The following is a 72,089-nucleotide window of genomic DNA, read 5'->3' on the forward strand; positions in this document are numbered from 1 at the left end:
GCTAACACAAAGTGGAAAGCTAAATTAATCTTTTGGTCCGATCAATGAACTGCACTAAATTCTGTTCAAATAACTATGACGATTGTCATCAGTCATCAATCTATCCACGTATATTCAGAAAACTCAGTTTGAATAACAATGTGTGTACCATTGCTTTCTGTGCCAGAGCCATATCCGCTAACAAGCAAAAGCTCTTACCAATGACTCCATCCTTCCAAATTTGGAGAATTGTTCAAATTTTGATATGTATCCTTGAATAGGGGCAATATGGAGGAGAAAAAATATGGAAGTGCGACATAGTGAAAAGTGAATATTTTGATGCCTCCAAATAACAATTTCAGAGGTCAGAAATAGGAAGCATGATGCATCCCATCAAATCTGTAAAAGTTCATCAAAGTTCTCTGCTGGATTCAGAATTCCAAGTTTTGAGGATCTCATCTTCATTAAAAGTTTTTAATTCCTTTTTTTATATTGTGGTTAGGTGAGAGGTATTTCAGTGGTATGGGTTTTGCGGCGTCCAATCTGCTTGCCCACAGGGTTTCATCCCCATGCAGAATGTTGCTAACCAAAAGAGAGAAGAACTCAAAATTATCTAGCCCAACTCACACCAGATTGATGCCTTCGTACTGAAATCGCATTATAATGGAAAAGGTGTTGCGATTGGTTCACAATGAGAAGAAATCTGCTGTGGGATATATTTTTATGATGCTACCGATAAAGCTAACGAAGCCATTGAATAAGATATTCAATGGGAATGGTGCAAAGTATAAAGATGTCTTTACGATCACTTATAAAAGATGGTAATGCCAGTTGCATCAACCATTACATGCAGCTGCACATTATTTAAATCTCGAGTATTTCTATCAAAATACAACTATTGAGAATCGTCAAGAAGTTACAGATTAGTTCGTATTGAAAATTTGGTTCCATGCATTGAAGTACTAAGACAGGATCTTCTCTGGGAGATACCTATGTAAAGAAGAGCTGAACATAATTTGGTCCTCCTATGGGCAAAAGTTGGTAAACAAGAAGTAACTGAATATGGTTTTGTTGGTACGCAATACATAAGCTTGGTGGTTAAGCTCGAGCACAACAAGCAGGCATGTCGTTTAAGTCTGCTAAACAGCCTACAGAAGCAACATCAAACAAATGAACACAACAAATGGTCTAGACAATACAGCATATTATGGATATATCAATCATCCCTAATATATGTCCCATGAGGAAACCCAATTCCTTTATCAAAGTGAAAGAAAGTAAAATTCAAATTATGCAACGAAAACACTAAGAACGATAAGGAGACATCATTTTAAAACCAATGTTAGTGAGAATAGGAAAAGTAAGTTCAGAACACACGAAAAGCAAGACCAGGGAGTACCCACCACCATGTTTTCAGATGTTGGAGTAAGGAAACAAATTTTTGCAGAACGAGAACCCTCCAACCCCACGACTAGGCCATTATACCACCTTCCGTCATTGTTGCGGAATCTACATTTTGATCCAACAGAATACTCTTCATCCACTAGTGGTTCTGCTTTAACCTCTTTTGGATCAAGAGGCTCCACCTCAATATTAGCAGGTTCTTTCTTCGGACAATGTATAGCATCAACCTCTAGCAACAACCTGGCTCGTTTTAGGTGGAGGAGACCTTCCTCAGCATCTTTTATAGACTGAACAAGCTCCTCATGTACCTGTTTAAAAAAAGATAGTCATCTTCAAGCATCTCCTTGCACTTAAACACTAAAGTGGAAACCTTTATGTTATCCCTGAAAGCTGGATTTTGCAATTAGATAGTTACTCCCTCCGTTTAAAAAATAATTGACATTATATCCTTATTAGTCCGTTCCAAAAAGAATGACACCTCTTTAAATTAGGGGAAAAAATCAACTTAATCTTCTCATTTTACACTTAATGAAAAGTTTTTATAAACACACAAATGTTATGTCATGTTTAAAACCACTAGATTTAAAAGTTTAACATATTCAAGACCACAAGTTAGTATTTCTTTTTTTTTCCTCTTCTAAAATTTCTTACCCAGTAAAAACAATGTCAAATAAATTGAAAGAGTGGGAGTAGTTTTTATTAGATGGAATGATGATTGTATACATTTAACTTCTCATAATTTGCATAAACTGAAAAGATATAGTTGCATAACTCCTAGAGTTTTCTTTTTAAGGGCTCAACACAATTGCATAATAAAAGGGGGGAGAAAACCCTAACCTCAAGGAGTTCGGGATTTGAAGGATCAGAGGAAAGGGCTTGAGCGAGAGAGTGGAGGGCGTCTCTCTGCTCTTCCAATTGAAGCTCCAGCTCCCTTTCCAATACTGCTCTCTCTTCCTCCTCCGCCGCCATTTCCTTCCCGGATTATCGACAGCCTTGGCCTGGCGGTTTGATTATACGGAGTATAAATTATTAATCCGACAAAGAATGAATTAGACCTTCGTGTACTCAGCTTTGTTTTTGTTGGCTAATGTTACAAAATTACCTTTTTTTAATGAAATATTATTTACTGACTTTTAAAAAAAAAAATTGTTTAGTGATTTTGTGTGATATTTGGAAAAAACTATTCTCACCGTTCCAGTTTATGTCAACATATTTTTTTTTTAGTCCGTTCTAAAAAAAAAATAACACATTTCTAAATTTGGAAATAATTTAGTTTAAACTTACGATTTTATCCTTAATGAGAAGCTTTTATAACCACACAAATACTGTGGGACCCTTTTTGACTTGTTTAGGACCACAAATTCCAAAAGTCTTCATTTTTTTCTTAAACTCCGTTCTCAATCAAACAGGTTCAAATAAATTAGAATGGAGGGTAACTTTCAAATTATAAAAAAAATAGTTAGTTTTTTGTACAATAACATAAAAATTGAGTGAATATAGAGGTACAGACACATACTTTTGGGGTGATTTGGTTAAATAACTTTAGGAAAAATTTACATGGTATAACTAACTTATACACTATATTTATTATATAAATACACTTTAAAATAATTATAATACACAGTTACACTTTGGGTTTTATAGCAAATACCCAAACTCTTTCTATTTAATGAGGCTGGCCTGCAAAATCACGATCCCTTGCCTTTTCCGGTAACACGGACTCTCTTTCAATGGCTGGTGTGCCGGAAACCATGACAATCCCACGCTCCTCGGCACTGCCGCCGTTGTCACTAGCTCCAGTAGCCGATTCTTCCTTTTCAAGCCCTCGTTCCTCCGTTAGACTTTCTCAATTATGAGCCCTTAAGATCCGCCAACTCGCTCATCTGTCTCCACTAACTCCTTCTCCAAAGTTGTTCCAAGAGGAGCATGAATCGTTTGTGAAGCTCAGAATACAGCTCGTTGAAGGTATATGAGAAACTATTCAGAGAGATTGCAGAGAAGGAATAATTAGAGGCCAAGACAAAAAGAGAGACGAGAAGCCTAGAAGCCTCATTCTCAGATCTGGCTGGACTTTGGTAAATACACTGTAATAGTGTATTCTCATATTTGACCGGATTTTTGTTCGTCTTCATTTTTAGTTTTAATACAATGTATACAGTGTTTTTCTTGGCCGGAAGATGCCATCTTCTACGAATTTTCTTCTCTTCTCTACTATGGAGTCACATACAATGTATTCTTAGATCTGTCTGGATTTTAGTTCGTCTCTGGTGACGCGAAGCCTGAAAGCCTCATTCTCAAATCGTCGGATTTTCAAATGATAAATATAGTGTATACAATGTATTTTCACATCTAGTCGAATTTTTATTCGTCTCCATTTTGAGTATAAATACAATGTATATAATATTTTATTTGGCCAAAAAATGCCTATCTCCAAGGAACTTTTTTCTCTTCTCTACCTGTATGCATTGAGAATGTAGCTATATTTGACTTTCTTTATCAATGTTGTTGCTTTTTGATACATTATATGATTGAGTTATTTAATAATTGTATTCTAGTTTTCACACATTAAACATATTTTTCTAGCCCGTATCCAATTTCTCAGGTTGTATTGACCGTATCCCAAAAAATCATTATATGTTAATTGTAATGATCTGATCGGTCATTTTGAGTCCTAGCGCGTCATTCAACGGTTCGAGGTATTTAGTAGCTTCATTTCAGGTGTTATGACTTGTACGTATTGTCGGAATTAAATTTCGGGAAGTTCAGAGTTAGATTTGGAAAGAAAATTCTAAATTTGGAAGCTTTAAGTTGGAAGAGTTGACCAAACTTTGACTTTTGAGTAGACGACCTTAGAATCGGGATTTGAAGGTTCCAACAGGTTCGTATGATGATTTCGGACTTGGGCGTATGTCCGTGTCGGATTTTGGATAACCCGGGAGTATTTCGGCACCTATTGTGGAAGTTAGTAATTTGGAAGAATTTCATAAATTTGGGTTGAGGTGTATTTCAATGTTATCGATGTCCGTTGGGGATTTCGAGTTTGGGAATAGCTCTGTATGGTGATACTGGTATTGGGAGCGCGTCCGAAAGTGGATTTGGAGATCCGTAGGTCATTTCGGCGTTAATTGGCGAAAGTTGAAAATTTTGATGATTTTTGAGAAGTTTGACTGGGAGTGGACTTTTTGATATCGGGGTCGGATTCCGATTCAGGAAGTTGGAGTAGGTCCGTAATGTCAATTATGACTTGTGTGTAAAATTTGAGGTCGATCGGACTTGATTTGATAGGTTTCGGCATCAGATGTGGGAGTTAAAAGTTTAATAGTTTATTAGGCTTGAATCGATGCGCAATTCATGGTTTCGATGTTGTTTGATGCGATTTGAGGCCTCGAGCAAGTTCGTGTCGTGTTTTGGGACAGGTTGGTATAATTGGACGGGGTCCCAGGGGCCTCGGGTGTGTTTCGGGGTGGTTTCGGATCGAATTTGGATGAAAAGTTGCTACTGGTTTGCTGGTTCTAGTTTTGTTCTTCGCGAACGCAAAGGGAGTCCCGCGTTCGCGAAGAAGGAAAATGGTGGCTGCTATCTTTTTTTCGCGAACACGATCAATGGGTCGTGAACGCGAAGAGGAGTTTTGAGGTCGCTGGGTTTTGGCCTTCGCGAACGCGAGGTGTAGTTCGCGAACGCGAAGGGATTGGCTGAGGAAACTATGCGAACGCGAAGGGTCAATCGCGAATGCGTAAAAGATAGGAGAAGACGGGCCTAAGGCCATTTGGCCTAGCGAACGCAATGGCTTGAACGCGAACGCGATGCCTTGCATGGACAGGCCTTCGCGAACGCGACACTGGTCACGCGAACACGACACTGGTCACGCGAACGCGAAGAGAAAATGCTAGGGCAGGAACATTTGGCCTTCATGAACGCGAGGCATTTGTCGCGAACGCGAAGAAGAACGGGTCTGAGCAGTGTTCTGTTAAAGACGGGGGTTGGACTCATTTCCACCCCATTTCTTCATGGGAGCCAATTTTGGGGACGATTTTTATCACCATTTTCACCATCAATCATGAGGTAAGTGATTCCTACTAGTTGTGAGTTAAATACAAGGTTTATATATGGATTTTAACATAAAAATTTATAAAAATTTGGAATTTTGAAGAAAAACCTAGAAAATTGGTATTTTTTATTTTTCACCACGAAAATGGTTATGGAATTGGATGGAAATTATATATTTGAGTTCTTGAGATTATGGGTAATAATTCCCTCCGAAAATTTTCGAAATTCGGACACGTGGGTCCGGGGTGAATTTTAGAAATATTACCATTTTGGGTTGGGTAATTGAATTAATAGCCTTATTTCGAATTATTGAACATGTATTAATTATTTTATATTACTTTTGGATAGTTTCAGATTTTTTCGGCATCGAATTTAAGTTTTTACACGACATCGTGATCGGAAGTGGGCTTTGAGACAAGGTAAGTCTCTTGTTTAATCTTGTGAGGGGAAATTACCCCATAGGTGATTAAAATAATAATTGTTGCTAATTGTGGGGGGCTACGTACGCACGAAGTGACGAGAATCCGTACGTAGCTATTATCTATGCTAAAGTCCGGGTAGTTTAGGACTCAAAGCATGAATTATGTGTGTAAATTGTATCCTTTATTTAATTAAATTATTTAAAATATATTGTGAATTGTCAGGGAAAGATAGTAAAAGATGAAAATCTTATATGCTTAATTTTCTGTTTAAATTAATTAATTTTTAAAAAAAATTTGTTCATCCTCTCAAATTGATCTTATAATAAATATACTCTCCTTCCGGAGGTACATAAGAAAATGTCTTCCTTTCTTGTGGAGCGGGCCGAACGCTTCGGCAGGATAGATGCATCTATGGATCGCGTCGCACGTCCCTCGGTAGTGTACACGATACTCTGGATCGGGTCGTACGACCTCCGCAGAAATTGTGCCTAATAATAAATTACACGATATTTTGATATTTTTAATTGCAGCTTGTGAATTTAATTAATAGATTGGAAATTATTGCATTTGAAGGAATTTAATTATTTCTGTTGGTTAAATAAAATTATTGTTAACTCTGTGAATCATGTTGATTTAGATATTCTATTTTTATTTCAATTACTATTATTGACCCTTAGTGAGTTTCAAAGTCAGCCATCTCGTCTCTACACTTCGAGATTAGGCTTGATACTTACTGGGTACACGTTGTTTATGTACTCATGCTACATTTGCTGTACATTTTATTGTGCAGGTACATATATGCTTAGCGGCCTTGTGGGCGCAGAGGTGTGATTAAAATGTGGGGACTTAGGTGAGCTGCATTTTGTATTACGATCCGCAACCAACAGAGTCTCCTTCATAGTTATTATATTTTTCCTATCTAATTTGTATTCCGGACAGATGCTGTATTCTATTTTAACTCCCTAGTAAATGCTCATGCACTTGTGACACCGGGTTTCGGGAGAAATTATGGGTTGTTTAGTAACTTAGTTGCTAAATTATTTATTACTTACTCTATGAGTTCTATCTTCATCGTTTAATTGAGGAAATTTTTGATTTCAAAAATACTAATATGGAAAATTTAGTTAATTGATTATGATTGGCTTGCATGACAGACAAGGTGGGTTGCTCTGATGGTAAGCGCCCTCTACTTCCAACCAAGAGGTTGTGAGTTCGAGTCACCCCAAGAGCAAGATGGGAGTTCTTGGAGGGAAGGATGCCGAGGGTCTATTGGAAACAGCCTCTCTACCCCCAGGGTAGGGGTAAGGTCTGCATACACACTACCCTCCCCAGACCCCACTAAGTGGGATTACACTGGGTTGTTGTTGTTGTTGTTGTTGTTGTTGTTGATTTTTGCTATTGAAATTGGTCTTCCTTTTCTTCTTATTAGAATTATTTTCTGCTCCTTATTATCCCTTCTTTATTTTAAGCCTCCAAATAGTTAGAGACAAACTTTTGGCTTTTCATGTAGCTATATTTTTTAGATTCTGAATCCTCTTCAAAACAACAATTTTCACTTGAAAATAGACTCCACGAGAAATAAATTTGTTTTCTATGGTATACTTAAAAGATAGATTAGGTGTTCCATGTATATTGACATTTTAAATATATGAAGCAAACTTTATATGACTGTAAGTGTATACGGTAAAAATCGGTCTCAAGAGTTGGGTGAATTAGAAAGCGACATGCGTCAAGAATGATCAGTTAGTAGTGACTCAACTATGGTGACACATGATACAAACCTGTGGCCGGATAAGAAAATCATTCAAGATATGACCGTTATAGAAATATTACATAAGCCACAAGATTCCTCCGGCTTTTATTAGTCTTTATTATCCTTAATTATTCTCTATCACCTTTAATTACCTATTATTATAGCATTAATATTGGTAATTAAGAGGGCATGATTTGTAATCATAGCTCTAATATAAATAGAGGCTTTCTTCTATTGTAAAACATCAAGAAATACTAAGAGCAAAAGACTAATATTCTTTCTCTCATTTTTTTAAGCTTTATACAAGTGTCCTCGAGATTTTTCAATTATTATTGATCCCGATGGGAACATTCTGAAGACTAGGCTTGTCTCTTCTTCAATTATTCTTATTTCAATTGCTTTGTTCTTCATTACTTTATTTTATCGGATCAATTTAATTCACGTGTTTATAAATCATGTTATAAATTCAATTGTACCATTTTACGGGTAAATAGTTTGGCACCCACCAGTGGGGCTTAGACAGTTGTGGTATTATTTTGGTCTGTTCATCTTTTATTAACGTACTTTGAATCTTTTCTGTTGTAAGCATAAAACAGTTATGGCACCCAATGACGTTAACAACTCGCTCAATATTGGAGCAAATAATGACGACGAGCCCGTGGACAATCTCCATGATGGAAATCAATAAGATGGTTCAACTAGTGAAACCCGTCTTGATGGGAATGAGTCAACTCCTAACCAGGTAGAAAGAAATACTCGGCATGCGAGAAGTCCTATGCCTAATAATGTGGATGGTGAACCCGTCATCGAGACAGTAAAAGTTTTGAGTGCACAACAAAAAGAAATCATAAATAATCTCTCAAGACAGGACCATATAATGACTGAGCTTCAATAAGCAATATCAGGGGCTTCAAATAATTCAAATGGTGGAGTTCGAGTCCCTCTTGGCGTGCCAATAAGTTCATAAATCCTGGGAACCAGAAACGTTGCTTCAAGAGGAAAGTTTAGATCAAACTACAACAAAGCGTGTGGAGCATGCAATGGATATGGAAATGAGTTCAACGTAGATGATCTTTTCAAAGAGGAACTTATGAAGTTAACGAGGGAAATAATGCTTGAATGGATCAGAATGCTAAGGAATTTCATGCCCGGTTAGATCAGATTTCGGGAGAACCTCCATTCCTAAATGGCCCGGATTCGAGAAAATATATTCAATTGTCGTTCAAACTAAGTGCGGCTCTAGAGTTAATCCCAAAGAGATTCAAGATGCAAGATATTCTAAAATATGATAGAACATCAGATCCACAGGAACACATTACAACTTACACTACAAGTGTGAAGGGAAACGATTTGGCTCCACATGAGATTGAATCAGTCTTGTTAAAGAAATTTGGAAAAACCTTAGTAAAATGTCACGACCCAAAACTCGACCTGTCGTGATGACGCCTATCATAATACTAGGAAAGACGACAACTCACATAGACCAACATTTTTAAAACTGAAATATGCGGAAGTAAGTTTAGATAATTAAGAATTTCACAAATACCGGATATGAACCTCAAAAAAATCAATATAAGAATCCTCCCAAAAGATGTGGGTGTCACGGAGTACATGAGCATCTATATATAAAATAACATAGTCTGGTACACTATCTGGAAAGTAAGACAAAATACATAAAATCGAAAGATAGGGGAAGGAGGATCAAGGTCGGCGGATGCCAAGCAGCTACCTCGATGATCTTCAAACATGTAGGCTCCATGATCAACGACCGCCGTGCTCGGAAATGCCTGAATCTGCACACGAGGTGCAAGGTATAATGTGAGTACAATCAACTCAATAAGTATCGCAAATAAACAGGGCAAGGTAAGAGAAGCTTAATTTGTTGAAGTTACTAGTTAAATCAGTACAATTCCATCCTTTTTTATTAACATAATATGAGATTTAAAGCTAGCCCATAAGGCTTGGTGATACGAATATCCATGTGTGCACGTGCATTAGTTCTCAACTACCTTGCTCAACAATATTGTGGCATGTAAGGGAAAGAAAACAAGTAAGTTCGACAAATGATCAACGAAATAAAAGTTTCACACACTGCACGGACAACTCACATGCTAATAATAGAATCTGTACGGATAACTCACGTGCTGCACGGACAACTCACGTGCTGCACGGATAAATCACGTGCCAATAACATAATCCGCCCGGCATAGTCGCAGGGCCCAGTCCAAAATATCATACATAAGCAATAACGCAAGAGTACATGTATATAATGAGTGAAATAAGATTTTTCTCTTATCCTTGGACTGGTGTAAATAACATGCTAAAGTGTAGGCATATGCAAAGTATGCTATTGTAGCTAAATACGAAAATTTCATCAATGAAAGGCATTTATCAAGTTCGTTCAGGGATTTAATCATCTAAGTAGACTCATCATGGCTTAATTGGATCGCATAAGATATTACCACATGTTAGATATCGAAACTCAAATCTTAACAATCATTTTTGGGCTTATAGGAACCCGAGCATAACCCAAACATGATGACAATACCCCGGTGCCCGCACATGGGATCATCCCCACACATATATGCACCCAAAAGCACGTGGCTATCACAACAATTCAGGCAACTGGTGCCTCAACTGAGTTTAAATACGATACTTACCTCAAGAAACTCGAATCACTCCGCTAGAAAGCCCTTGCCTCGCGAATCGGCCCCCAAGCGCCTCGAATCTAGCCACAAATAATTCGATACAATTAACACGAGCTAAAGGAATCAACTCCATAGGAAAATACTAAGTTATTAATAAAAAATCTAAAAAGTCGACTAGAAAGACGGCCCCCAGGCCCACGTCTCAGAATCGGATAAAAGTCACAAAATCCGAAAGCCCATTCCACCACGAGTCCAACCATACTAAATTTACCAAATTCCAACACCAAATCGACACCCAAATCCCCAATTTAAACTCTCTAAATTCCTAGCCTCAAACCCCCAAATTATACCTTAAAACCACACAATCTAGGTAGAAAAATCAATGGGGAAACAAAATTATTGGGCAAAATAAACCACAAGTGACTTACCTCAAGAATCCCTTCGAAATCCCTCTCAAAATCGCCTAATCCCGAGCTTGAAATGTTTAAAAATGAAGAAAATCTCGGAACCCTCGTTTTTAATACAGTGCCCAACCTTTTCGCTTATGCGAATCACTTAACCGCACCTGCAGTTCCACTTTTGCGGACATTCCTTTATTTCTGCGGACCGCCTCACTAGGCCTCCCTTCGCTTCTGCGAACTCGCAGGTGCGGAAATTCCCTTCGCACCTACGCAACTCCCCCGCTCACCCAAATCCGCTCTGCGCCTAATGCGCCGCATCTGCGACCTCGCAAGTGCGGAAATCCTTCCAGGCTGCTTCTACGATTCCCTGCTCACTTTTGCGAGCTCACACCTGCGATCAAAACTCTGCAGGTGTGATCGCACCAGACCTGGTGCACTTTAGCAGTCTTTCAAATTCCAAACTTGATATGTTAACCATCCGAACTCCACCCGAGGCCTCCGAGACCTCAACCAAATATACCAACAAGTCCTAAAATACGATACGAACTTAGTCGAGTCCTCAAAACACACCAAATAACATCAAAAACACGAATCACACCCCAATTCAAGCCTATTGAAACTAAGGAATTCCAACTTCTACAAATGACGCCGAGACCTATCAAATCACGTCCGATTTACCTCAAATTTTGCACATAAGTCACAAATGATACCACAGACCTACTCCAACTCCCGTAACCCCAATCTGAGACTGGTAACCACAAAGTTCACTCTCTGTCAAACTTTCAAATTTCTAACTTTTCTCATTTCAAGCCTAATTCCACTACGGACCTCCAAATCACAATCTGGACACACTCCTAAGTCCAAAATCACCCAACGGAGCTAACAGAGCCATCAAAACTCCATTCCAAAGTCGTTTACACATAAGTCAATATCCGGTCAACCTTTTCAACTTAAGCTTTCAACCTTGAGACTAAGTATCTCAATTCATTTTGAAACCTCACCGGATCCGAACCAACTATCCCGACAAGTCATATAGCAACTATAAAGCATAAAATAAGCACTAAATAGGGGAACATGGCTACAAATCTCAAAACAACTGGCTGGATTGTTACACAAAAAGGGGTTTTAACATGGTGTTCACTTTTACCTGAACACTCAATTGATTCTTTTGAAATACTTGCAGATTCTTTCATTGAATCTCACGATGGAGCAAGAAAATTTCAAGCTAAAAAACATATATTTTTAGAATCGTTCAAGGAGACTCAAAGTTGCTACGAGAGTTCGTGATCCTATTCCAAAAGGAGAGAATGTTGTTGCGGGTAGTACCGGATGAGGTAATGACAAAGGTAGAAATGATAAAATCTTCCACTTCACGGTCATATCACAGTGAGTAACCGAAAAGTGGGGGGACTACCTATATACGGTAAAAAACGATCTCAAGAGTTCAGTGAATTAGGAAGCTACACGCGTCAAGGATGATCAGTCAGCAATGACTCAACCATGGCGACAATGGATACAAACCTATGGCTGGATAAGAAATAATCAAGATATGACCGTTATAGAAATATTACAAAAGACCCCAAGATTCCTCCGGCCTTTATTAACCTTTATTATTCTTTATCACCTTTAATTACCTTTTATTATAACATTAATGTTGGTAGTTAAGGAGGCATGATTTATAATGATAGCTCTAGTATAAACAGAGGCTTTCATTCTATTGTAAGACATCAAGAAATACTAAGAGCAAAAGACTAATATTCTTTCTCTTATTCTTTTAAGCTTTATATAAGTGTGCTCGAGATTTTTCAATTATTATTGATCCCGATAGGAACATTTTGAAGCTCGGGCTTGTCTCTTCTTTAATTATCTTTATTTTAATCGCTATGTTCTTCGTTACTTTATTTTATAGGATCAATTTGATCCACGTATTTATAAACTATGTTATAAAATTAACAGTACTATTTTACGGGTAAACAGTAAGTTCATGAACCATGATAATAAAAACTTTTAGTTGGTGATCCTATTGGTCCCAGTAACTACAAAGAGAGGACATGTCTGTTCTCGATGGATGTCCAAGTGGTTGCGTGAAAATATATTTAAAAATATTAAGATATCTTATTTTAAGGAGAAAGGAATAATTTTAGGCAATCTAATAAATAATACATAAGTTATCCATGATTTTGCAAGAATATAAAATATACAATTCGAGCATCTTGACGATAACTAATATATTATTATTTGCTGGCAGTTTGATCCTCGACTATTGCCACATTGGACAAGCCAAACATTGTCAGCAGAATATCTCAACTGTAATTTTCATAAATTGTATTTTCGGCCGAAATAATATTCTTGCTCATGCATTATCAAATATGGAACTACAAAAATACATTCATTCATAAAACATGGATTTTATTGAGTTTCGAGAGTCAAGAAATTTAGACGAAAATATCAAATGAAAGAAGATTTTTCTTACATTCCCGAAGATGTGTTCTTGCCAACTCTAAAAATATGACAAAGTTCAATTAAAACAAAATTAGAAGATCAATAGATCATAGACCTTTATTCGTTTTATAGAAGTCCTTTTTAACTCACTGCTTTAAATTATGTTCACCTATTATATTTGCTTAACCAAGTAATTCCCTTGATTCTATGTTTATTAGACATGACTCCAAGAATGCCAATTACTACCAAAATGGTTGAAAGTGAAAGAGAATAGATCATCGCAATAGATTTCAGCATTCAACTAGGAGTAGTATATTATCTAAAGTTGAAACGAAAAAAATACTTTCACATGTAGTCAAAATTAAGAACAACCAAGAATTATCTTAAAAAGACTTCGTAAATAAGACAATATGTTTGTAGTCTCCGAAAGAAAGTAGGTCAATGTTTTATTTATTTTTGGGAAACCGCCTCTATTATGCAAAAAGATCCGTTATGCCTTTTGTTATGCCTTTTGTTATACTTTCGGTCTATCATTGTCATTATAAAACTAGAAAACACCCTTTCGCTGTTAGGGCTTTCCACCATGGACATCACCATCCCATATGGCCCAACATTTTGCTGAGGTGGCTGCCACATGACATGCCATCTCACTGCCTTAACCTTATTTTATCCCCTCCCTAACTTCTTCCACCACCACCTCCCCTTACACCCATCCACTGCCACCATTAGAGGTGGCAAAATGGTTAAAAGAAAATAGTTATTCATCCATATTATCCATTAAAAAATGGGTTAGATAATGAACTTTTTAAAAAACGGATCGAATATGGATAAAAACCATATTATCCACTTAGAAAATGGTTAACCAAATAGATAACTAATGTGTTTTAACTTTTACATTTGTAAAGGCTCAAATTCCTCAAGTTTGGGAGACTAGAATTCTCGCATAAGTGATCATATTCAAGAAACCTTGGATAATATGGATATCCATATAATCCGCCGGATAACTCGCTTTTTATCCGTCTCAGATACGGGTCGGTTCGGATAATTTATCCGTTTTGAATTACCCGTTTTTGACGCGCTCATATCTGACCCGCCCGTTTGACACCCCTAGCCACCATCCTCCTTATGGCAATTAATGAGGTGTAAGTGTGCTCTTTAAGAATTTGAAATTTCACTTCCATGAAAGAAAATTAACAGATGCACACATTTTAGAGTGGGCTAACAACAATGTAAGAAACTGAGGAAGCAAAGTCATATGGCAAACGTGAGCATTTTTCTAATGAACATTTTCTAATAAAATGTCTCTTTTAAATTACATATAGAACAAACGTGGGCCTTTTCTCGTTGATTCAACTACTTCTAGTTTTAATCTGATTCCGTAAAGTTTTATGCTTTAAGGCTTGACATAGCTAGTACCTGCCAAATGTCACACATAAATTGTGCAAAATTCCATTGGATTTGGTTCGTATTTAATTGTTGGATGCGAGATATTTGAATTCAGACGGTATATTCATTTTGGGTGAAGGGGGGAAGGTTGTGATGGAAGAAGAAGTTGGGGAGGGGTAAAGTGGGGTTGGGAAAGTGAGGTGGCATGCCATATGTAGGTCACCTCAGCAAAATGTCATGCCACGTGGGAGGTAGTATCCATGGCCGAGGATCCTAATTATTTTTCCACCAGTTTTATAACGTCGGAGATAATGATAGACCGTAAAGGAGGGCATAACTGATCCTTTTCGCATAGTAAAGAGGTATTTGGCCCTTTTCCTTTTCTTTTTTTTCCTTAGGTAGTAGTAAGCCTGGCAAGTGGGCCGGTCCAGGCCCGAGACCGGCCCGGGACCGCGGGCCAAACGGCTAAACGGGCCAGGACCGTTTGGTCCGATTTTAGCGGGCCTGGTCCGGTCTCGTAGGCCGGTCCTATGATTTGGGCCCGTAGGCCCGGGACCGTTTAGCCCGTCAGGGCCCGGGACCGGACCGGAACCGGCCTGGTCCCTTAGCGGGCCTAGCAGGCTCAACGGCTATTTTTTTAAAAAAAAATCGTTAGGCTGTCAAAAATAGCCGTTGGGCTGTCAAAAATAGCCGTTGGCTATTTATGAAATAGCCATTTAACCCCTCAACTTTGTTTTAATCCCAAACTTTTTATAATTACACTTTTTCCTTATTTTCAACTATAAATACCCCATCATTATTTCATATTTTCTTACAAAATCATCAATCTATCACAATCTCTCTCTAATTTACTTCTATAATTGCTACTATTGCTTACTTTATTGTTACATTTTGTGAAACAATTGTGAAGTTGGTGAATTGAAATCTTCAACGATAATCAATTTCCAACAAGTTGTTTGTCAATTCGGTAAACTTGTTCCAACTCTTAAGTTTTAATATTATAATTTTGTTTGTTTTATTTACTTTGCTTGATTAATTAAGATGGCTTATTCCTTAAAAAATATGTTTAGTAAAAATAAGAAAAAATCGAAGAGTGGTGAATCTAGTGGCCAATATGTTCCTCCTCCACTTCCCCCGGCTCCCCGACCCAAACATGTTACCCGTCCTACACCTCCTATTCTTGATAGCGATAATAGTTTATTACAATTTACCGAGAGTCAATTTTTCCATAATATTGCACCCGGTGAACAATTAAACCATGAATATATGAATGCTCTTTATGGTAATCCAACTATTGATGAAAATGATGATGAAGAAATAGATTTTGATGAAACGCAACCGGATGATGATACACCCACTAGTCATGTTCCTGAAGTTAACCCAACTAATAATAATCTAGATGATCCCCCATCTGACCCTCATATTAGTACCCCTACTTTTTCTAAACAACCTCCTAAACGGGCAGAAACATCTCTTGTTTGGTAATTTTTTACTCAACTAAGAGAAAAAAATAAGGCTAAGTGTAAAACTTGTGGCAAAGAGTTAGTTTTGATCTTTTTTATTTTTGCCATTCCCAGGCGAAAATGTCACCCATCGATTTTGATTACATCAGTTATTTCTTCCTGCGCTATAATGAGTACAAGAAGCAGAAGGAAAACTGTTTCTCTTTAGCCAAGTCATCTCTCAAAGCCCGAGCATGGTGAAAGTTTCATTTAGCACAGTTCTAGAAACTCGCGGGAAGTTTGACTAGACACATATTGCTACACCCTCAAGATAAAGCTAGATATTTCCGTATGAAAGTTTTGGCTGAGGGGACAAGTGCACCTAGTCAGGCTGACCTTAGTACCGGGTCAAATCAATTTCAACCGGGAATTAACACTGTTACCGGTGGTATTTTATATTATGATCCAAAAAAAGATCGGGAAGAATTGGCAAAAATGGTCACTGTTATGTGCTTACCCTATAGTTTTCCTTCTAACCCCCACTTTGTGCATTATATTAGAAAAATTTATAATCCTACTTATAAAGGTTTTCCTCGCACAACCGTAAAGAGTGATATTTATAAATATAAACATGAATATGAACAATATTTGCGCTATTTATTTACTCATATAAATTGTCGTATTGCTATTACAACTGATATTGGTAGAAGTGGTAATGACTGTGATTACCTTACTGTTACCAGTCATTGGATTGATGAGCATTGGATAATGCAAAAGCGCATTATTGCTTATAGAATAATTAATTCACATCACACAGGGCAGTTTATTTCTAGCACGATTGCGGATATTTGTAGATATTTTTACATTAGTGATAAAATAATGTCAGTTTCAATGGATAATGCTACTAGTAACACAAATGCTGTAGCCTTGCTTACCACTATACTAAGTCCTGTATTTAGTAACTTTTTTCATGTTAGATGTATTTGTCATATTTACTATTTAATTGTGGGTGATGGTATGCGAATTTTAAATGTTGAAATTGAAAAGGTTAAAATGGCTCTTAATTGGCTTTTTTATTCAAACCGTAGAAGTAGACTTAGAGAATATTTTAAAAGATGCGATGAATTTGGCATAAGAGAAAGAAAGGTTCCTAAACCTTGTCCAACTAGATGGAATTACATGTATGAAAGTTTAGTTATTGCATATGAATATAGAAACCCCATAAACTCAACGTTTAATGCTCATGTAAGTGATGATGATGAGCACCTTACAAATGCGGATTGTGCTAATGTTAAAATGCTTGTAGATTTTTTTAGAAAAATTCCATATTGCTACAAATGAATTTTCTGGGCAATATTATCCTACTATTTCTAACTGTTTAGTTTATATTGCAGAACTTGCAAATTTGTTTGATCATTTTTCAGAGGGTAGAGAAATTTATCAACTTGCTATTGATTCCATGAGAAAAAAGTTTAAAAAATATTTTTTCCCTATTCCCCCTATTTATGGTATTGCTGCATTGTTAAATCCTACTATGAAATTATGAGGTCCTCAATTTTGGTATGAAACTGTTTATAATGGTTTAGCACTTGAAGATGAGGAGTTGTCTATACTTCCGAACGCAATAGCCTCAATTAAAATAAATGTTCAAACTATTTATAATGCTTATCAAATTGTATTAGATCATGCTAGACCAAATGTTCCAACTCCTTCTTCTTCTAGTTCTCAATCATCTAAAAGAACTGAGGGAGTAAGGGCACTTAGTGCTTGGGCAGGGTTCAAGGGTTCTCAAGGTTCTAGTACTAGTAATTTTTCACAACTAAATGAGCTTGAAATTTATTTGTCACAGCGAATTGAGGAAGTGAATCCCGACGGCTCCTTTAATATTTTGGAATGGTGGAAGGACAAAGAAAAATACTTTCCGATTCTTTCAAGGATGGCCCGAGATATTTTAACTATTCAAGTTTCAACAGTGGCATCATAGAGCGCTTTCAGTCAAGAAAAACTTCAACTCGGTGATTATAGAGCGTCTATGAGGGAGAGCTTGAAAAAATCAGTACTTTTCAGAGATTGAAAATGATGATGAAGAAATAGATTTTGATGAAATGCAACCGGATGATGATACACCCACTAGTCCTGCTGAACTTGCGGAGGATGATGCTTCGCCTGGAAGCGGTGATGAGCAAGCTTCATTTCCGCCACCACCAACGAAAATTCCTCCGGACCTTGAAGGATTTATGAAATTTGTAAGAGATACCATGTAAATTAATATGTAACTTGTATTTTGGCACATCTTGATTAGTTTCTTTTTCTTCTCAATGGTGGTATTAGCACCTTGTTGTGCTCATTCCATAGGGGGGAGGAAGACTAAGAAAGATATTGCCATGATTTTTAATGCTATAATAAAAATATAACGCATTGATTTGAATATCTCTTTACAATATTTTTGTTCTTTTATATATCTTAAGCTATACATATAGTATAATATAGTATAGTATAGTATAGTATATATATATATATATATATATATAAGCTTATATTTATACTATACTATAATCTATACTATATATACATCTCATAAGATATATAAGCTATATTCGATATACATATATATATATAAGCTCCTATATATATACTATCGAATACGACTTATATACTATAGTATAGTATAGTATAGTATAGTATATATATACTATATATACAACTTAAGATATATAAACTATATTCGATATACTATATATACATCTTAAGATATACTATATATACTATACTATATATACATCTTAAGATATACTATATATACATCTTAAGATATACTATATATACTATACTATACTATATATACATCTTAAGATATACTATATATACATAGTATACTAGATATACTAGATATATATATAGTAGATATACATGTATATATAGTATATCTTAAGATGTATATATAGTATATAAATCGAATATAGCTTATATATAGTAAGATGTATATATATTATAGTATAGTATAGTATACATATAAGCTTTTATATATATATGTATATCAAATATATATATATGTATATCGAATATATCGAATATAGCTTATATATCTTAAGTTGTATATATAGTATATACTATACTATACTATAATATATATACATCTTACTATATATATTATATATATCTTAAGATGTATACTATCGAATATGACTTATATACTATGTATATATAGTATAGTGTGTGTATATATAAGATGTATATATAGTATTATATATACATCTTACTATATATATATATATATAGCTTATATATCTTAAGATGTATATATATCTTAAGATCTACTATACTATACTATATATATATATATATATAGTATATCTTAAGATGTATATATAGTATATTTTAAGATGTATACTATGTATATATAATATAGTATATATATATATATATATATATATATATATATATATTTTAAGATGTATATATAGTATATAAATCAAATATAGCTTATATATCTTTATTACTATTTTTTTTCTCTAACTTCTATAAATAAATAAAAATAAAAAATACAAAGTTTCTGTTGGGCCCGTTTGGGCCCAGGACCGGCCCACTTAACCCGGGACCGTTAGTTCGTGGTCCCGGTCCCGAGCCGGTTCCAGCAATAAGCCCGCGAAGCCCGGGACCGTTTAGGACCAGACCGCATAGGACCGGGCCCGGCCCACTTGCCACCCCTAGGTAGTAGTATCAAACTATGTGAAAGCCACAATGATTTAAAGGATGACAGGGAAAGGGAGAAAAAGAAAACAAGCTAACAAACGGACGGATAGATGATGGGATAAATAATAATAATAATAGGGAGATGATAAGAAATTTAAGGAATACTTCCATGGAGAAGGAATACATACTGCAAAAATAACAAAGTATATACACTTTGAAACACATATTACAAATCTTGTTCACGAGGGGAAGAAAACTTTATTTCTCTACCCCCAGTATATGTTTTATACACTTGAGATTAAAATGCTCTCCATCTTGAAACTGAGTAGCCATGAGGTTATCTTCTTTGGCACGAACACTTGTCAGAGAGGTTAGCCATAACAAATCCAGCAAAAACCTTGAAAAATAATAAGTAAAACGGCTTTAATGAACTTGCCAAAGATGAAAAAGAGGGGCTTGATTCATGATTCAAATAAGGAACAAATGTGCAATAAAACCTTTCAATTTTGAAGTTTGGGTATCTAATCTTTCTCAGTTTCTATAATATACACGTAACACCATTCAAGTAAGTAGAGAAGTAATATCGTTGTTTCAGCCAATCCAACAGAAACTGGATCGCAGACCCCTAGTCTTTCCATAATTAAGTCTTTAATGATCTTTCCAGTGCTTTTCTTTTTAACATAAGATAGGAGTAAAGATGGCAAGTGGCCACTGTAAGTTGGAGACCACTACTTGTAGATTCAAATAGAAGTTTGTGACACAAACCAAAAACTACATGAAAACTGTAACTTGAAGCTATGTACGGAGTTAGCCAAGAGAAAAACCTGAATGCATCCAAGAATGTACACTGCAGAGTAATGACGGCCGTGAACTAGCATGTCAGCAATCATAGCAAGAGGTATGGTCAATGACATTCCCAGTGTCGCAACTAGTGGTGTTGTCCATACTACTGAAAGGGCCCTGTTTCATAATTCAAGAACTTGCCCCTGTTAATCTAAAAACATATAGCGCAAAAGTAGATATCAATGTAGAGAAAAAAGACAGGCAGATTCCGAAGAGCCCGAGAATTGGTTTGCTCTCCTTGCAATTTGATTTCGTTTTGTCTCCACTGTCATCTGATTTAGCATATTGTGGTCAAGCTAAATGTTTAGAGGAGCGGGATTAACCCCAGAAAATGTTTTCCCTAGAGTTGATCAATATGTATAGAGATGATAAAGATTACCTTAACCTAAGCAGCAAATGTAAAAGTGACCTAACACAAGATCCAAATGGGTTTATTCAAAGTCAAGATTTAATGCCCGTATACTTAGAATATTCTAAGATTCATTCTATGAGTTTATTGAAACTCAGAAGCATCGGTTCTGACATAGATATTGCATGTCATTTCACAAGGGAGAAGGTCAAGGTTAATGCTATTGGTAGACAATATGTTCGCACAAAGGAGCAACTAGCAGACATCTTAATCAAGAGCCATGAAGAGACTCGGCATGAATACCTTCCTGTGCAAGCTGGGTGAGAAAATATCTTCTGTACCTCTGAACTCGAGGACTACTAAGTGATACGGAAAAAAAGAGGGTGGAGTGACAGGCTGTGAGAAATGTGACGAGTTAGAACTGGAGCTTAGTTAAGTTAATTAGTTCGCTAGTAGTTGGTTTAGTTAATTAGCCAGTGAAGTTGCTATAAATTAATAGTAACTAGAACTAGATGATGGAATGAACATCTTTTTCTTATTTTCCAGTCAATTGCAGCTACTCAAAATCTCCATTGAGGGAGCTAGCTCAACAAGGTCAAACGTATAGAAAGCTCTTCCTAATTCTGATATAATAAGGAATCTCCATATTCAGGTAACTTTCCTCATTTCGTATAGTTTAAGATCTTATTTCTAGCAGTGGTACTCCTATAAAGGAGCCCTCTTGTATCTTGTTTCATAATCAGCTCAAAACAAGTTCTCTGTTTATTTTCTTATTTTCACGATGATAAGTGTTGGTACGTACCATAAGTAGTCAGAGAGAACACTCCCAATAAAGCCATTCAGCAGCACAACCTCAGCAACAGAAGCCGAGCTTGGGAAATCAAACTTAGGTTCCAATCCAACAACATTTAATGGCCATGCTGGAAAAAGAATTGGGGATGATAAAAATCAGTAATCCACAATCAATTAAGGAAGAGATTCAAATTAAGGACGGTATAAGATAGGAGTGGTTGCAATACACTTGGATTCTGGGAGTTCTTTCCACTGGCTTAGAAAATATTTGAATTCCACCCATTACGAAAAATATTATTTGTCTTCTTTCCTTTTCGAAACCAAAATGGTTTCATTTCTCATGAAAGGGAATTTTTTCCTTCGTTTGCTTTTGCAATAATATAGTACTTCAAAAGTAGCTGGTCCGACTTCTATTCTTATAAAAGTACACTCTAACTTTGGATGCGCTTCCAATAAATTGTAATTTCAACCTTCCAACTCTTCAAATACTCTTAAACTCCGTGACAATTAAATAGAATGGTGCTAGTAAATGGAACAGAATATCATCATAAAGTACAACAATAAAACAACAGAGACCAAACCAAACCTAAAAGCCCCAAAAGCACATTTTCATCACAAAGACAATTACGAAACACAAGAGATCAACTCCAAACCTAAAAGCCAAAAGATTTCTTTTTGTGTGTGAACTTAATGAAATCAGTTCCGGAATTTAAGCACTACCAGAAAAATCACCTTCCTTACAGAGAAGTTGTGTTATGCTGTTTACTTAGACACCTGAAGTCCTGAAGAATTTAACCTCTGTGCATGATTATCCTATATTTTCCCTCTTGCTTCCCCTTTAGCAGAAATCTGGGTTTCTTTTCTGCATCCCCTAATCATTCTACACAAATATGAAGAAGAAAACACGAACTGGTCACCTTGTTCAATTCGTGTGTTTCTCGTTCAATTTTACGGCCTATCTACTCCTCCGGAGTAGGGATAAGGTCTGCGTACACACTACCCTCCCCAAACCTCCACTTGTGGGATTTTACTGGGTTGTTGTTGTTGATAGGCCAAAAAGAGAGAATAGTAGGCAGCTTCTCTGAATATGAAAGAAAAATTAAGAAATTCATAATGTTATTCCCGGGGGGCACAAATTTTCAAAATGTCCATTACCAATCCACCAAAGGCCGAACAAAGTGAATATTCCAAGATATCCAAAGAACCTCTCCATATCTGCCTTTTCTCCTGATCCAGCAGATTTCTCGAGGAGCACTGAGCACATCAGAAAGCCGTACATAGATCAAAATAAGAATCATGAAATTAGTATTATCATTATAAAATAAAAGTGAAAATTTCATCCCAAACATGACAGGTATCTTACCTGTAAATAGGCCATAACAAACTGCTGAAAGAAGACCAAAAACATCACCAATAATGGAGTGCTTAGCAGTCCTGCCAGCAGCAAAGGATCAACAAAAATGATGCACTAGATTTAGCACAAAAGTAGCAGATGGAAGCAAATTTAGAAGTACCCAATATTTGTACTCCATACAAAAATTTAAAAGCTGAATATGTCACGAACCAGACAGGTTAGCCATGACCAGAAACAAAATAAATATATTGTGGAGTTACTTGTCAAGGGAACAGGTAACTCCGCTTAAACATATTGTTATCGAAACAGAGAAAGAAAAGTTACTCTAGACGCCCAAATTGCTTCACATAGCATAATGTAGTTGAAAATCAACACCAGAAATTGTTAACTGAAATAAACTGAGCGGTAAAGATTACATTCCGAATCACAAAATTTTCACCTGATCATCTAATAATACATTTGACAATTAGTGTCCCTTAATCTTGGATTAATCATTAGCTTTCCGTTCGAGTGCCATTGAAACAAAAGAAATGGATCGAGACAATTTAAAATAAAAGGAAATAAGGCAATAGACCAAGCATGAGCTGTAACACAACCTCTTGATAAAGGCGCCATTCAAGAGTCGTTACATTTCTCTTATAAGAAACATAAATTTGAACTAGAAAAAGTATGGCATTTGTATGATTGTGATATAAGCATCGGAGAAACTACCATGACCACCTAGAGAGAGCTCATTTCTATTGCTTTCCCTTGGGGGGGGGGGGGGGGGGGTTACTCTTATGCCTCATCACCAGTATTCCTTAATTAAGACTTAAGAGGTGTATATGTTGATCCAGGTCAAATGAGTCTAGTGATGCAGACAATTAAAATAACATATGGAAGAGCAGTTTAACCTGTTAGAGAATTTGCATTATCTGGAGGCATGTTTCCTTGTTTTCCCCTCCTTTTCCCTTTTGTGACCAGCAGATTAAGGCTTCTAATACTTTTTCAAAGTCTTTTCTTATTTTGTGTCAATTATTTTCGATTAGATTTCCTTATTCTATAATTTTCCAGTTCAAGGGGTATTTTGCTTATAAGAATTCTTGCAATATGCAGAAGTTTTTGCAAAAAGAAATCTTTTCTTTGGCAAACTGGTTATAATTTTAGTAATTTAAACTTTTTGCAAGTAGGTATCAGTATTAGTTTCCTAATTAGTTCAGAAAATCCTCCACAAAATAGGTTTAGGTTGTAGAGTTTATGAATAAGATTTGTTCCTTACGAGAAGAACTGTATAATTTTACTCATAGAATTCTTTGGATCTTCTAAATGGTAAGAGGAACCTCCTTTAAGCTTCTGTTAGGTGCCATTCCTAGAGGACCTTTGAGATATTGACGTTTTCCATGAATCCTGTGCTTTTTTCGTCATTATTTATTTACCACTCGTTCTGGATTTAACTGCCTAATTTCAGATGTCCTACACCATTTACTTCTCGGCACACCTATATCTTGCTTTCTATCTCTCTATTGCATTAAGTTTGATAATTGACCATTTCAAATTACAGGTCCAAAAACCAAGCTCTTTAAAGTAGGTATGAGCCTTGAACTGTTGAACTGTTATATTATCTTTTCCTATAAGCCATCAGCACTTTTTAGGTAACTTTCACCAGTAAAAACTCCATCTTTGCCATAATACATGAGATGGGAGGAAGCTGAAGTCCTGAAGTGAAAATGAAAATCAATAGTGCACCAATTTAATTGATATTAGCAGAGATGACTTTTAAATTTGCAAATACATCCTGAGCTTAAACAGCATTTATCATTCCAAAGCATCTTATTGGAATTTTTTCACATTTATTTTTTTATCAATAGCAATTATAGGTAATTTCTAAAAATTCTCCAATTAAAACATGGAAATGACTTGAAAAAAGTAATATAGAAGCACAACTTTTGCAATATTAACATAGCATGTTCGTCGTCTAATGGCAGATTAAGATGTTCCGGCACTGAAGAACTTGAGATGCTATGCCTATATGCTAAACATGGATAAAGCATCTTCTGCCCCTATGCATGCATTTTAATCCGTAGATGGATTGTATGGTTCATCTGGAGAATCTGAAGACATATTAACAAGCTTAGACCTCAACATAGATAGACCGATGCTTATTTAAAACTTACTCAGATGCACTCAGCATTTCATCAGGAGCCCATGTTTTTCCAGCTGTAGTCAGTGCCACACCACTCATACTGATTATAACAGCAATCATCTTCGCAATAGTTATTGAGTCCCGGCCGAGGAGTGCTCCAAAAAGAAGCGTAAAAAGCCCTGATGTAGAGGTCAAAATAGTAGTACTAGCCACACTTGTATTTGCCAGTGCTGTGTTAGAAAAATACTGCAAGCCATAAAGCAATTAAGTTGGGCATTCAAGTTGCAACTATATAATTCATCTTGCAAAGAAGGAATATGACAAACAACAGTCAGTCCCCTACATAAAGACAGAATAAGACAACAAACAGTCAGTCACCTAGATACATTTAACACTCCTTTGATCTAAGCATGACCATTTTGATCCATAATCAGACCAACTCAATTGATGACAACTTGACTGCATCAACTCTCGCATGAATTCTCTATCTTCTAATTCTCATCCGTTAAACATTTTCAAGGAATACAAAAGGAAACATCGATTGTGAAATCCTAGATTTGGACAAAACAAGTTCTCCATCTTTCTGATCTTTCTGTCTGGAAATGTTTTAAATAATATTTTCATATTTCCTAGAGCTCCGAATGGGAGATCTCATAGATGTTAAATGCGTTGTAGCAATTTTGAGCAACCAGCAAACATTTGTTTTCCAAAACGAGATGTAAAAAGCTTGTGCTCGGTTAAATACATGACCGTGAATCTTGAAGCAAAAGGATTGGGTAATGAAGCATACCCATTTGAAACGCATTTTATCAAATTTACCAGCTTCCTTCTTTTTTTTTCACTATAGGGATCCTTTGGCTGGTTCTTGCTCTCCACTTGTCTTTGTGTTTTGTTTTTGTTTTAGGGGAGAGGATGGAGACAGACAGAGAAATGTTTGATGCAAGTACTGAAAGCAGTATATTGTTCAACATAAAAAGTGTTAAAGGTTTTAGATAGAAACAAGTACCTCTGTTGCAAACCATAAAGGAGCAAGATACAAACTACATTTAACAAGGTCCCATGAGTTACGTTCATGGTCGTCCTCTTCAAGAAAGTGGAACTCATATTTATGGTTGATATCAACCAACGGCAAGCCTTCTTCAGGGTCACTGCAATCCATGTCTGCTGAAAAATAATTCTTCAAAGCTCCTTCGGGATGATTGTGCATGTCATTGAGTTTAAGTGGCACATCTAGGACTGATGAGTCCAGGAGAAGATTTTCATTGTATAGTTTCTTCAATGAACTCTTCTCTAATAAATTGCATAACCAATCTTTACAAACTGCTATAGGCAGGAAGATTGCCATAAGAGAGATCCCCAGATATGTAACCACAAAAGGTTGTTTATACTCTACAAAAATTTTCTGCAGCACATAAATGGTTTTATCTTAGTATCTTCTGTCCAAAAACATCTGCACAATATGATTGCGAAGCTTTGAATCAAGAGAATTTAATGGCAACAGAAACAAGTGAATGGCAAAAGGAAAGTTGTTTAGAAATGCCTTCACCAACAATGAAAAGATCAGCATCTTCAGCAAATAAGAACTACAACATAATGAAATAAACATTCTAATTTTCCCTATTGCACAACTCGAAGCATTTCTTTACCAATAAATCCCTAGTAATTGTTGTTACGGAAAAGTGTCAGAAATGCCCTTAACGTATTAGAAATGGCTCAAAAATGCCCTCCTTCCACCTATGGGTTCAAATTTACCCTTAATGTTATTTTTAGGCTTAAAAATGCCCCCTCTTAACGGAAAGATGACATGGCATTGATGGACATTTTAATTAAACATGTAGCATTTATTTAGTCTGAAAAAAAGTGAATTTTTTTTACTAAAAACTGAAAAAAACAAAAATATTTTTTTTTTCCAGTTTTTACAAAAAAACTGTTTTAAAAAAAGCTGAAAAATATTTTCTAAAACAATATTTTTGTAAAAAACAGAAAAAAAAAACTGAAAAGCAATTTTCTAAAGCAATGTTTTTGTAAAAGCTGAAAAAAAATATTTCCTCTTCTTCTTCCTTCCTTGTTTGTCCATATGCTTTATGAGTTCATTTTTTTTATATATTTTAGTTCTTCTAATGAGTCAGTATATCAAAACTGAAATATTTTCGTTTTTTTTAGTTTTTAGTAAAAAAAAATTCATTAGTCTCGAAAAATGTAGCATTTATTTAGTTAAACATGTAGCATTTATTTAGGAATAGATTGGCTTTCTGAGTTCTGGAAAAATGGCATTTTAATTAAACATGAAGCATTTATTTAGTCTGGAAAAAAGTGAGTTTGTTTTTACTAAAAACTGAAAAAAACGAAAATATTTCAGTTTTGATGTACTAACTCATTAGAAGACCTAAAATATATAAAAAATGAACTCAGAAAGCATATGGACAAACAAGGAAGGAAGAAGAAAAGGAAATGTTTTTTTTCAGCTTTTACAAAAACATTGCTTTAGAAAATTGCTTTTCAGTTTTTACAAAAATATTGTTTTAGAAAATATTTTTCAGCTTTTTTAAAGCAGTTTTTTTGTAAAAACTGGAAAAAAAAATATTTTCATTTTTTTCAGTTTTTAGTAAAAAATAAATCACTTTTTTCAGACTAAATAAATGCTACATGTTTAATTAAAACGGAAAAGGGTCAGAAATGCCCTTAACGTATTAGAAATGGCTCAAATATGCCCTCCTTCCACCTATGTGTTCAAATTTGCCCTTAATGTTAAAATGCACATCAATGCCATGTTATCTTTCCGTTAAGAGAGGGTCATTTTTAAGCCTACAAAATAACATTAAGGGCAAATTTGAACACATAGGTGGAAGGAGGGCATTTTTGAGCCATTTCTAATACGTTAAGGGCATTTCTGACCCTTTTCCGTTGTTGTTAAGATACTATGATAGAAAATTTCCAATATTGACATGGAAATGGACATATAATTCATATAGCAAAACACTGGTTTAAAACCAACTCTTAGAAAGATTGTACTCTGAAAACAAAGTATCTCTTGTGAAAAAACAGTTAATACTAGTAGAATACGCACAAGTTACTGAATATGATATGCATAGACGATGCGACATCCTTAGCTAATCTAAATGAGACAAGTAAACCTATGATATTAGATAGATGCAATCAGCACCCTTAGTGGTAATACTGCGAGTATCATCAGTCAATGGGCTTTGCATTCAAAAAGTTATTCTGTGTCAGATTTTATGCAAATGCATATGTTTAGAACAAAACAAAATTGGAAAATGGTTGACGCTAACTTGCCTCTCTGAATGTACTCTCAGATAGCAGTCTAAACATTGCAATAGTGCATGATAATCTGTTGCTTCTCATTTCTTTCCCAGCAAGTGATAGCAGATACAACAACTACGTCATAGCGGATAAAGATAATAAAATAATTACATGAACAGAAACCAAAATAAGGTACATAAAGTCTGAAAGCAGATAATCAATCAAATGATGTTCTTGTATAATGGATACTGTACAGGCAGTATCATTGATAAAACCTAGTAAGATGATGACGTCAATAACAACAACAAATTCTACATAATGCTACTACCTGAAATCGGCAGCTAGAACATTCACGTGACTTTGCCTTTGCCTGATTATAACTAAGACTCTATGCATTTCAACAATATTGCAGCCTGTCTTTTTGAACTTCTTTACCTTAATCATATTCCTAGTCGCAACAGTATCTAGCCTCCTACAACCAATCAGTCAAATTTTCCAACTTTACACTCTTCCCCTATCGCTCTCGGTACTTAAGCTCAATCTCTATGCATTTTTACTGTAGTCCTACTCTTTCTCACCATTGATGTTTGCGAACCTCCTTTTGCAAGTGCTTTTAGTTGCTTTACCATTGAAAAACAAAGCTTTTCCCCATCTCAGCAATATATGAGGCCAAAATTCACTGGAAATCCTAACCTCTGTTTGATCTTCCTTTGAGATAACTTCTTAAACATAATCCACAACCCAATATTATCCTTAAAGTTATTCCTAACTGTTCCTTTTTCAGCATAAAATTCTGTCTGGACCATCTAAATACAGAAACAAAAAGGAGTTACTTGTATTTCTGCATAAATTCATGAACAAGACTACATTTTGCTATAATCTTATTCATTTTAGAACTAAATTTATAATATCAGCTTTATATTTTCCCATTCAGAAGTTGTTTGCACTTTTTAGCAATTAAGCTTAGTCTACATATTCCCTTTACTTCTTATCAATCTTTCCCTATTTAATTGCTGCATACAACAACAACAAAGTGTAATTACACAAGTGGATTCTGGGAGGTTAGTGTGTAGGTAGAGAGGTTGTTTCTGACTTTGGTACAAACCATATATTTATCTTAACAAATTCATTGAATATGTATAAATTATTAATTTAGAACTCAGTAACTTAAAGAATTTAAAATCTCGAACCCATAAATTTCAAATCCTGGCTCCGGCTCCGCCTCTGTTTCCGATAGATCCTCGCCTCAAGATAAGCATAATCACAACAGTTGAAAAAGAAATACGGTAGTAGTGGAGAAGCCATGGGAAAAAAAGCACTATGATAACTGAAGCAAAACAAATAATAGGTAGTAATGGAAATACCAGAACAATACTAGTACTACAGGTATGGAAAAGAAATACAAAATTAGAATTAAGCTATAAAAATAAACAATCAGTACACAAAATAAACCAAGACTATATTTTATAATCCCAGAAAGCAGGGGAAAACACCAAAACGAAATAAAAAGAGTGGAAATGAAAAGGCTTAATTACCTGAGTAACCTCAGCAGAAGCAACCCATATAAACACAAAAGCTCCTATTAACCCCAATCCAGCATTGTATTTCCAACCCATATCTCAATAAATAAATAAAAATAAAAACTCAGAAGCAATGAAGAAAATAACAATTTTGAGAATCTAGTGCTCTAACTGTGAGAAACACAGTAAAATTTATCCAGAAACTCCATGTTGGGGTGTTTTTCTTTGGTCCATAAAAGGGAGAAAATGTGTAAAGAGTTGAAGAAATCCCAAAGGCCAAAGAGTTACTCATGGCTTTGAAATTGAAACGCATTAAATATATTGAAGTCGGCAAAAGTTGACTGGTAATTCCAAGAAGAAGCTTAAACGACAAAATTGGACATGTAATTCGTATGTTTCCACTGTTTCAGTAACGTACGCGAGTGACCCAAAAGTGCTTCCCGTTTCTTGGATTTTAGTGGCAGTGGTTTTTGTTTTCTTCCTTGAGTACGATTAATTTGATAAATTTGTAAACTTCAAAGTCAAGTCAATACTGTTCTTCAAAAGTTTGTCGAAGCTAATGAAATAAAGGACAAATATGAAAATTAAACAAGAAAACTTATTGCTCGCTTTGAAGTATCAGATCCGTACTAATTTATTTGGTTTCTACAATAAAATCCGGTATATATAACTAATATTAATTTCTATGTTACTAATAGTATAACATGATTTTAATGAGAAACGTTGTCAGAAAGTTATATACTATTACTTATGTATTTCATATTGGATAGAACTTGTAATGTAACTATCTATCTATCTATAATATTATAAAAATACGAATATTTAATACTAAATGTTGAGAAACAAAAATATTTCCGATAAATTAGTCGATCATTTTGCCCTTTAAAGTTAATATTTTCGTTTTGTAGCAATTTAATAATGGATATAAATATAATTTTGGGTTAGGACTAAGTAACATTTTTCTGTTGGGACTCAATCTATTCTAAAATATAAAATTTTGCTTCAAAGAAACAATTCCATAATTGGAGAAAAGACTCCTTTATACCCATCCTAATCACAATTTGATTTCTACTACCAAATACCAATTGCCTTTGAATTCTAAGAAATCAACCCGTTCAAACCAAAATAAAATAAGACAAAACATTTCTCCAAGCTATATTTATTACTCAATTTTTAATCTAACCATAATAAGCATAAAACCTAATACGCTTGGCTTAATCGTTATTTATTTATTTATTTTTAAAATTTAAAATGACAATATTTTACTTCAATAAAATTAAATTATGAAAATTGAGATCAAACACTGCAGGAATACTGGCGACGCCAGGCCTAAAGCTAGGCTTCCCAGGCGTTAGGCTGGCGACGCTAGGCCTAAAGCCGAGTTCACCTGATGAGGCAGCTACAGCAAACCCCAACCTTAGTGCAACTGGAGAGATTTTGGCCTATGTAAATGGTGTTCCGGTGTATGCATCAAAGAACAAACTTGATGGAGATGTTGCTGTGAAGATTAGGGATGATATAGTGGGGTCAGATCAAATTTCAGGCAATGGAAAGGGTGGTGATCTCACTAGAACTTTGCTTTCAGAGCAGACTGCTATAGATACTCCTGGGCGAGGCAGTGTCTACGAGCTACAATTCAAGGAGTATGAACAGGCTGATGAGCGGGCAATTGTTCCAAGAGCATCGGGGAAAATAGAGGAAGTGCCTATGGAATCCGGTACTGATCAAATTATGCAGCTACATCTTAATATTTCACTTAAGACTCCTCTACAACATTTACATGATTTAGTTACACACAATGTGACACCAATTGATGAAGACTTATTGAGACAAAATCCAATGGAAGATGAAGGAGATGATGAATCAACGGCAGAAAACTTCAAACAAGTGGCTAGGGAAGGGGATTTATCACCCACAACTAGTGCTAAAGGAGGTAAAAAAACTAAGAAGAATCAGAATAAAGATCCACCACAACCTTCAAGAATAATGCCCAGGAGGGCAGCTTCTCTATCTAAATGATGATGATCAAAACATTAATATGGAACATAAGGTCTGTGAATACACAACAAGCCTTTCTTAGGGTGATCAACATGAATAGGGAGCAGAATTTTTGTGTAGTTGCATTGATGGGGCCTTTTCAAAAGAAGGGACTCATTGATAGATATAAAAGGACGTTGAATATAGAGACTGCTTATGCAAATATTAATGGGCAAATATGGTTGTTCTTCGATGCAGTGGTGGAATGGGAATTAGTGGAGGATACTGAGCAATAGGTGACTGTTAGAGTGTTTCACCATGACCTGGGACAGCACATTATGATGGCATTTGTTTATGCAAAATGTTCAGCAATTGAGAGGTTAGATTTGTGGGATCACTTGTACTACTTAGCAAGTGATATGGAATTACCATTGTTGGTAGGAGGGGATTTCAATGTGATATTGCATGAAGATGAGAAAATAGGGGGACTTCCAGTACACCCTCCTGAATATGAGAATTTTACATTTTGTGTAAACTCTTGTGGTTTGTTTGAGCAAGGGTACAAAGGAAGTCCATTCACATGGTGGAACGGGAGATCCAATGCTGAGTGTATATTCAAGAGATTGGATAGGATTTTTGTGAATTTTCCATTTCAGAACATGTTGCCAACTATTGAAGTTGAGTATCTAATCAGAACTGGATCAGATCATGCACCATTGCTAATGACATGTGGGGTGAAGACAACCAATTTTGTCAAGCCTTTCAGATTCTTGAACTTTTGGACAAAGCATGATACATTTATGGATGTGGTGAGGCAGAACTGGGAAGCTGATTTCATAGGGGATTCATTTTTGATATTCAAGAAGAATATCAAGAGGGTGAAGGCAACACTCTCAAAATGGAGTAGGGAAACATTTGGTGATATCTTCAAGCAATTGGCTATTTTGGAGGACATTGTTAGGGTGAAGGAGATGTTGTTTGAAGAAGAGCCTACAACTGAGAATAGGATTGTGCTTCAAAAGGCTCAATCTGAATTGAAGAAATACTTGAGTATTGAGGAGCAGTATTGGAAGCAAAAAGCTGGGATGACTTGGTTTGCTGAAGTAGATAGGAATACAAGTTTCTTTCACAATCATGTCAATGGCAAAAGAAAGAAATTGCAACTGAAGAGGATCAAAAGTGGCAGTGGGGTATGGATTGAAGACCATGAGCAATTGGCTAAAGATGCAGTGGACTTCTATCAAAAATAGTTCACAAATGAAGGTGATGCTTTTGAATTTTCCTTGCTCAATAATGTACCTTCAATGGTCACTATGGATCAGAATTTGGAACTTAGCAGATTGCCAACAATTGAAGAAGTAAGGGCATCAGTTTTTGAGCTTAGTGGGGAGAGTGCTAGTGGTCCTGATGGATTCACTGGCCTGTTTTATCAAACTTGCTGGGAATTGGTGCTGATATACACAACATAGTGCTACACTTCTATGGAGGAGTTGCATTGCCTAAATCCATCACTCACACCAATCCAGTGTTGCTACCCAAGAAACCTAGAGTTGAGACCTTCTCTGACTTAAGACCTATTAGTTTGAGCAACTTCATTAACAAGGTCTTGTCTAGGGTGTTACATGGCAGATTGGAGAGTTTTTTGCCATATCTAATAACTCCTAATCAATCCGAATTTGTAAAGGGTAGGAGTATATTTGAGAACATCTTATTGACTCAAGAAATTGTCACTGTCATAAGGTTAAGGGGAAAGCCAGCTAATGTGGTGATCAAGATTGATATGGCTAATGCCTATGATAGGGTTTCATGGAAGTACTTATTGCTTGTGCTAAGGAAGATGGAATTTTCTGAACACTTCATCAACATGGTGTGGAACTTGATGTCAAATAACTGGTATTCAGTATTGGTGAATGGGCAGTCCTCAGGGTTCTTTAAGTCGACAAGGGGTGTGAAACAAGGGGATCCCCTATCTCCAGCATTGTTCATTCTGTCAGCTGAGGTACTTTCCAGGTCTTTGAATAAGCTCTTTGAAGACAAGTCATTTGTGGGATTTGGAATGCCTAAATGGTCTGATCCTTTAAACCACTTGGCATATGCTGATGATACGATAATCTTTGCATCTGCTCATCCTCCCTCTTTGAGCAAGATTATGGCAGTGTTGGGGAACTATGAGAAGATATCATGTCAGATGATCAACAAAGATAAAAGTTCATACTACATGCATTCAAAGGTTGCTAATGGATTATTTCAGGCAGTTGGAGCTATTACAGGATTTGCAAGAGGTAAATTCCCCTCCACATATCTAGGGTGTCCTATTTTTTACACTAGAAGGAGGAAGGACTATTATGAGGATCTTATCAAGAAGGTGAAGGCTAAATTGCATTCATGGAAAGGAAAGCTGTTGTCATTTGGAGGAAAGGCAACACTCATTTCTAGTGTGTTGCAAAGTATGCGAGTTCACATGTTATCAGTCCTTGATCCTCCAAACAACATCCTGGGCATCTACATAAGACTTTGCTAGGTTCTTTTGGAGCACAAAGGAAGAAGGGAGAAACAAACACTAGGCTTCATGGCAAAATCTTTGCCTTCCTAAAGAGGAAGGGGGCCTAGGTTTTAGGTCCTTACATGATGTCTCAAGGGCACTGTTTGCTAAACTATGTTGGAGGTTTAGGACCACAAAATCTTTGTGGTCTAATTTTATGAGGAATAAGTATTGCAAGAAGGAGCTACCAACAGTGGTGCATTTTAGGAGAGGGTCTCATGTTTGGAGACAAATGCTAGGGAAGAAGTAGAACTTGATATCGTATGGGAATTGAAGAGTGGAACAACTAATATTTGGCATAAAAATTGGACTGGATTGGGTGCACTTTATCACGTATTACCTGAAGACTTTCCAATCAATGAAGATCTTCAAGAGGTGGCAGAACTGTGACAAGGGGAAGCATGGGATGCTCAACTGCTAGATCAAACTTTCAATGAGGAAATTACAGAACATATAAGGCTAAATGTGCATTATGAAGGCAGCGAAGGATATTGGGATAGGCCATACTGGATGCCAACTCCTTCAGGCAAGTTCAGTGTTAGGAGTGCTTGGCAAATATTAAGGCATAGGGCTGATCCTAATCAGGAATTCAAGTTAATGTGGATTAAAAGTTTGCCATTCAAGATATCCTTCTTCTTGTGGAGATTGTGGAGGCAGAAAATAGCCACCGATGACATGTGGAGGAGGCAAGGGCAAATGGTGATGTCTAGGTGTTGGTGTTGTCAGTAGCCCCAAGAGAAATCCATTGAGCATATATTTGTCACAAGTCCTACTGCCTCTAAGGTATGGAACTTGTTCATGGGGGCTGCTGGAATTTCTGTGCAATTGATTCAATTGAAGCAGATTATAAGGCATTGGTGGTATGCTCAGTGTTGCCCAAAATTAAAGCCACTATTTCAAGTAGTGCCAGCTATCATCACTTGGGAGCTTTGGAAGAGAAGAAATGCAGGTAAACATGGTGGTTCAGTATCCACAAATAGGGTGATTCATGAGATAAATAGGACATTGCATCAACTGGCAAGGGTGAGGTATGCTTGGATCCCTAATATTCCATTATTATGGCCAGACATGATTCAATACTTTGAAGGATATAAACCTATATTGATCACTACAAGAGTAACATGGCAGCTTTCTTTTCATGGTTGGTACAAATGTAATACCGATGGAGCTTCAAAGGGCAATCCTGGACTTAGTTCCCTAGGCTTTTGTGTGAGGAATGATGAAGATGATATGGTGTATGCTAGGGCAATAGACCTGGGAGTGACAACTAATGTAGTAGCTAAAGCTAAGGCTATTCTTCAAGGGTTGGAATACTGTGTGGAGCATGATCTTCACCCTCTCATATTGGAGACTGATTCATTGGTGATGAAGAAGGCGATAGAAGGGGAATGGGATCCTCCATGGGTAATTGCACAGGATGTGAAGAAAATTATAAAGATGAAGGACAACTTCAATGTGATCTTTCAACATGTGTTCAGAGAAGGCAACTCAATGGCGGATTTTATAGCTAACATTGTGTTCTCTTTTGCAGGTACATCTGAGTTTCATTCATTCTCTGAACTGCCTAGTGCAGGGAGGAGGTTGATCAATCTAGAAAAATCTCAATCACCTAACCTTAGGGTTAGGATAGCAAAGAGAATAACCTTAGACTGATGGCTTCACAGGATTGGACTCTGCACAAACCTGCATGTTTCTTTGTCTCATTCAGTATGCTATTAAGGTACTTTCCAATGGTATTAGCATAATGCGACAGACAGGTGTGGGATGGTACAATATATCCTATTTCTGATATGTCCAAATGCTAAGGAAAATGTTGAACCCATCATATGGTATTTTTGAAGATTGTTGAATCATTTCTCAGTAGTATTAACATGCTTTCATGCTCAATCTGAGGATGGTTTAGCAATGTTTAGAATGATATCTACATTAAAGGTTCTAGTAGGGAAGGATCTGAGCTTACAAGATCACAAAAAGGAACAATTTCAAAGCATGGCCTTTGCCTTGCAAAGCCTGCTTAAAGTCAGCTCATTCCTGGCTTTTGCCTTGCAAAGCCGGCCTAAAGCCAGCTCATGCCTGGCTTTTGCCTTGCAAAGCCTGGCTAAAGCCAGCGCAAGCCTGGCTTTTGCCCTGAAAAGCCTGCCTAAAGCTAGCTCAAGCCTGACTTTTGCCTTGCAAAGCCTGCCTAAAGCCAGGCTCCTCTTCTACACATTAATTTTGATGAGTGAGCACATGATTAATACTTGGACAAAATCAGTCCACTGCATATGGAGATCATATAGTACCTACACTTGGAAGATTATGTTGGCTTCAACTCTATGGTGGAGATGTTTGGAATTCATTTTAACCTATGGACAGTATACCCTGGCGCCTGGTGAGAGCTTGATAGGTGTTGCTTGGTATTTGCCAATGACAATTGGATTCACATACACTAATAAAAGAAGGAAGCATTCAACTTATCATGTTGTAATAGCTAGTTCATTATATTTTAGCTTTTCTATCTTTTTAATAGCTAGTAGCTTCATGCAACTTCTATTTTGGTTTGGACATCTTGTAAGCTTTGGACCCATTTTGGGATTTTATTTATATATTAGCCACTAGACAAGTGCTGCCGAGTGGTATAGTTACTTTAAAAAAAATACTGCAGGAATATAACTACGTTTAATTCAATTTTTGACATTATTGTTCATTTATTGCGATTAGTATTGTGAACAAATGAATGATAATATATAAAATTAATATTGGAGTGAAAGAAAGTCAAAAGAATCAAACAGTTATAATATATTGCAAATGATTCAAAATCAAATTTTGATGTAAGAAATATATTTTACAAATCAAAATTTTGATTGTACAACTTTAGGACGTCATTTAAAACTTTGTGAACTATTTCTGAGAAAATATGAAATAAATATTTTAGAAAAATTCAATTGCTCTATTTTCATATTGATCTAATTTTGTCTTATAATAGTCTTTTTGCATTAAAAAAAAAGAAAATTGATCTGTTTTTGGTAATTAAATTTATTTTATAAATCACCATGAAGAAATACATAACCATAGCTAAGCGATCACAACTTTTATCCAAATACATCTTAGCTACTCAAATAGCATCCCTAGCATAAAGTTATTGCTAAAACATAAGTTGTTGTACTATGTTCCTAACTCCATGTAGAGCTCTAAGATTACAAATATAGGCAATTTCTCTGGCAATACTATCCAGCTTCTGCTCTTTTGTTCAAAGGTTCGTTGGTTTCTTTCAATGTATATCGCATGCACACATTCTGAAATTGATCTTTTTATATGTTATGTAGGAATATTACTTCTAGACTATTACGAGCAGATTATGTTCATTTTATTCTTTCTATAATACTATTTGTAACAACTCTTTTTTATATCAAAGGACAAAAAAGATGCCAACAATATAATAGAGTGGTGGTGCTAAATATTAGGAAGCATAATTAGTTATTTGGGATGAAATACTTATGGGGAACCTTATATAAAATTCAACTTTTACCACAGATAATGAATGATATCCTCTTAAATTTTTCCGAAAATAACACATAGTCAAACATTTTCAAGCGTTGGACTATATTTGATGCAATATATTTTATTACATTGACTATTATATGTCGCATTTTCAAAAGGAATATCAATATCGACAATAAGAGTTCAAATCATAACAAGCAGCCAAAGTATCATAAGGGAACAAACCCAAAAATATCGTATATAAAGAAGTATTAGGTAAGATATGATTATATTTTTTATGTCTATACTATTAATACATATATCATTTGCAGGTTCAGACGTGATGTCGAATTATTTTAAATTCAAGTATAATGTAAGTGTAATAACATTTGAAGATTGTTACATTTTCTTTCACATCAACTGTTGTATATATATATATATATATATATATATATATATATATATATATATATATATATATATATATATATATATATATATATATATATATATATATATATATATATATATATATATATATATATATATATATATTTAATTTTTGGTTGCTTAATATCTATAAATAATTAATTGAGAATTTACGTGAAAAGTATGAATGTCAAAATTTTAGCGCTCGAAAATCAACGTGCAATTGTTATCGTGCAACGCATATTCATAGAAACTAGTACTATATTAAAAGCAAAGATTGTTACATTTTCTTTCACATCAACTGGTGCATTCATATATATAATATTTTAGGTAAATTTAATTTTTGGTTCCTTAATATCTATAAATAATTAATTGAGAATTTACGTGAAAAGTATGAATGTCAAAATTTTAGCGCTCGAAAATCAACGTGCAATTGTTATCGTGCAACGCACGTTCATAGAAAGTAGTATCATATTAAAAGCACAAAGTATGTAGTGAAATATTGTTCGTATTTTTTACCCTTTAAAAATAGTTTTCACACTAGATAACATAATTATTTTAATTATTTTCTCATATTTAGGAATAATTATTTAATTATTTTCCTAATATTTAGAACTCCAAAATCAACTAAATTTTGTGTGTTAGTGTGTCCGTATTTAAATTGTATAAAGTATCTATAATTCAATCAATCGTTATTCTCTTAGATTACTTTTAAACAATAAGTCAAGCCATATAAACATACATATATACGTCCAAAACAAATACTTTTATAACTCAAAGAGGCTTAGTCTACAACAAATATAGAAAATATATTAAAAATACGTCATTCCATCACAAGAATTAAAAGAATAATATTTCAGAATATATAAGAATAAACTTCTATCTTCGGAGGAATTAGATTGGGTGGGCAATCTTTAACTCCAAAGGACTTTTTTTAAAAAGGAGACAGAGTTCTTAAATTTTTTATTCAAAAGGTAAAAAGAATTGTACAAAAGTCAAAGTGAAAAATATATACTATAGTATAATTTAAAGCCTTAAATATTTAGTTCATCTAGAGTTTAAAATATAATTGCCATTATGTATATGAACTATAATTAATTTTATATTAATTTGAACTCCTTTCCTACTCAATCAATATTTTTTCTTTATCAATTTTTTTTTACAATATTTGAAAACTTCGCTCGGCAATTAGAAAAAATAACTAAGAAAATAGTTAAGAATACAAGAGAGTGATAGGGTGGGGGGGGGGGGACAAAAGTCCATAACACTAATGGTTCTTCAAACACAATGATCCAAAATTAAAAAAATTGATATGGTATATATGAAATTAAGGATAGAAAGTGTCACGACCCAAAATCCCAACCACGAGGCCGTGATAACGCCTAACATCCGCTTGCTAGGCAAGCCAACATTAGCTAAAGAATTAATCAGTTTAACAATTTAAAAATAAAATATTAAGAATTAAAGGCTAAAATACTTTGAAATACATATAATAAATCTATAAGTAACATTGTCTATGCTAATCCTAGAAACCGGAGTCACAAGTACATGAGCGACAAGAATATGCTACAAATAAAGTCTGAAATAAAATACAATTGTCCGAAATGAAATAAACAATAAACAAGATAGGAAGGGGACTTCAGGGACTGCGAACGCCATATAGTTCTACCCCAAGTCTCCTAGATAGATCAGGCCCGAGCAATCTCCACTAGCACCGCTAGGATCAACACCGAGATCTGCACAAGAAGTCTAGAAGTATAATACGAGTATAACCGACCCCATGTACTCTGTAAGTGCCGAGTCTAACCTCGATAAATTAGTGACGAGGTTATGACAAGACACTCACTATAAACATGTACGAATAGTAAATAGAAGACAACACAAATATAAAAAAACCAGGATAAACTCATAAGAACAGGACCAGAAGGTCAACTAACAGACGCCCCCAGAATAACTGGGACGACCCGATAGGTCATTTTGACTACTAGCTTTTATTTTTGTGTTCTAAGACCTTTTATAGCTCCACTTGATGTTATATGACTTATGTGTGTGGTCCGTGTCCTTTTTATCGGAAAGCTTTTATATAAAATTTTGAAGAAAATATGATTTTGGACTTAAAATGAGGTTAGAGTTGACCACGGTCAATAGTTTTTGGTAAACGACTTCGGAATAATATTTTGACGATTCTGGTAGGTTTGTAAGATATTTTTGGACTTGTATGTGTGCTTGGTTGGGGTCCTAGCTGACCCGTGCGCATTTCGACGCATTATGTGAAATTGACAAAAGTGAGTTTTGAGTTGAAAATTTTGAGTTTTGATGATCGATTCTTGATATTTGATGTTATTTTGATAATTTGAGTTAGTAAGTGAGTTTGTATGACGTTATTACACTTATGTGCATGTTTGATTTGGTGCTCGAGGGGCTCAGATGAGTTTCGGATGCATTGCAGACTTATTTGGAACACCTGATGCATAACTATTGCTAGCGTAGACTTGCAGGTCTCGCAATTGCGAAGACCTGATCGCAATTGCGAGCCTCGCATTTGTAATGTCCGGCTCGCAAATGCGAACATGGGCTGGGGGCTGGAACTTCGCATTTGCTAAGTAAAGTTCGCTTTTGCGAACTGAGCTGGGATCACATTTACGATCTCAAAGTCGCATTTGCGACACAGTGCATAGTAAGAACAACTTCGTATTTGCGAAGCATTACTCGCATTTGCGATTGGGGGACTATTCGCAAATGCGATGAATATGTCATATTTTTGACTTATGCATGTCTGTGATAGTGATCGCATTTGCGATCAGTTGTTCGCATTTGCAGATATCACAATTGCGAACAAGAGTTCGCAATTGCGACATTTGCACCTGTGTAAAAGTTGGAAAAACTTGTTCGCAATTGCAATATCTGCAACTCGGTAAAAGTTGGAGAAAATGGGACTTAGCTCATTTTATACTAATTTTCAACCTTAGACTTCATAGAGGCGATTTCTTGAGAGTTTTTTCTTTCAAAATTCATTGGTAAGCATCTTTCACTAGTTTTCAATCAACTTCAACCACTTTTCATGAATTTTTAACATCAAATAGATGAATTTCAAGATAGAAATTAGGGGGTTTGGGTAAAATTTAGAGATTTTGTAAAATTGAGATTTAGACCTCCAATTGTGGTCGAATTTCGAAATAAATCACATAACTGAGCTTAGGGATAAATAGGTAACCGGGATTTAGTACGAATCTCGGATTTTGACTAAGTGGGCATGGAGTTGACTTTTGTTGACCTTTTCAATTTAGCTAAAGATTGAACCCTTTTCATTTGTGGGTAATTTTTAAAGCTTGGTTTTAATTGTTTGAACGATAATTGGCTAGATTCGGTTGGTTTCGAGGATTGTTCGAAGGAAAAAGTTGTGGTTGATTATTGATTGGTTGTGGAAAGAGGTAAGTATCGTAGTTAACTTTGATTTGAGTGAGTTAAGATAGAATCGAGTCTATTTGCCATGTGAACTATGTGTATGCAAGGTGACGAGTGCATATGCGTTTGCCATGGGATAAGCATGCGAGTGGAATTTGCCTTAATTATACCAAGTTATTTCATTTACTATGTCTTCCATGCCATAGATAGATTGCTTATTCTTTGACTAGCCGCTTTCAAGTTGTTTCTTATATTGAATTATTGCAATATTGGGTGTTGAGAACATGAAACTTATAATTGGTTATTGCCTCTAATTGAGGAAAATGTTTTGTGTGACGAGCGGAGTTCAGTACTATTGATGAAGTGTATTTTCTTCCCACCTCGCTTGGTATTGGTGTTGTTGTTGTTGCCTGGTGAGGAAGAGTGAAAAGGGCGAAGGGTGTTGTTGTGCCTTGTTTGCATATTGATATCTTGCTTGAGTGAACGTGAGGCTAAAGCACAAAGGGTGATGCCGTGCCCATGATTATTTACATTACATGGTGAGGATGAGGGTAAAATCATGAAGGGCGATGCCGTGCACTTGTATTTATGGTATATGGTGAGGATGAGGATAAAAGCATGAAGGGTGATGCCGTGCACTTTTATTTATGATATATGTTGAGAATGGGGGTAAATCACGAAGGGTGATACCCTGCAACTTGTTGACTTATTTGCTTTGACTTGATATTTGAAATGTGAACTTGACTTGATGCTTTCGGTACTTATTTTGAAAGAGAGTGATTCTCGCTTATTGTTTTCGCTCATTGTCCCTTTCTACATGTCCCTACTCTGTTGTTACTTTTGATGTTTTATTTGTTGTTCAGTTGCTTTATGTATATAACTGCACAAGTTTTAGTAGATGTCTTGCCTTAGTGTGATGACCTAATAGGTTATTTTGAGCTCTAGCCCTTATTTCTGTGTTCCGAGACCTCGATTAGCTCCATTTTATATTTTTCGACTTGCGTGCACAGTCGGTGTTTTTTCCCCCCCGAAATTCATTTATGTGAAAATTTGAAGAAAACATAATTTTTAGCTTTAAAAATGACTTGAGTTGACTACGGCCAATATTTTATGTAAATGACCCCGGATCGGTAATTTGACGATCCCGGTGGGTCCGTATAATAATTTTGGACTTGAGATATGCCTCAAATTGAATTAAAGAGTCCCTAACTTAATTTGACGTGATTTGTTGAAAACTATTAACTTGAATGTTTAAAGAATTTCTAGGTTTGATGGTAGGTTGACTTTATTTCTATCGGGTTCGAATTTCAGTTTTGAAATTTGTTATAGGTTCATTTTACTATTTGAAACTTGTCTGCAAAATTTGATGTAAAACGAAGTTGATTTGATATGATTTGGACGCTCGGTTGTAAATTTGGAAGTTCTTGAGTTTCTTTGAAACTTTCATGCATTTTGATGTCCGATTCATAGTTCTAAATGTTGTTTTGGTGTTTTGATCGCGTGAGCGAGTTCGTATGATATTATTACACTTGTGTGCATGTTTTGTTTGGAGCGCGAGGGCATTGGTGAGTTTCGGATAGGCTACAGACCATTTGAATATAGAAAGAATTGCTGGTTTTGGCTGCTGCTGATATCTGGTGTCATGTGCTTCACGATCGCGAACCCTCTCTTGCGATCGCGAAGGCGAATCTGGGTTGGGGAGGACTTTCTTCTTTGCAAACGCGAAGTAGTTGGGGGTTTACCCTTCGTGAACACGTCCTCTCTCTCGCGAACGTGTAGGGTTATAGGGTCCTGGGAGGGAGCCTGTTAGTTACTCTTCGCTAACGCGTTCATTGGGCCGCGAACATAAAGGCAGGGGGAAGTAAGACTTCGCGAACGCGGAGAGTGGCAAGCGAACATATAGGCCTTTGGCTGCTGCTGCTTCGTGATCGCGTCAGGTCCTTCGCAAACGCGAAGAAGACCTAACGCCAACGATTAAAACAGTCCAAAAATCCGGATTCTTCCCATTTCTCACCATTTTCAAGTTTAAGCTCAACCTAGAGGCGATTTTGAAGAGGTTTTTCACCCCAACTTCATAGGTTAGTAGATTTTAACTTGTTTCCTTACATTTCCATATACACCCATTGATTTGTAACCTATAATCTATGCTTTTTCATGGTAGAAATTAGGGATTTAGGTAGAAATTGGGGATTTTGAGAAATTGAGATTTGGACCTCAAATTGTGGTCGAATTTCAAAACTAATCACATAACCAGGCTCGGGGGTGAATGAGTAATTGGGTTTTGGTATGAATCTCGGATTTTGACCAAGCGGGCCTAGGTTTGACTTTTGTTGACTTTTTCAAAAACATTAAAGATTGAATCCGTTTCACTCGTGGGTAGTTTCTAAAGCTTATTTTGAATTATTTGAACTATATTTGGTTAGATTTGATTGGTTTGGAGGCTAATTCTAGAGGAAAAACCGCGGTTCTACATTGATTTGAATGCAGAGTGAGGTAAGTGGCGTGATTAATCTTAACTTGAGAGATTAGGACCTGTTGGTCTATTTGCTACATGTTTTATGTGTGGGGACAACGTATATGTGAGGTGACGGGTACCTATGCATTATCATTAGGTTAAAGCATGCGGGCTGAAATTACTTCTTTGTATTATATTTTCGTTAATTGTGTTAGCTTAGGTTAGATTATTACTTATTTTAATTAATCGTTTTGCATTTATTGCTTATTTTAAAGATGTTGAATATTTTGGAAGTGAAATTTGATATCATGCCACCAAATTTGGAGTGAAACTATTCGCCTTGTTTTTATTATTCAAATTTATATTGTTGCTTGGTGAGGAAGAAAGAAAAGCACGAAAGGTGTTTCCGTGTCTTATTTGCATTCATTATCACATATTGAGAGATTGAGAGTAAAAACACGAAGGGTGATGCCGTGCTGGTGAGTAAAAGCACAAAGGGTGATGCCGTGCCATTATATTCATGATATTACATGGTGGGGACGAGAGTAAACACACGAAGAGTGATGCCATGCCATTTTCATATCATTGTCTAATTTGATTTTCAGGTTTGGAGATTCACTTAGTTATACTATTGCTTAATTCAGAGGATGTTATTTCATGATTTCGTACTTGCCGTTTTATAATATTTCCCCCTTTCGCATGTTCCCTCACAGTTAATATTCTATCATTCTTGTTATTTTGATGCTTTATACATATTTTTACAAAGTTTTTACGTAGGTGTCTTGTCACTACCTCGTCGAGGTTAGGCTCGACACTTATGGAGTACATTGGGTCGGTTGTACTTATACTACACTTCTACACTTCTTGTGCAGATACTGGTATTGGTCCCAACAGTGCTTGAGGTGCGACGACTCGGATAACATTCACTTCGGAGACTTGAGGTAGATCTGCTGGCGTTCACAGACCTTGAAGTCCCCTTTCATTTCCTACTTTTACTGTTTATCTCTTTCCAACAGTTATATTTATTTCAGACTATGTTTGTAGACTTCTAGTTTCTCGTGTACTCGTGACTCCGAATTTCTGGGAGTATTTAGTATCACGTGGTTTATATTCGCATTGTGTTGGGTTTGACATTTATTTCTCGTTGAATGTCATTGTTTTGTTTTTAATTGTTAAAATTGGTTAGTTGCCTATTTCACATTGGCTTGCCTAGCAAGTGGATGTTAGGCGCCATCACGATCTCGAGGTTGGGATTCCAGGCCGTGACAATTAGTTGGTATCAGAGCACTAGGTTGCTTAGGTCACACGAGTCATGAAAAAGCTTAGTAGAGTCGGGAGGATCGGTACAGAGATGTTTGTACTTATCTTCTAGAGGCTATGGAGTTTTAGGAAAAAAATCACTTATTTCTTTCTTTGTCGTGTGATTTTATTCTATCATTGATGTTTGAATCATTCCATTCTTGCTCTCTTGCAGATGGTGAGAACACGCACAACATCTACAACCAGATAGGAGCTGGAGCCCCATATTGCAGCCACTACTAGGGGTAGAGGCCAAGGCCGAGGTCGAGCCAGAGGCCGGGGTAGAGGTAGAGCTGAGCCTAGAGCTCGAGCAACAATACCCATAGTGGAGCCTCAGATTGATCATGAGGAGGAGATCCCATCTCAGACTGCACCAGTTGGACCCACTCAGGTCCCAGAGGGATTTATAGCCACTCCCGTGCTTCTGGACGCTCTAGTCCGTTTAGTGGGCCTTATGGAGAGTGTGGTCCAAACCGGTTCATTTTCGGTGGCACCATCCATCTCTTAGGTTGGGGGAGGAGCACAAACTCCTGCTACTCACACTCCGGAGCAGATGGCTCCTATATATTTGACTCCAGCAGTCCAGCCAGTTGGGGTAGTTTAGTGTGTTGCTACTGTACAGACCGGGGAGAGGCCCCCGATGTCTTCTGAGGGATTGATGAGATTGGATAAGTTCACAAAGATCTTTCCTATTCACTTCAGTAGTGCACCTTATGAGGACCCACATGATTACCTGGACATTTTCCATGAGGTGTTGCGCAACATGGTTTTTGTTAAGACCAATAGGATTGACTTTGTAGTGTTCCAAATGACCGATTCTTCTAAGAGATGGTGGCAGGATTATTTGCTGATCAGACCAGTTGGTTCACCTTCACTTACCTGGGATTAGTTTTTTGCAGCTATTTCTGGAGAAGTTTATTCCTTTCACTCTGAGAGAGGAGTACCGCAGGTAGTTTGAGTGCCTTCAGCAAGGTACATGACTGTTGCCCAGTATGAGACCCGATTTGTGGACCTAGCTCACCATACAATTATCTTACTCCCTACTAACAGGGAGAGAGTGAGGAGATTCATTGATGGACTTACTTTCAGTATTAGGCTATAGATGGCCAATGTGACCGAAGATGATATTTCTTTCCAGAGGGTCGTAGAGATTTCTAGACGGATCGAGATGGTTCGTGGTCAGGATAAGGGGCGGTATCTGAGAAGAGGCCTCGTCATTTTGATAGTTTCAGTGTTGCCTTGTCTGGAGGAAGGGGTTCATCTGGTGGGGGATATCTTCCCATGCCATTTTAGTCAGCGCTTCAGGCATCCCACGGTGGTTCGGGTAGTCGTGGTCCTTATGTGCCTCATCCTGAGCAGCTAGCCTACAGTGCACCATCTCTACTATTAGTGCACCTCCAATCCAGAGTTATCAGGGTGGTTATTCAGATCGACAGGGCCAGTTCCAGGGTCAGCAGTCATAGTAGCCGATGGCTTGTTATACTTGTGGAGATCTGAGGTACGTTGCTAGATTTTACCCTAGGTCACAGAGCAATATGCCATAATAGAGTTCTCGTGCCATGGTTATATCACTGGTTGCTTCACCGCCCGCTCAACCAACTTGAGGCGGGGGTCAGGCTGCCAGAGGTGGAGGTCAAGCCATTAGAGGTAGAGGTCAAGCCATTAGAAGTGGAGGTCAGGCCATTAGAGGTGGAGGCTAGCTAGCTAGAGGTCGTCAGAGAGTCGGAAGTCAAAGTGGTGGGGGCCCATCCCTATTTTTTATGTATTTTCAGCTAGACTTGAGGTCGAGTCATTTGACGCCGTCATCACATGTATTGTTCTAGTTTTCCATAGAGATGCTTCAGTTCTATTTGATCCTGGCTCTACTTATTCCTACGTGTCATCCTATTTTGCTTCATATCTGGTTATGCCTCATAATTCTTTGAGTGCTCCTGTATATGTGTCCACGCCTGTGGGAGATTCTATTGTTGTGGATCATGTTTATCGCTCGTGTGTGGTTTTTATCGGGAGCCTTGAGACTAGTGTAGATCTCCTACTTCTTAGTATGGTGGACTTTGATATTATTCTAGGCATAGATTAGTTGTCACCTTATCATGCTATATTGAATTGTCACCCCAAGGCGGTGACCCTTGCCATGCCGGGGTTGCCCCGATTAGAGTTGAATGGGACTCTTGGCCATTGTACCAGTAGGGTTATTTCTTATGTGAATGCTCGACGTATGGTCGAGAAGGTATGTCTAGCATATTTGGCCTATATCCGTGATCCTAGCGCAGAGGTTCCTTCCATGGATTCAGTACCATTTGTGCGTGAGTTTCTAGAATTGTTTCCTGCAGATTTGCCGAGGATGCCACCCGATAGAGATATCGACTTATGTATTGACTTGGCTCCGAACAATCAGCCATTTCTATTCCACCATACTGCATGGCCCCGCCTGAGTTAAAGGAACTGAAGGAGCAGTTGCAGGATTTGCTTGATAAAGGATTTATTAGACCTAGTAAGTAACGAGCCGATCGGTCATTTTGTACAATTGTGCCCCATTATCCCCTTTTATGCTTCTCACATATGTGTTTATGGTTTTATGACTTGCGGGATTGGTTAGTTTCGTTCCTGGAAGCTTTTGGGTTGACTTGGACCCTTTGATTCTTGGCTTAGAAGCCTATATTAGAAATATTCACCAAACTTTGACTTTTGTGAAAACGACCCCGAAACAGTGTTTTTATGGCTCCGATAACTTTGTATCATGATTTTGGATTTGGGCGTATGCCTAGAATTAATTTTGGATGTACGTAGGTTGATTTGTGTTAATTTGCCGAAATTTGGCAATTTGAAAGTTTGACTGTAGGTTGACTTTTAGCTATCAAACTCGGAATTTGATTTTTGGACTTGGAATAGGTCCGTTATGCTATTTAGAACTTGTTTGCAATTTTTTTTTTATCATTTGGAGTTGATTTGGTAGGTTTTGGACGTCTTGTTGTAATTCTAGAGATTCTTGAACTTTACTTTGAAATTCATGCATTTTAGTGTTCGATTCGTAGTTTAAGATGTTATTTTTGTGTTTTGATCACCTGAGCGAATTCGTATGATATTTTTAGACTTGTGTAGATATTTGGTTTGGAGCCTCGCTCGGATGTGTTCTGGACATGTTCCAGAGTGTTTTGGACTGAAATTGTAGAATCTGGTGTGCTGATGCTTCAGGTATCGCATTTGCGAACACCAGGTTCGCAATTGCGAGCTTAGCAGGGGGCCTCAGGTATCGCAATAACGATGCCAGGCTCGCAATTGCGAAGTGGTTTAGGAATTTGGGTAGTTCGTATTTGCGACTAAATGGTCGCTTTTGCGATGGGGACAGGGTTCGCATTTACAAACCCGTTGATCGCAATTGCGAGGTCCCAGTAGGAAGGTCGGTGGATGTATTTACGATGTATTCTTCGCAATTTTGAGGGTTCACATTTGCGAACCCATTTCGCAATTGCGACATCAACAGCTGATCAAAAGGGCTGGAAGTTAGGATTTCTTCTCACATTCTCTCATTTTAGAACCCTAGACTCGGTATGAGGTGATTTGGAGAGAGGATTTTCATCTACAAACTTTGGGTAAGTGATTTTAATATATTTATAGCATATTCCATCAATATATCTTAGTGTTTAACATCAAAATAATGTAAATCTGATGGTGGGCTATAATCTCGTATTTTAGTAGCGTATTGCACTCTAATTCACTGCACTTTATTTGTGTTTGAGCTTTAATTGGTAGTGTTTTGCACTTATTGTGTGTTTTATGCCTTGTAGGAGTGATTCTGAGCTATGCAGATGTTATGGGATGAATTCGAACTATTTGGAGCTTTGAAGTCTGAGCAAAAGCCCAAAGGACTAAGCCGGGATCGTGTTCATGGGTCGAGAGCCAATTCTGGATGTCAAAAATCGAAGTTTGATCTGTATTCTGAGAAAATCCCACTGTCGCAGTGCGTGGGGCACCGCGACTAACTATTTTTTGTTTCCTGACATATGTTGAGCTCTCTAGATTTCTCCACTAATGCCTCGTATGGCGCGTCGCCCCATGCGGCGCGCCTGTGTATTTTTTACAGAGTAAATATCCTATTTCGACTAGAAAAAGGTGATTTCATCTGGGCCTGTCCCTACTTGGTATAAATACATGAAAAATGTTATTTTCTCGACTTTGGACACATATTCGACCTAAGGAGGCTAAGGGGGAGTTGGAAGAACACGAGCACAAGTATTTCATCAGTTCTTCCTCACTCAAGACCTGAGTTTGGATTGAATTTATGTTTTTCTATACTTTAATTTTTTTTTGTGATGAATTGCTCCATATCTATGGAGTAGTTCCATTTAGGGTTTGATGGATTTGGTGTATTGATGATTATTTGTGGATTATAACTCTAGTTTTATGTATTGAATCGATTTTGGATGAATTAATTGCTACATCTATATTCACTTGTTCATGTAATCGAGAGAGGCATAACTTGTGATATCTTTGCATTATATTGTTGGTTGAGTTCATAGATTCTTCTAAGTAATCAAAAGAGGCTAGTTGAATCATTTATTAAACCTAGTTAGGAGAATAATCGAAAGAGGTTTTCCTAAAGACCAATCCATTACGCATTCTTGCATATCTTCACGTGCTTAAATTGGTTAATCTTGTGAGTATAAAACTTAATCGAGAGAGGAGTTTTTGCTGAACGTTTGAACTAATAATTGAGTGAATTCGAGAGACTCACTTGAACCTTAAAAGTGAATTATCTAGAGTTAGATCCCGAACAATTAGCTTACACCTATCCTATCAAAACCCTATCTTCTCCCATTGATAACCTTCTTTGCTTAGTCCTTGTTTAGATTGTCATTAGTCAATAGCTTTAGAATTCTTAGTTAATTTTAGTTAGACATCTTATAAAATTCAACTATACTATATTTGACTAGCGAACAAAATTTAAGTGTGTGTTATGCACTCGTCAAATTTTGGCATCGTTGCCGGGGATTGGCAATCAATAGTGTTTGAAATAGTTTGTAGTGCTAATTCAGGAATTTTTTCCCCTTTTTACGGTTGGTGTTCTTTGACTGTGCGCAGGTTACAGGTTAAGATTGGTGCATGACTTGATCTTCTGTGAAAGAAGTGATACCATATGAGCCAGAGATAGAAAAACAACTGCGACAACTGAGGAAGGAAAGAAATCTAGCCGAGACATTAGAAAAGGTTGGGCAATCCTCAACCAAAGAACTTAAGGCTGGAAACGGTGACGATAATGTAGATTTGGCTGCAAGAGAGGCATCCCAACAATGGGAAAAAGTTGCACGGGATGCTAAGGAAGTAACTATTCGAGAAGCACAGATTATTTATGAAGAAGAGAAGGGTCGGAGAATTGCTCAAAATCAACCCTTGGCTGCAGACCAGTTCAGAAATATAGCTCCTATGCCTGGGAGATCACTGGGCGATTATGCTAGACTGGTCTACAATCAAGGCTTATCAAGTGTTAAACCACCCCTAATTGCAGTTAACAATTCTGTATTGAAGCAAGGGTTGCTCCAAACCCTTCAAAATTGTTGTGTCTTCATGGGGAAGATTAACGAAGATTTAAATACACATTTAATGGACTTCGAGGAGATTATGAATACCTTTTAATATAATATTGTGTCACAAGATGCAGTGTACTTAAGGGCATTCCCCTTCACACTCAAAGATGATGCAAAGAAGTGGCTTCAAAGTTTGCCAACTGGATCAATCAGAATATGAGAGGAGATGACCAAAAAATTCTTTGATAAATATTTTTCCTTAGATAAAACAGGTAAGTTTAGAAGAGGGATCCATAACTTCTGCCAGAAAGAGATTGAAACTATTTTTGAAGCATGCGAGAGGTTTAAGGAGATTGTTTGAAAGTGTCAACATAGTAGAATTGAACTCTGGATGCAACTCCAAGACTTTTGGGATGGATTGACACAGGCGTCACGTAGAACATTGAGCAATGCAACTGGAGGCCCTTTGATGAAGAAGACTCCAGAGGAGATAGTTACAATTCTTGATAAGTTATATGAAGATGCTAATCAGTGGCCCTCTGAGAGTGCTGAAAGAAGAAGATCAAATGATGTTCACCAAGTTGATGTTAACACATCTATGCAAGTACATCTTGATGATATGGCTAAATAAATAAGGAGACTGACCTTGGCTACAATACAAAATGAGCCTCATGCAGCCTGTGATATATGTGGAAGAGGACACCCTACTCATGAGTATCAAGCCTCAACTGAGGAAGTGAATGCTGTGGGAAATTACAACTTTAATGCAATAGGTCAGAAGCACCCTGGTTTTTCATGGAGTTCACCTGGGGGTACCACAAATGCATGGCAACAAAACAACCCCAGATTTCAGGGACAAGGAGCTCCTGGTTTTATGAATCACCCGAGGTAGTAGTTTCAGCCTCAATAGCCCAATCAGCCTGGTCTAGAAGATCTCATGAAGGCCTTCATTGTGAAAACTGATGAAAGATTTGAAGTACAAGGGGCAGCAATTCGAAATTTAGAGAAGCAAGTGGGACATATCGCAACAATACTATTTGAGAGGGTTCCAAGAACTCGCCCTACTGATATTGAAAGAAATCCCAAAGAAACAGTGAATGTTGTAACCTTGAGAAGTGGGCAAGTGTTGAAAAACCCCACCCCGATCCAAAAAGAGGTAATACTTGAAAAAGAAAGTGGGGAGCAGCTGAAAAGTGATGATGACAAGAAGAAGAAAGGCCCAATGAAAGCTGAGAAAAAGAAGAAGGAAGAAAAATCGAGAAGGGAGGAACATGAGGAGAGCAAGCATATGCATGCGCTACCTTTCCCTCAAAAAGCTATGTAGAGAAAAGATGGACAAACAGTTTGAGAGATTTCTGGATGTTCTGAAAATGGTTCATGCAAACTTACCATTCACAAAAGTTCCCTCACAAATGCCTTCTTATGCCAAATTCTTGAAGGAGATCCTTACAAAGAAGAGAAAAATAGAGGAGACCTCAGTGGTCAAGCTCACAGAGCATTGCAGCGCGATATTGTAAGATAAACTCCTACAAAAGTATGGAGATCTAGAGAGTTTTACTATACCTTGCTATTTAAGAACTATTAATTTTGATAAATCGTTATGTGATTCTGGTGCCTCAATTAATTTAATGTCTCTATCTATTTACAGGAAACTAGAGAAAGAGATTGGAGAGATAAGGTCTGCACAAATATCTTTGCAGCTGGCATACCAAATGAATTTAATACCCGAGGGGTAGTGGAAGATATGTTAGTTCGGGTGGATAAGTTCGTATTTTCTATGGATTTTATAGTGGTGAATATAGAGGTAAACAAAGAGGCTCTCCTCATCATAAGAAGACCATTCTTAGCGACGGGAAGAGCAATATTAGATATACAAGAGAGAAAACGCTTGCTTAGAGTGGGTGAGGAGAATGTGACTTTCAAGATGGATGGAGAAATAGGGGTGCAAAAAGGAAAACCAGCTGCAAATGTTGAATGGAAAATGAAGGGCTTAAAAGAGAATGTTGCAGTGAGTGAGAAAGATAAGTGTGGAGTGTACCCCAAAAAGGATGAGAAGAAGATGTCTGCATGGATGTGTGCATTAGTTTGGGTGCGAGGAATGGAGCCCGACTTCGACTCACACCCCAACTAGATATTCATAGAAGTTTTCTCTACCTTATGCTTTTTAATTGTGTGTCACGCGGACATGCCACTACTTAAAGTATGGGGTGGGGGATATGTTGTATGTATGTATGTATATTAGTTCTTTTTTGTTAGTTTTAGTAGGTAGAGATAGAAAACAAAATTGAAAAAAATCATAAATTTCTTAAAATTTTTGATTTTCTCGACGATGAATATCATCGACAGGTTTCTTGAGGGATTAAAGTCGAAAGAAAAAAAAAAGACAAAGATTTTGTTTGTAGGTAGTATAATAATTTTCCCTTGGTTTTTCTTTGGGCCGCGGTTCTTTTCCAAGGGTTTTGTTTGAACCGGGTGTAGTTAGTAGTAGTTTTTATTTTTTTAAGAGTAGGAAACCTTGTGTTATGATTTGAATTAAAGGCAATATCTCATGACTATATTATACCTTGAGAATAGTAAGTGCTTTAGTTGTGACGCTTAGGCTCAGTTTTTTATTCTTGTATAAGTACTTTAAATTGTATGATCTTAACTTTGCTTAACTACTTTGACTAGAGTGTCTTGATAGTCTAATCTTGAGTGAGTTTTGTATCATGTGTGTGTGAGGTTTTGTGTATTCTATGCATTGCATTTGATGTCTATAACTTGTCCCGTGTATTTTCAAAGCGAAATAGTAGTTTATTCAGTTTTGGAAGTGATATAGGCATTTCTTTGTTGAGTTAAATATATGCTTTTACCCACCTAATTGTTATGTATCTGTAATGACTCGACTTTTCGTTTTGAACATCTGCGCTCCTTTCAATTAATTGAAGTCTTGAGTAGCTTCATATGCTGTACTATAACCAAGTTTGAGTTTGAGTTTGTATTCGACCTCGGAATGGAGTTTTGATAATTCCGTTAGGTCCGGATGGTGATTTTAGACTCGGGTGTATGCTTAGAATTTAATTTGGACATTTCTAGGATGTTTTGACGTCGTTGTTTCAAGCATAAGTGGTATAGAATTAAACAAATTATCTCCAAATTCAGTTTTGATTGAAGCATTAGATCCGTATGGAAATTATGGAGCCATAGCAAAATGAATCGTAAATTCGGACATCGTATGAGAGAGTTATGCCCATTTTCGGGAGAAATAGAAACAATTTCCCATCGCCAATGCCTAGGGTAGCGTGAGGAGCTATACCTAGCGCTGAGATTTCTTTTTGGTTCTGGAACCAGCGCCCCACGCCACCTGTGGTGCCCGAAACACTATATACTCATTTTGGGGTTCATGTTTCCCCATTGCTCTTGGCCAAACTTTGGGGTTTTCCTTCACTCTCTCAAGACCTCCAACTCCCCCCATCTTCAAGGCGAGTATTCAAGGTGAGTAATCCCTACTAATTTGGTGTTTCATTCCATCAATTCTACCCTAAAACTAACTCAATCCTCCATAAAATGCATAGAGCTTTAAGAAATTTATTCAAGAACTCAAAGGAGGATTTTGCAACATTTCTTCCAAAGGGTAATCCTACACCCTTAGACTTACATATATGGATATATTATGGGAATATGAGTATGAATTAAGTATTGGAACTTATAGTATGGTGATTGGAAGACATAAGTTCCCAATTTAAATACATAATCATTGTAGAGATTGAAAGGTAATTATTTGATGGAATTTTGTTGGTTGGGTGTGGATGGATGGCCATGTATGTGATGTTGGAAGTCATGAATTGTTTAAGAATGATGGCGGGATAAATTGTTGGTAAATGGTAGTAGTTGAATGAACTAATTCTGTGGTTATGAGATGTAGATATTCATGCCTACTAGGTGTTTGATAAAATGCTTAAATGGCCTAAACTATGAGATTTGTTACTAATGTTGTTCCCATTGGATGTTGTTATTGTAGATTGAAGTTTCTTAGTATAGTGGATCATTGTAGTATCATTAAGGAGCGCATTTCAGGTATGTTTACTAAACTACTCTCTTAAAATCGAATCCCATAATGTTCCCGTAAGTTTCAAGTATGGTTGCTCAAGTTCCTAATTCCTATGTTCCTTTCTCTCTTGGAATTGAATTCCATAATGTTACCGTGAGTTTCAAAGTATGGGTTGCGTATTAAAATATTGTGGCTTTGAGTCGTATTTCAAATGAAAGCTAGTATGCCAAATTGTGTGAGAAAATCTCAATATTCTTAAGACTCTTAATTGCTCATATGTGTACCTAAAGTCTTGATTGAAAATGTCTTATTGTTGATAATCTATAAAGATGGTTGGAAGTGAAATAAGTGAATTGGGGATATAAAGTGTGGCCAATGTGCCAAGAGTGAAAGTTATACTTGTGGCTAGTGGTGCCAATGAAATGAAATGATGTGAGAAAGATTCTGAAATAAGCTTTGATTCAATTGTTCCAAATTGACTTCGAAAATAGAATTGCCTAAAAGTTTATGTACTCAAGTGATGCCCATATGTGCCTGTTTTAACTAATGCTATGCTTTGCATGTATTTTCGATGTGTTTTGCGTTCTTACATATTTGTGAGTGAAAATTGTGTATTGCCCTTTTTGGGGAAAAGTATTTCAAGAATAAATGGTGTGCTACTTGTTTATGATTTTAACTTGTACTTAGATTGCCAATCATTTTACTCCATTTCTTGAAAAAAAATCTATTGTGTTTAAAGTCATTACTAATGAACTTAATGTTGTGATTTCCGGAATATTATATATGTTGATATTTATGATAATGATCCATGGAAGGGAAGATATGAAAGTGTGAAATATGAAATACATCCACCGTGCCATGAATAAAGAATATTGTGAATGGCCAAAAGAGCCAAGGAAATATTATTGTTGTGATTGGTTGAAAATACTAGTGAAGATTTAAACAATGTGAAAGATGATGAGGTAATTAAATTTGTATCTATGTTACCTCATGTGCAAACCAAAATTGTTTTTGGAAGTATTATTAGCAAACCGAGGAAGGGTGGGTCATAAAGCCCATACCCGAAACTACACGTGTCGGTGTAGGGGTGGATTGTGATTATTCCCCTTATTTGGGATGAGATTGAAATATTGATATGGTTGTGGTTATTCCCCTAAATTGGGATGAGGTTGATAATATTTGTGAATCGGAAAAGTCAACCCACACGACATATGTGGGAAGGCAACCTAGCTGATCGGGTGGAGATCGGACGCCATGTTGCGCACATGGTAGTACTACGCTTAGTAACACTTTGTTTTACGCATCACATGTCAAATCACATTGTTCGTGGGGAGATGGCCTAGACGATCAGGCGTGATCAGACTCCATGCTAAAAACACGATAGTATATCGGTGCTAATGATCTCCCAACCAATAATATATATTAATTTCGTATTTTGAAAATTATTATGTTTTAACTGGACATTTGGATATGGTTGATTGTGACTTGTTGCTTCTACGACATTCTCTTTCTTATATTGACATTCTATTTTGAAAGAGGACAGTTGGATTTACATACTAGTACTATTCCATATATACTAACGTCCCTTTTGTCGGGGGCGCTACATCTTCAATGGATGCATGTGGTTCATCAACAGGCAACTTTGGTCCTTGTTAGCTGTTACTCCCTATTCAGCAAGTTTTGGTGTGCCCTACTCTATTCCGGGCCTGATATCATTTGAAGTTGTACTTTGTGTTTTTAAGTATAGCCTGGACCTTGTTGCCGACATTTTCATATTACTTTTCTGTTGTACTTAGAGGCTCCGTAGATAGGTTGTGGGTGGTGTTTTGATGTGGGGAATTGAACTAGAAATGTTGGTATTTGGAAAACATGTTTTTCATTACATCTTTAAACTTGTTATATTTTGGAAATTATGAATTAAGCTACTAATGGAAATGAAATAGGAGTTGATAATGAAATCTTTTCAATATTTAATTAATGGAGTTCATCTCCTCTTTATTCATGGATGAGTTTGGGTAGAAGGAAATCTAACAGACTTGCTCGGCCGGGTTTACTTAGTTGAGCGCCAATCGCGCTCCCCAATTTCGAGGCATGACAAACTTGTGTGTCAAATTTCCCTTTAGACTTCCAAATCCAAATCCAGACATATGGCTAAGTTCGAAATCACCATACGAAGGTATTTGAACCATCAAAACTCCATTCCGGGGTTGTTTACACAAAAGTCGACTCTCCAGTCAACTCTTTTCTATTAAGCTTGTTAAATATGAATTACTCTCCCAATTTGATCCCGAATCATCCGAAAATCAAACTCAACCACAGACACTAATTCTTAAAATGATAAGTCAGGCCATTACATCAAATGTAACGACCTGACTTTTCGTTTTTAACATCTATGCTTCTTTCAACTAATTGAAGTCTTGAGTAGCTTCATATGATGTATTATGACCAATTTGAGTTTTTTTTGTATTCGACCTCGGAATAGAATTTTGATGATTCCGTTAGGTCTGGTTGGTAATTTTGGACTCGGGAGTATGCACAAAATTTAATTTGGATATTTCTAGGATGTTTTGACGTCGTTGCTTCAAGCATAAGTGGTATAGCATTAAGAAAATGAGCTCCAAATTCAGTTTTGATTGATGCATTAGATCCGTATGGAAATTACGGATCCATAACAAAAAGAATTATCAAATTCAGACATCGTATGTGAGAGTTATGCCCATTCCATCAGACGCCATATTGCGCACATGGTGGTACTACTCTTGGTAACACTTTATTTATTTTTGCATTACATGTCAAATCACATTGTCCATGGGGAGATGGCCTAGTTGATCAGGCATGATTGGACTTCGTGCTAAAAACACGGTGGTATATCGGTGCTAATGATCTCCCAACCAATAATATATATTAATTTCGTATTTTGAAAATTGTTATGTTTTAACTGGACATTTTGAGATGGTTGATTGTGACTTGTTGCTTCTACGACATTCTCTTTCTTATATTGACATTCTACTTTGAAAGAGGACAGTTGGATTTACATACTAGTACTATTCCATATATACTAACGTCCCTTTTGTCGGGGGCGCTACATCTTCAATGGATGCATGTGGTTCATCAGCAGGCAACTTTGGTCCTCGTTAGCTGTTACTCCCTATTCAGCAGGTTTTGGTGTGCCCTACTCTATTCCGGGCCTGATATCATTTGAAGTTGTACTTTGTGTTTTGAGGTATAGCCTGGACCTTGTTGCCGGCATTTCCATATTACTTTTCTGTTGTACTTAGAGGCTCCGTAGATAGGTTGTGGGTAGTGTTTGATGTGGGGAATTGAACTAGAAATGTTGGTATTTGGCAAACATGTTTTTCATTACATCTTTAAACTTGTTATATTTTGGAAATTATGAATTAAGCTACTAATGGAAATGAAATAGGAGTTGATAATGAAATCTTTTCAATGTTTGATTAATGGAGTTCATCTCCTCTTTATTCATGGATAAGTTTGGGTAGAAGGAAATCTAACAGGCTTGCTCGACCGAGTTTACTCAGTTGAGCGCCAGTCGCGCTCCACGATTTCGAGGCATGACAAACTTGGAATTAGAGACTAAGGTTTTAAAGTGTCCTAGGATGTCTCGGAGCCATGTCTGGTAGAGTCCTTCTTATCGGTGTGTTGTCGACCACATCTATAATGAGGAGGCTATTTGGATATTTAGGAATTTCACCCTTCTTTGATACTCCAGATCGTGCGATAGAGCTAAAGACATGAAGCTAATTTCCTCGTCATGTCTCATTTTCCATATTAGTAACCCACTGGTTCGAGGCAGCGAGGAGGGAATGAAAGAACCAGTTTCTAGGGGAAGTGAACCCTGTTCCTATTAATTTCACCATGCCACCAGATCATGTAGTGAGAGAACCTAAGAAATGAAAGAGGGTTATTTGTACCAATAAGCCGGAATGTTTGATTTGTATGAAGCGCCACTTGGGGATGTGTTTGATGACTCTTGAAATACGTTATGGTTGTGGAAAGAGGAGGCACAAGAAGAACAAATTCCCTATGCTAGGTTCACCTAGCCGGTCTGCCCGATATGCAGGAAGGAATATTTTGCAATGTGTTGTGAGTATGCTCAAGAGTGTGTTAGGGGTGGCAGGCTTGGGAATTCCAATGGCCCACATAACAAATCGGTATAAAGATTGTTACTACCGCTGTGAAGTCTTGGAGGAAGGACAAGGGGAATGTTTTTTATGTATGCAGCAAGGGTAAATTTTAGGTTAGTGGGGGGAGTCATTTTAGTGGACCTCATCCTCATTGCATGAAGTGTAGGAGATATCATTCGAGGGTATGTCACTATGGTACCAATGTATGTTATGGATGTGGATTCGAGGGGCATTAGTTAAGATACTCTCCTATCAACCTAAAGTCATCAAGTAAGTCACTCCTTAGTACATTATTATGAACATGCATAATGTTTCCTTGTTGTATATGTACATCCATATTGAATAGCCTTCATAAACATGGTCTTAACAAGACACCGAATCACAAAACATTGCATGTACTCACTTTCTGAATGAGACGCATTATTCGTAAAGGATCTTTATCAAAATTCACTTACTTACAATCTCTGGTGGAACTGAGCTCTATAATTATTTCTTTGGATTAAGTTATAACTCTAGGCTAATATTTCTCACTTACTTCCCTAAATTCTCAACAAGGGACTGTACTTGATGAATTTCTTACAAAACCTTTTGATTCAAATTGATAACATCTGCTCACTTGTGCTTATGCATGCACCGTCATAAAGTTTACCTATGTGGTATCAAATCCAATGTAAAGCAGCCTAGTGTTGAGATCCTTCTAGAGCCACTCTTTCTCTCTCCGGTGTATGTGGCTCATATGGTTGGAACAATCACTTTACTCCTATGTGAATATTATCATGAATCCTTTTCACTGTCTAGTAACATGAGAGCATATCTCAGCACCTATCATATGTGTACCTGTCAATTGAAAGGGGTCACTTGTCCGCATAATGTTTTAGGGAAATTTGAGATTTTCACAAATTCATCACGGGAAGATCTTTTTGTTCACCCATCTCAGTATGACTTTCGTGTCCACCTAGATCATGCCTCAGTGACTAACTCACTTTGTTCCTAGTATTGTAGTTGCCGACGAAGTGGTCTGGTATTGAAACTTAAGAGTTGTTATGGTAAAAACATGTCTAGCTCATAGCAAATTGTTCATTCTCTCTAACGAATACATGATTTCACCCCAATATTAAGATGTCCTAGCTATGTGGTTTCACTCGTGAAAGGTCGAAATTAGATGCTTTTAGATTTTGGCACATATCATGAGCATATTGATTTGAAAGACAAGTTTATCGTATCTCTAGTCCTCTCATATATGATCAACTATTGGTAAGGGTTAAACTGTCAGAATTATAATTATCTCACAAGTGTTCAACTTCTTTTCTCAACCTCACGGGCTTGTGGCATACCTATTTCTTGTGTCAGTTAATGTTAAGAGCGTAATGCAACTTTATGTATTTGAAACCCATATCACATTCAAGGTGCCAAAATATTCTCATTTCGAGTTAAACTAATTTTCCCTATACTCCAGGAGACAATTGGGGTCACGTACTTGGCTATTTCTCCTTGAGGCTTACTATAGCCGAACAAGGAACATGTGGAGTGAAATAATTGTTACTATCACTTTCATAACTCATCATCTTCCCAGAATAACTGATGCTAATGTTTTATCGTCCTGATCATGCCTCCCATATATCACATGTCTAAAATGACTCACTTCTTTTACATCTCCAGATCATGTACATGTTTCCACGTTATCAATGTATACTAGGCAACTCTATGCCTCATTTGTCGAATTAATGATGTCATCACAATGATTAATTATGTCAGCACTATTGGTAGTAACCTTCATGTCTCTTAGGATATGACTTCCTGAAATACCCTTTTTGACACGTTTATAATTTTTGAATAATTCTAGCCTAATCTCGAACCTCGTTATTCATATTTATAGTAAACCTATGGGGGTTGAAGGTTCAAACAAGTCAAAGAAGGAGCATCATCCCATGATCAAACATATTAGGTAGGAAGCTTAATGGTCATATTCATGCTCGCACATCTTAGAATAATTGATGAAGGACGCCAAAGGTTTAGTTTGGATGTTCGCAGTAGAGATTTAGAGCTGAAGAAAGTGAACATATTATTCTTAGGATTTTCTCCATGAAGATATTATGTGAATTTCTAATAAAGGTAAAGTATGTGTAGTCACATTAGGCCTTATGAAATCTCAAAGGAAATATGCCGAACTATGAGTATGATATTTCTCCATCATTATCCTCTATGTACCCGGTGTTTCATGTGTCTATATCTAAGGAGGTATTTGGAAATCCTTTGTCTATCGTTTAGGTGAAAGCTAGTGAAGGTGAAGTTATTAGATAATTGGCCTATGAGAGGTATTTAATTATCATCCTTGTTAGATAAATCTGAAAGTTGAGATTGCCTCCGTCGTGTGTTATGGCAAAGTCTTTGAGTCGAAGAGGCCACCTCGAAGGCCGAAATTGTTGTGGAAAGAAAATATTTTTGCTTGATTGTATAGCAATTGGTTTTGATTTGAAAAGTACTTTCTAGGTGTTATGATATAAAAATGTGCAGTTCATGTCCAGACATCATTTTGATATTGCAATGCCTGTAATGCTGAGATTAGTATTGTTGATATATACTTTGATGCTTTGTTGAGTTATGGATATATTGTTAGGATTAGTTTTTGGGATTCTCTGACAAGTGGATAGGCCCAATTGTAGAGGAAACTCTGCTGAAATTTCTGAAAAGAATTGCGAGTTAGTCAAATTTGGGATCTTAAGATGTGTGGAAGAAGAAACCAGTTATGTTGAGTATTTGGGGACGGACTCTACTTCTCATTCGAGGACGAATGATCTTAAGTGGGGATAATGTAACGACATGACTTGTCGTTTTGAACATTTATGCTCCTTTCAACTAATTGAAGTCTTGAGTAGCTTCATATGCTTTATTGTGACCAAGTTTGAGTTTGTGTTTATATTCGACCTCGGAACGGAGTTTTGATGATTTCGTTAGGCCCGGATGGTGATTTTAGACAAGGGTGTATACCCGGAATTTAATTTGGATATTTCTAGGATGTTTCGACATCGTTGCTTCAAGCATAAGTGGTATCAAATTAAGCAAATTATCTCTAAATTTAGTTTTGATTGAAGCATTAGATCCGTATGAAAATTACGGAGCCATAGCAAAACGAATCGTCGAATTCAGACATCGTATAAGAGAGTTATGCCTATTTCCGGGTGAAGTAGAAATGATTTCCCATCGCCAACGTCTAGGGTAGCGTGGGGCGCTATCCCTGGCACTGAGATTTCTTTTAGGTTCTGGAACCAGAGCCACAGGTAGCGCCCCATGCAACTGTGGCGCCCGAAACACTATATACTCATTTCGGGGTTCATTTTTCCCCATTTCTCTTGGCCAAACTTTGGGGTTTTCCTTCACTCTCTCAAGACCTCCAACTCCACCCATCTTCAAGGTGAGTAATCCCTACTACTTTGGTGTTTCATTCCATCAATTCCACCCTAAAACTAACTCAATCCTCCATAAAATACATAGATCTTCAAGAAATTTCTTCAAGAACTCAAAGGAGGATTTTGCAAGATTTCTTCCAAAAGGAAATCCTACACCCTTAGACTTACATGTATCTATATATTATTGGAATATGAGTATGAATTAAGTATTGGAACTTATAGTATGGTGATTGGAAGCCATAAGTTCCCAATTTAAATACATAACCATTGTAAAGATTGAAAGGTGATTATTTGATGGAATTTTGTTGGTTGGATGTGGATGGATGGCCATGTATGTGATGTTGGAAGTCATGAATTGTTTAATAATGATGGTGGGATAAATTGTTGGTAAATGGTAGTAGTTGGATGAACTAATTCTATGGTTAAGAGATGTAGAGATTCATACCTACTAGGTGTTTCATAAAATGCCTAAATGGCCTAAACTATGGGATTTGTTTCTAATGTTGTTCCCATTGGATGTTGTTATTGTAGATTGAAGTTTCATAGTGTAGTGGATCATTGTAGTATCATTAAGGGGCGAATTTCAGGTATGTTGGCTATACTACTCTCTTAGAATTGAATTCTATAATGTACCCGTAAGTTTCAAGTATGGTAGGATCAAGTTCCTAATTCCTATGTTTCGGGTTATCCCCTATAAACTTAACTATTCCGATTGAGCCTTATGTCAAAAGATATATGTTCAAAGTATGAGTTGTGTATTAAAATGTTATGGCTTTGATTTGTGTTTCAAATGAAAGCTAGTATGCCAAATTGTGTGAGAAAAACTCAATATGCTTAAGACTCTTAATTACTCATATATGTACCTAAAGTCATGATTGGAAATGTCTTATTGTTGATAATCTATAAAGATGATTGGAAGTGAAATAAGTGAATTGGGGATATAAAGTGTGGCCAACGTATCAAGAGTGAAAGTTATACTTGCGGCTAGTGGTGCCAATAACAACAACAACAAACCCAGTATGTTCCCAACAGGTGGGGTTTGGGGAGGGTAGTCTGTACGCAGACCTTACCCCTACCTAATGCAGGTAGAGAGTCTATTTCTAATAGACCCTCGGCTCAGGAAGGGTAAGAAGAAGAAGAGGAAAGCAAGGAAGGAAGAAAGAAGGAAGAAAAAAGAAAAAGGGAGAGATGAAGGATAAGTAGTACCAAATAATAGCAACAGGGAATACAATACCTGAGGCGAACAAAACCACATAACGTAATAAAAATCTAAGAATATGAAGGGACATGCGTGCTACTAAGATTATCGGTGAACAACTAAAAACTACCCACAAACCTTCTACCTTAATCTTCGACCTCCATATCCTCCTATCATGGGTCATGTCCTCAATGAGCTGAAGCAACGCCATGTCCTATCTAATCACCTCTCCCTAGTACTTCTTAGGCCTACCCCGACCTCTTCTCAAACTCTCCATGGCCAACCTCTCACACCTCCTAACAGGAGCATCAATGCTTCTTCTCTTAACATGTCTGAACCATCTCAGCCTCGACTTACGCATCTTGTCCTCCATGAAGGCTACTCCCACTCTGTCCCGGATATCTTCATTCTTAATCTTATCTCTCCTAGTACACCCACTCATCCATCTCAACATCCTCATCTCTGCTACTTTCATCTTCTGTACGTGTGAGTTCTTGACTGGCCAACACTTAGCCCCATACAGCATAGCTGGTCAAACCACCACTCTATAAAATTTACCCTTAAGTCTTGGCGGCACACTCTTATCATATAAAACACCGGAAGCGAGCCTCCACTTCATACATCCCGCTCTGATGTGATGTACGACATTTTCGTCAATCTCCCTATTACCTTAGATAATAGACCCGAGATACTTAAAACTCGCTCTCTTGGGGATAACTTAAGCATCAAGCTTTACCTCTACGTCAATGAAATGAAATAATGTGAGAAAGATTATGAAATGATCTTTGATTCAATTGTTCCAAATTGACTTCGAAAATAGAATTGCTTAAAAGTTAATGTACTCAAGTGATGCCCATATATGCTTATTTTAACTAATGTTATGCTTTGTATGTATTTTCTATGTGTAATCCTGTTTTTTTGACAAACACATTACAAGCCTTACCGATTTGTTTGAATTGACCATCTATCTGAATTTGTTATGAGCACTTGAATGTTAGCACTTGAATTTGTTATGAACTTTGTAAAAGTTGAAGTGTGGGGTGGTTAGTTTGGCTTTTGAAACAGTAAGAGCAACTTGAATTGAGAAAAGAAAGTAGTGTATGATTGTGAAAAATATTCCTTGATAGTGATAACTCTTTATATATTTGTGCTTAAAGAAACAGGGACTTAAAGTATATTGATGTGAAGGTGAATTTATGGTTTAACATAAGTGTGGGGTTTGAATGGTTAATTATATGTATTAAAGTGCTTAGGAAGGTGTAGTCACTCTTATATCTAAATGTATCCTACCCATCCTGCAGCCTACATTACAACCAATTAAAGCCATACATGATCCTTGACTAAATGAGCTCAATTAGTAGAGTAGTACACTACGGGCAAGCCTATGGTATGTCTTTTGTGGCACATGAATGTTGTTTCTGATAGTGAGCGAATTCTTTTAAGTTTGAGTTCCCAATTGTTTTTAAATTTTATTGTGTGGGACTACTCTTGTGATGACCCAAAATGTCATCTTTAAATTTAATAATTAATTATGTGTTCTAAAACCTCGAAAAGTACTATTTATCATTCGTCGACTTGCGTGCGCAGTCCGTAAAATTTTTCGAAAAGTTTTTATGTGAAAAATGGATTAAAATGTGAATTAGAGCTTTAAAACTCAACTGAGTTGACTTTGGTCAACATTTTGAGCAAACAGACTAGGATCAGTGTTTTTACAGTTTCAGTAGGTCCGTATCATAATTTGGGACTTGGGCGTATGCCCGGAATCAAATTCCGAGGTCTGTATTTTGATGATTCCAACAACTCCGTATGGTGATTTTGGACTTAGAAGTGTGATCTGAATTTTATTTGGAAGTCCGTAGTAAAATTAGGCTTGAAATGGCTAAAACAAGAATTTAAGTTTGGAAGTTTGACTGGGGAGTTGACTTTTTGATACCGGAGTCGGAATCCAGTTCCGAAAATTTTCATAGCTCCATTATGTCATTTATGACTTGTGTGCAAAATTTGAGGTCAATCGGAGTTGATTTGATAGGTTTCGACATCGAATGTAGAAGTTGGAAATTGTAAGTTTTATTAAGCTTGAATGGGAGCATGATTCGTGATTTTAGCATCATTTTTTGTGATTTGAGGTTTCCAATAAGTTCGTATGATGTTTTAGGACTTGGTGGTATATTTGGTTAAGGTCCCGAGGGCCTCGGGTGAGTTTTAGATGGTTAACGGATCAAAAGTTGAACTTAAAATGCTGCTGCAATGTTTTTTCTTCGGTTGGACATTCTGGGTTGTGATCGAGCCCAGGGTTGACGAGGCTCAAGCTCAAGCTTGTGTATCGAAGTTATGATTGAAGGTCCAGCTCGAGGGTCATGATCGAAGGTCCAGGTCGAGGGCCATGATCGAAGGCAATGCTCGAGGGCCATGATCGAAGGCTCATGCTCGATGCCATGATCAAGGCTTTGATCGAAGGACCATGCTCGATGCCATAATCGAGGCCATGACCGAGGTGCATGCTCGAGCCTGTGATCGAAGCCACGATCGAGGCCTAGGCTCGAGGGACGTGATCGAAGCCACGATCGAGGCCTAGTTCCGTAGGCTGTCTGGGCAGTTTTATAAAAAGAGGACATTAGTCTCATTCGCCATTTTTAACAAATTGGAGCTTGAGCAGAGGCGATTTTGGATAGAATTTCAAGGAAAGACATTGGGGTAAGTGATTCTAATTCGGATTTGGTCTATATACACAAATATATCATTATTTTCACCGTTTAATTAGTGCTTTGAGATTGAAATTTGGAAATTTTTTTAGAAACGAATTTGTGAGTTTTCAGTATCGATTCGAAGTTGGATTTGAGTGGAACTGGTATGGTTGGACTCGTCATTGAATGGATTGTCGGATTTCGTAACTTTCGTCGAATTCCGAGATGTGGGCCCCACAGACGAAGTTTTAATTAATTTTGGGATTTTTATTGAAAATGTAGTATTTCCTTATAGAATTGATTCCTATAAATTTTAGTGATTGTATCGAATTATTTTTTGTTAGATTCGAGCCAATCGAAGTTGGATAATCGAGGAAAAGGCCTATTAGTAGATTTAATTGGAACAAAATGAGGTAAGTCTCTTGTCTAATCTTGTGAGGGGGAAATTACCCTATAAGGATTAAATTGAATAATTGTTGCTAATTGCGAGGGCTACGTACGCACGAGCTGACGAGAGTCCGTGCGTTGCTACTATTAATGCTAAAGTCCGAGTAGTTTAGAACTCAAAGCATGAACTACTTGTGTAACTTATATTCTTTGTTTAATTAATATTAATTGATATATTTAAATATATTGTGAATTGCTAGATAAAGATATTAAAGGATAGAAATCTCATATGTTTGATTTTTAGTTTAAATTAATTAATTATTAAAAGAAATTGTTCTTCCTCCCGAATTTATCTTATAATAAATATACTCTCCTTCCGGAGGTACATAAGAAAATGTCCTCATTTCTTGTGGAGCGGGCTGAACGCCTCGGCAGGATAGATGCATCTATGGATCGCGCCGCACGTCCCTCGACAGTGTACACGACACTCTGGATCGGGCCGTACGTCCTCGGCAGAAATCGTGCTTAATAATAATAATAATTACACGATACTTTAATAGTTTATTTCAGCTTGCGAAACTAATTGAAAAATTGGAAAATCTATGGAATTTAATGAATTATTATTCTTGCTTGTTAAAGAATTAATTTTTATTCTTGTAAATGATATTTAATTGATAAATTGGAAATTATTTGAATTTTAAGGAATTTAATTAATATATTGAGAATGGTTGCATTTGAAGGAATTTGATTATTTTTACTGATTAAATAAATTATTTTTAAATTATGTAAATCATGCTGATTTAAATATCCTAGTTATATTTTAATTATTATTATTGACCCATAGTGAGTGTCAAAGTCGGCCATCTCGTCTCTACCACTTCGAGATTAGGCTTGATACTTACTGGGTACACGTTGTTTACGTACTCATACTACACTTTTTGTGCAGGACCTGAGGCAAGAACTAGTGGGGGACCTATCGTCTTACACCCACGTTATCCAGGGGCATAGTGGTGAGCTGCCTTTGTGATCCGTTCTGCAGCTACTAGTGTCTCTCCTTGTATTTTTCATTCAGTCTATTTTGATTTCAGACATTGTTTGAGGTTATGTATAATCTACTAGTTGCTCATATACTTGTGACACCATGTCTTGGCACACACATTGGTAGAATTTGGTGTTTTATTATTTTTTTGGTTTTAAATTTTGTCAATATATGCTTAATTTATTAAGTTGGCTTGCCTAGCTGTAGTGTTGGGTGCCATCACGACCTATAGGTAAAATTGGGTCGTGACAACATGGTATCAGAGCACTAGGTTCACGTAGGTCTCACAAGTTATGAGCAGACCTAATAGAGTCTTGCGGATCGGTACGGAGACGTCTGTACTTATCTTCAAGAGGCTAAGGGGTGTTAGGAAACTACCTTTCTTCATATTCCATCGTGCAATTAATGTAGTACTAAATATCCTTCTCTTATTCTCTCAAAGATGGTGGGAACACGCTCTAATGAGGTTCCAAACCAGGGAAGAGCTACTCCCCCAGTTGCTAGAGGCCGAGGCAGAGGCCAAGGGAGGGCTCCAGGCCGTGGTAGCGGGTGAGGACGTCCCAGGACTGTTCCAGTTTTGCTGCCAGTGGGTCCAGCAGAGAATCCCATTATTGAGGAGCAAGGTGAGGTGCCTGTGGCAGAGCTAGCTCCGGTGGATTTCATATCTGTACCTGGATTTCAGGATGTCATGGGTCATATGCTGCGGTTCATGGATAATATGACTCAGGTCGATTTATTTCCGACAGACCCAGCCATATCTCAGGCGGGCGGGGGAGCACAGACCCCTACCATGCAGGCTCATGGATAGGCAGTTGCTGTATATCAGACCCAGGGTGCACTACCCGTGGGTGGAGCCCAGCCAGTGGCAATAGCTACACCTGAGCCCAGGCCAGCTGTAGCCGCCGATCCTCAGAAACTATTGGACCGATGGACTAGATTACATCCTCCTGTCTTTGGGGGTGAGTGGCCTGAGGATCCACAAGACTTCATTGATCGTTGCAGGGACAGACTGCACAACATGAGGATATTGGAGTCTAATGGGGTAGACTTTGCTACTTTTCAGCTAGAGGACAAAGCCCGTAGATGGTGGCAGTCTTATGTCCTTGGCAGACCAGCAGATTCTCCTCCCATGACTTGCGACAGGTTCACTCGTATCTTCCTGGACAGGTATATTCCACCCTCCCAAAGGAAAGAGTTGCAGTTTCACTTTGAGCAGCTTCAGCAGGGTCAGATGTTAGTGACTGATTATGAGGCGAGGTTTTCTGAATTATCTCGCCATGCACTTATGATACTCCCTACGGAGGCGGAGAGAGTGCAGAGGTTTGAATCCGGTTTACATACTGGTATTCAGGCCACTATGGCTTGAGAGGTTGAGATGGGTACTTCTTATAAGCGAGTTGTGGAGATAGCCCGGAGGATTGAGGGTGTGCGTCAGTAGAGCTGAGAGCAAATTATGAGAGATAAGCGGTTCAAGTACTCTGGAGAGTTTAGAGGTGCTCCGTCTGGGGGCAGAGGTCAGTTCGTGAGGGGGCAGTCCAGCAGACCCCCATTTCCAGCACCACCACCTCCTCGGGGTACTCCAATGCGACATTATCTCAGTGCTATACCAGAGAGTTCTTATCGCCCACCAGCTATTCAGGGTTCTTCCAGTGGGTATTCAGGTCCCCAGGGCCAGACTCTTAGTCAGCAGCCCATCGTACCGAAGAGTTGTTACGAGTGCGGGGATCCCAGTCATATGCGGATAATTTGCCCCAGGCTTCGAGGTAGACCAGTACTGCAGGGTCAGCAGCCTATGCTTACCGGACCAGTTTCCCCACCAGTAGTACGACCACCAAAAGGTGGAGGATAGGTGGGTAGGGGCCATCCTAGAGGTGGAGGTTAGCCAGGCGGCGACCAGCCAGTTGGCGCTCCAACTCGGTTCTATGCTTTTCCGGCTAGACCAGATACAAAGGCCTCAGATGCTATGATTACAAGTATTATTTCTGTTTGTGACAAATATGCCTTAGTATTATTTGATCCAGGATCCACATATTCATATGTGTCATCTCTATTTGATCCATTCCTGGGTGTTTCTCGTGAGTCCTTGAGTACTCATGTTTATGTGTCCACTCCTGTAGGCGATTCTGTTATTGTGAACCGGATCTACCATTCTTGGATTATTACATTATGTGGTTATGAAACTAGAGCAGATCTCTTATTGCTCGAGATGACCAATTTTGAAATTATTCTAGGTATGGACTGTTTATCTCCATATCATGCTATTCTAGATTGTCATGCCAAAACGGTTACCTTGGCTATTCCATCTTTGTCTAGGCTGGAGTGGAAGGGTTAGTCTGTTAGTTCATTTACTCGAGTTATTTCTTTTATAAAGTCTCAACACATGGTTGAGAAGGGTTGATTAGCTTATCTATCCTATGTTCGGGATACTACTACAGAGACTCCAGCTATTGATTCAGTGCCTGTAGTTTGGGAGTTCTCCGATGTATTTCCTTCAGATCTTCCAGGTATGCCACCTGATCATGATATTGATTTCTCATTGACTTGGCTCCATATGCTCAGCCTATATCTATCCCACCATATCGCATGGCTCCGAAAGAATTGAAAGAATTGAAAGAACAACTTGGAGAGTTACTAGCCAAAGGATTCGTCAGACAGAGTGTATCGCCTTGGGGTGCACCGGTATTATTTGTGACATTTCTTGGTATTCTATTCATCCAGGTGCTACGAAGATGTATCGTGACCTGAGGCAGCATTATTGGTGGCGACGAATGAAAAAGGACATAGTTAAGTATGTAGCTAGGTGTCTAAATTGCCAGCAAGTTAAATATGAGCACTAGAGGCCAGGTGGCCTACTTCAGCAGATGACTATACCGAAGTGGAAATGGGAACGCATCACTATGGACTTTGTAGTTGGATTGCCGCTGACCTTGCGGAAGTTTGATGCAGTCTGGGTCATTGTTGACAGGTTGACCAAGTCGGCACATTTTATTCCCATTGTGACTACGTATACTTCAGAGAGGTTGGCCCATATTTATATTCAGGAGATAGTTTGGTTGCACGATGTTCCAATTTCTATCTTATCAGATAGGGGCCCTCAGTTTACTTCACATTTCTGGAGAGCAGTACAGAGTGAGTTGGGGACCCGTGTAGAGCTCAGCACATCTTTTCATCCGCAGACCGATGGTCAGTCAGAGCGAACAATTCAGATTTTGGAGGATATGCTCAGGGCATGTGTGATTGACTTTGGAGGTCAGTGGGATCGTTTCTTGCCTTTGGCCGAGTTTGCCTATAACAACAATTACCAATCTAGCATCTAGATGGCTCCATTTGAGGCTTTGTATGGTCGACGATGTCGTTCACCTATCGGATGGTTTGAGCCAGGTAAGGCTAAGTTATATGGTACTGATTTGGTAAGGGATGACTTAGAAAAGGTAAAGTTGATTCAGGAGCGACTTCGTACAGCACAGTCCAGACATAAGAGTTATGCGGATCAGAAAATGCATGATATATCATTTATGGTAGGTGAAAAGGTTCTCTTGAAGGTTTCGTCGATGAAAGGAATTATGAGATTCGGGAAGAAGGGCAAGTTGAGCCCAAGGTTTATAGGCCCATTTGAGGTGTTGAGACTAGTTGGGGAGGTTGCTTATGAGCTTGCATTACCTCCCACCCTATAGGGAGTTCATCCGGTATGCTCCGGAAGTATCATGCCGACCTATCACATATGTTAGACTTCAGCACAGTTCAGCTAGATAATATCTTGGGTAATGAAGAGGAGCCAATTGCCATTATTGATAAACAAGTTCGCCAGTTGAGGTCCAAGAGGATTTTTGCAGTTAAAGTAAAGTGGAGGGGCCAACCAGTCGAGGAAGCGACTTGGGAGGCCGAGGAAAACATGCGGAGCAGATATCCACACTTATTTAGCACTTCAGGTATAATTCTAAACCCGTTCGAGGACGAACGTTTGTTTTAGAGGTGGAGAATATGATGACCCAAAATGTCATATTAAAAATTTAATAATTAATTGTGTTTTAAGACCTCAAAAAGCACAATTTATCATTCCTTGACTTGCGTGCGCAGTCCGTAAAATTTTTCGAAAAGTGTTTATGTGAAAAATGGATTAAAATATGATTTAGAGCTTTAAAACTCAATTGAGTTGACTTTGGTCAACATTTTGAGTAAACGGACTTGGATCAGTATTTTTACAGTTTCGGTAGATTCGTATCGTGATTTGGGACTTGGGCGTATGCCCG

At 37.2% G+C, this 72,089-nt stretch overlaps 3 protein-coding genes and 1 non-coding gene across 6 annotated transcripts in view; 1 reads left to right on the top strand and 3 right to left on the bottom strand.

The window, feature by feature from the left end:
- The window catches only part of LOC107803751 (zinc finger CCCH domain-containing protein 18), a 4,462-nt gene extending 2,027 nt beyond the window's left edge, over nt 1-2,435 (bottom strand). Inside the window, exons 1-2 of the mRNA XM_016627519.2 lie at nt 2,221-2,435; nt 1,383-1,691 (exon numbers count right to left, since the gene is read on the bottom strand). Coding sequence (XP_016483005.2) covers nt 1,383-1,691; nt 2,221-2,352 — 441 coding nt within the window. The 5' untranslated portion in view covers nt 2,353-2,435. The remainder of the gene's footprint in view (nt 1-1,382; nt 1,692-2,220) is intronic.
- Nucleotides 2,436-19,802: 17,367 nt separating this feature from the next.
- LOC107803752 (putative transporter C405.03c) lies at nt 19,803-30,411 on the bottom strand. 3 transcript variants are annotated; one of them, XM_016627520.2, is made up of 9 exons: nt 29,874-30,411; nt 28,372-28,473; nt 26,084-26,479; nt 25,109-25,323; nt 22,965-23,035; nt 22,757-22,855; nt 21,612-21,729; nt 20,442-20,577; nt 19,803-20,014 (listed from the first exon to the last, which is right to left on the bottom strand). In XM_016627520.2, the coding sequence occupies exons 1-9, from the start codon at nt 29,952-29,954 to the stop codon at nt 19,955-19,957; spliced, it is 1,278 nt and encodes a 425-aa protein (XP_016483006.1). In that variant the 5' UTR covers nt 29,955-30,411; the 3' UTR covers nt 19,803-19,954. The 3 variants fall into 3 exon arrangements, with proteins under 3 accessions (XP_016483006.1, XP_016483007.1, XP_075102447.1); XM_016627521.2 differs by lacking the exon at nt 28,372-28,473 and having other exon boundaries at nt 29,874-30,345; XM_075246346.1 differs by lacking the exon at nt 28,372-28,473 and having other exon boundaries at nt 26,084-26,527; nt 29,874-30,344.
- Nucleotides 30,412-32,176: 1,765 nt separating this feature from the next.
- On the top strand, nt 32,177-33,085 carry LOC142177248 (uncharacterized). The gene has a single exon (XM_075245718.1). It carries the CDS (start codon nt 32,177-32,179, stop codon nt 33,083-33,085), a length of 909 nt encoding a protein of 302 aa, XP_075101819.1.
- An 18,138-nt stretch (nt 33,086-51,223) lies between these two features.
- LOC142177765 (small nucleolar RNA R71) lies at nt 51,224-51,330 on the bottom strand. Its single transcript, XR_012706322.1, has one exon. It is a non-coding gene; the product is annotated as a small nucleolar RNA R71 (small nucleolar RNA).
- Nucleotides 51,331-72,089: the final 20,759 nt, after the last annotated feature.

The sequence above is a fragment of the Nicotiana tabacum genome, chromosome 23 (assembly GCF_000715075.1).
Source record: "Nicotiana tabacum cultivar K326 chromosome 23, ASM71507v2, whole genome shotgun sequence".
NCBI classification, from domain to species: Eukaryota; Viridiplantae; Streptophyta; class Magnoliopsida; order Solanales; family Solanaceae; genus Nicotiana; species Nicotiana tabacum.

What these genes read in the sequence shown, in the direction of transcription:
- LOC107803752 (XM_016627520.2), bottom strand. Translation starts at nt 29,954, where the DNA reads ATGGGTTGGAAATACAATGCTGGATTGGGGTTAATAGGAGCTTTTGTG. An exon ending in GAAATGCTGAGTGCATCTGA is followed by an intron (nt 23,036 to 25,108) that starts GTAAGTTTTAAA and finishes TGCTGCTGGCAG; the next exon opens with GACTGCTAAGCACTCCATTA. An exon ending in GTTCGGCCTTTGGTGGATTG is followed by an intron (nt 21,730 to 22,756) that starts GTAATGGACATT and finishes TTCTTTTTCCAG; the next exon opens with CATGGCCATTAAATGTTGTT.
- LOC142177248 (XM_075245718.1), top strand. Translation starts at nt 32,177, where the DNA reads ATGGCATTTGTTTATGCAAAATGTTCAGCAATTGAGAGGTTAGATTTG.